General features: G+C 60.9%; 5 protein-coding genes across 16 annotated transcripts in view; 2 read left to right on the top strand and 3 right to left on the bottom strand.

The window, feature by feature from the left end:
- The first annotated feature begins 562 nt into the window (after positions 1 to 562).
- LOC128914442 (diacylglycerol kinase delta-like) lies at positions 563 to 16,060 on the top strand. 4 transcript variants are annotated; one of them, XR_008468303.1, is made up of 28 exons: positions 565 to 866; positions 4,536 to 4,646; positions 4,763 to 4,843; positions 5,074 to 5,178; positions 5,388 to 5,520; positions 5,731 to 5,837; positions 6,292 to 6,417; positions 6,546 to 6,648; positions 8,553 to 8,715; positions 8,807 to 8,915; positions 9,086 to 9,225; positions 9,356 to 9,437; positions 9,925 to 10,016; positions 10,257 to 10,356; positions 10,631 to 10,871; positions 11,186 to 11,287; positions 11,401 to 11,500; positions 11,973 to 12,080; positions 12,598 to 12,694; positions 12,773 to 12,880; positions 13,051 to 13,164; positions 13,359 to 13,493; positions 13,587 to 13,753; positions 13,895 to 14,012; positions 14,102 to 14,188; positions 14,272 to 14,416; positions 14,486 to 14,597; positions 15,125 to 15,145. XR_008468303.1 is itself a non-coding variant. In XM_054213361.1 (28 exons), exons 1-28 carry the CDS (start codon positions 861 to 863, stop codon positions 15,737 to 15,739), a joined length of 3,381 nt encoding a protein of 1,126 aa, XP_054069336.1. In that variant the 5' UTR covers positions 567 to 860; the 3' UTR covers positions 15,740 to 16,060. The 4 variants fall into 4 exon arrangements, 3 of the variants coding, with proteins under 3 accessions (XP_054069338.1, XP_054069339.1, XP_054069336.1); XM_054213361.1 differs by adding an exon at positions 15,665 to 16,060 and having other exon boundaries at positions 567 to 866; positions 14,102 to 14,416; positions 15,125 to 15,255; XM_054213363.1 differs by having other exon boundaries at positions 563 to 866; positions 14,102 to 14,416; positions 14,769 to 15,250.
- Positions 16,061 to 16,365: 305 nt separating this feature from the next.
- On the bottom strand, positions 16,366 to 24,022 carry CCNB3 (cyclin B3). 3 transcript variants are annotated; one of them, XM_054213371.1, is made up of 12 exons: positions 20,792 to 24,022; positions 20,106 to 20,225; positions 19,939 to 20,034; positions 19,686 to 19,801; positions 19,108 to 19,189; positions 18,683 to 18,781; positions 18,425 to 18,517; positions 18,032 to 18,169; positions 17,450 to 17,605; positions 17,000 to 17,149; positions 16,678 to 16,808; positions 16,366 to 16,521 (listed from the first exon to the last, which is right to left on the bottom strand). In XM_054213371.1, exons 2-12 carry the CDS (start codon positions 20,211 to 20,213, stop codon positions 16,449 to 16,451), a joined length of 1,242 nt encoding a protein of 413 aa, XP_054069346.1. In that variant the 5' UTR covers positions 20,214 to 20,225; positions 20,792 to 24,022; the 3' UTR covers positions 16,366 to 16,448. The 3 variants fall into 3 exon arrangements, with proteins under 3 accessions (XP_054069346.1, XP_054069349.1, XP_054069348.1); XM_054213374.1 differs by having other exon boundaries at positions 19,939 to 20,022; XM_054213373.1 differs by lacking the exon at positions 20,792 to 24,022 and having other exon boundaries at positions 19,939 to 20,022; positions 20,106 to 20,714.
- Positions 24,023 to 24,169: 147 nt separating this feature from the next.
- Positions 24,170 to 35,575, bottom strand: LOC128914443 (protein eva-1 homolog C-like). Of its 6 annotated transcripts, none has more exons than XM_054213365.1 (10): positions 35,439 to 35,575; positions 34,905 to 35,095; positions 33,560 to 34,139; positions 30,328 to 30,527; positions 27,375 to 27,498; positions 27,008 to 27,160; positions 26,701 to 26,844; positions 26,470 to 26,541; positions 26,006 to 26,095; positions 24,170 to 25,296 (listed from the first exon to the last, which is right to left on the bottom strand). In XM_054213365.1, the coding sequence occupies exons 3-10, from the start codon at positions 33,636 to 33,638 to the stop codon at positions 24,911 to 24,913; spliced, it is 1,248 nt and encodes a 415-aa protein (XP_054069340.1). In that variant the 5' UTR covers positions 33,639 to 34,139; positions 34,905 to 35,095; positions 35,439 to 35,575; the 3' UTR covers positions 24,170 to 24,910. The 6 variants fall into 6 exon arrangements, with proteins under 6 accessions (XP_054069340.1, XP_054069342.1, XP_054069341.1 ...); XM_054213367.1 differs by lacking the exon at positions 35,439 to 35,575 and having other exon boundaries at positions 33,560 to 33,749; positions 33,873 to 34,139; positions 34,905 to 35,119; XM_054213366.1 differs by lacking the exon at positions 35,439 to 35,575 and having other exon boundaries at positions 33,560 to 34,133; positions 34,905 to 35,119.
- A 276-nt stretch (positions 35,576 to 35,851) lies between these two features.
- Positions 35,852 to 44,868, top strand: LOC128914445 (chloride intracellular channel protein 2-like). Its single transcript, XM_054213375.1, has 6 exons — positions 35,852 to 36,057; positions 40,867 to 40,976; positions 41,382 to 41,507; positions 42,431 to 42,537; positions 42,909 to 43,090; positions 43,268 to 44,868. Exons 1-6 carry the CDS (start codon positions 36,001 to 36,003, stop codon positions 43,427 to 43,429), a joined length of 744 nt encoding a protein of 247 aa, XP_054069350.1. The 5' UTR covers positions 35,852 to 36,000; the 3' UTR covers positions 43,430 to 44,868.
- Positions 44,869 to 55,516: 10,648 nt separating this feature from the next.
- The window catches only part of LOC128914921 (uncharacterized), an 8,620-nt gene continuing 3,188 nt past the window's right edge, over positions 55,517 to 60,948 (bottom strand). For both annotated transcript variants that reach the window (XM_054214631.1, XM_054214632.1), the window contains exons 4-8: positions 60,022 to 60,197; positions 58,785 to 58,963; positions 58,168 to 58,321; positions 57,730 to 57,857; positions 55,517 to 56,658 (exon numbers count right to left, since the gene is read on the bottom strand). In XM_054214631.1, the coding sequence (XP_054070606.1) occupies positions 55,867 to 56,658; positions 57,730 to 57,857; positions 58,168 to 58,321; positions 58,785 to 58,963; positions 60,022 to 60,197 (1,429 nt within the window). In that variant the 3' untranslated portion in view covers positions 55,517 to 55,866. The remainder of the gene's footprint in view (positions 56,659 to 57,729; positions 57,858 to 58,167; positions 58,322 to 58,784; positions 58,964 to 60,021; positions 60,198 to 60,948) is intronic.

The raw sequence follows: 60,948 nt of genomic DNA, 5'->3' as shown, positions 1-60,948 counted from the left end.
CTCTCGTTCATCAGGGCTCGCCGAGCTGGTGCCTGGGGTGTAAAGATAGCCCCAGTGTCACCAGCCGGATGTTTGTGAGGTTTCTCAGATGCGCTGCCCTCTCGCTGCTCACATTTTCCATTATGCAAGCGCTGCTCTCACCCATCAGTGGCCGGGCAGGGTGGGAGAGCTGCGGCAGTGCCCACAGTACCCGGCCACAAGGGGCGGAGGACAAGTGCGGGGTGGGCTGGTGCAGGATGCTGCCGGTGGGGTGCTCCGGCACTGGTGTGGCTATAGATAGGGAAGCACGAGCTCATTTCTGAAAAGGAACTGAAAGTTGTGACTGCTGGAGGATGAGGTGTAGTGGGGTTTCACCCTTCTTCTGGGGGCTCCTTCCCTCATTCCTCTCATCCCCGTTAATCCTCCATCCCCTTTCGATGGCCTGACCAGTGCCTTGTGGCACCACGTAATGGCATGTCAGGGCCAGTGCTGGGGTCTCTTTTCAAGGATCCCCCCAGACCTGGCAAGAGGGGGATTTGAGGTCCTGCAATGGTAGCAGGCTGCATCCTTGGGAGGTGTGGATGCAGTTGAGCCTGCGGAGCTGTGGCAGCCCGGCAGCACTGAGCCCCCGGCTGCCCCGTCCCGGAAGAGCTCTGCCATATCACAAAGCCTGATAAGGTTTCCAACCGACTCCAGCCCACAGGGTGCCCAGCAGATGCCGGCAGCCCTGCGGCTGGGCTGTTTGCAGGGCTGCCAGCCCTCCCCTGCTGTCCTGGCACCCACCGGCACAGGAGGGGGGTGAGCTCTGGCCTGACCGGACCCTGGCACGTTCCTGGTGGGCTGCTGCATTGGGAGGAGGTTCCCGGGATGATGCTGGTGCAATGCAGGTCAGTGTGTTGGCAGTCATTCGGTCCCCTCTCCTCCTCCCTAAGCAAGGCATCGTGTCATCACGGGGCCAAGCAGATCCCATCAGGAGCGGCGCAAGGGCTGCCAGCCGGGTGGGCAGCCAGTATGGTGCCCACCAGCCATATGTGCCAGCATTCCCGAGTAATTCAGCCTCCTGGTGCTTTTCCAGCAGCTCCTTTGCTGTCCAAGCCCATCCCAGCTGATCCCAGCAGGAGAACCCTCCTGCCCCTGCTCTGCTCAAACCTGGCTGCACTGTGGGCTCTTCCCGGGGATGGCGGTGGCGGAGTGGGGCGAGTGGAGTGGGGGTTCAAAGCAGCATCTCTGCCTTATGCCTTAGGGCTGAGGGAAGAGCCATCATCTTGGGGTGCCCTGCTGGGGTGCATTCCCGAAGGGTCCCCTGGGCTGTGCCTCAAGCCCCCTTTGCCTATGCTGAGCACAGAGACGACAGCCTGCAGCATGATGGCCCCTGGGGACCACCCTGGTCCTGGTGGGGTGCATTGCCGGTAGCCAGCCATCCTCCCGGGGCTATTTTTAGCTGTGGCCCGTCCAAGACTCCAGTGACACTTGCCCTCCATCAGCTGTGGCCTCGCTGGAGGTGGCAGTTTCTCCGCAGACCCCGGGTGATTTCGTTCTTGCCTTTGCCTCTCCACCCTGCCTCTCCAGGACCCCCAGGTGCCAGGCACATCCCAGGTGGTGCTGAGCCCCCTGGGCTGGAGACAGCAGGGAGGGTCCCCGAGATGGGGCAGGAGAGGGCTGGGGCAGAGCCCGGTGGAGGGGAGCTGGCCTTGGGCTGGTGGCCAGGCACATCGCTCTGGGCATCATCATGCCGTGTTACCGCCTCTGCTGCTGGGACGGAGCCAACGTTGGCTCCACTGTGGCTCCCTGCAGCGCTGCTGGGGCTTGCCGGCCAGAAGAGCTGGGGTTGGTGTGAGCAGAGGGGCTAGGGGTCGTGGCACCCCACTCTCGGGCCTGTGCAATGTCTGGGGGCTGTCGGTGTCCCCGAAAGCTCTCCAGGAGGAGGAGGAAGCAGCGCCTACCCTGTGCAGTGGCTGTGTGGCTCCTGCTGCTGGGACCTCTAGGGTACCTAATAGCCACTGGCTACAGGGGACTGTATTCTTGTAGTGACCTTGGAACCTGGGCTGGGGCTGCAGGGGAGCCAGCACGGCAGGGGCGATGCCACCCCAGCACATCCCGTGGCCACTCGCCCCAGTGACAGCCTTTGCCCTCCCCACCCCTTTCCTGTTTGTGAAGGGGAAACGATGGGCTTGCTCGATGCTACCCACTGCACCATGGCTTCCCGGCTCACAGCTGGGTCTGCTGGTGGCCTTGGACATCAGATTCATCCCAGTTCTCCTGTCCCTAGTGCCGAAAGCAGGGGCCCAAAACCACTGAGCCACTGGGGAGCTGCTCGTGGCACCGGGTGCTCCTGGCTGAGACTGGCTGAGACTGGCTGAGACTGAGTTTGCCGCCCCATGCTGGGATGCTTGTGATGAGTGAGTTTCCAGTGGGGGGGAACTGAGGCATGGCCCCCCAAAGCCACAGCACTGCGGGTGTCGTAAAACTCTTATGGGTGTTGTGGTGGAGGTGGTGGGGGCTCTGCCTTTCAGGCTCTGCCCTAGCCTGGGGCTGGCACGGGGCTGGCAGCCACGCCGCTGTCCCCAAAATGGCCGGGACTGTGACATTCTGGGGCTGGTGATGCCTTGTTGCTGCTGGCTGCCACGAGAAATTGCTGCAGTGGCCACAGCAGCGTGGGCTGGGGGCGTTTCGGCTCCATCCCTTTGCCAGAGGGGATGCCATTCCCCTGGCAGCCTTCCTGGCTGAATCCTGCCAGGAGGTGTCCCTGGAGCCGGGCAGAGCTGGGCGCCCGCTGCAGCGCTGGCTGCGGCCCTGCTGCGATAGCCCCAAGCCACCCTCAGGGACTTGCCCCTTCCTCCTGCTCCTTCTCATCACGTTCTCCTACCCCTTGCCATCATGGGCTCCCCCACGCCACTCCTTGCTGTCACATGCTGCCTGTCCTTCGCAGCAAAAGCGACGATTGCAGCAAACCCAGAGCTGGTGCCTGTGGCTGCTGCCTGTGGACAGGTGTGGTGGAAGTGGCCGTTTGTGGCTGGATCCCACCTGGCCATGGCAGGACCCTGCCCTGTCCCCTCCTGATGTGGGCAGGGCGTGCTAGGGTGCACGGTTTGTTTGTGGATTGGGGAGTTGCAGCTGGAACCCCCGCGCTGCCCTCGCTGTCTGTGTGGCCGCCGGGACTCAGGGCAGCTCTGGGCTCACCATGTCTGTGTGCTCGCACAGCCGAGAGGCTGGGGAGGGGACGCAGTGGGTGCCAGCACTGGGGACACCAGGCTGTCTAGACCTGCACTGACCCTCGCAGACAGCATGGGCATCAGCCAGTCCTGGGGGAGCAATGTGTTGATAGGGAGGGATAAAGGCATAAAATGTCCGTCTCTGAACTCGGAGCTGCAAGCTGGAAGAGAGCCGGGGACGTCCTGGTGTGTGCCCTGGGGGGCTCGGGGAGCAGTCAGGCACTGGGAAGTTGAGGCTCGGGGAGCACCCCAGGTGGGGTTTGGGCTTCTTTGTGACCTTGGAGGCTCCTGCTACTCCTGGTGCTCTGGGTATCTTGTTCGGGGCCATGGGGCAGTAGGTGAATGCCGAGGGCAGGGGCTGGTGTGTTTCCAGGCTGGCGGGTGCCTGGGTGCCATCGCTCGCAGCACACGGGCTGGGCACAGAGTGTGGAGCCCCGGGGCCGTGGTTCGCTCATGATGCCCTCCATGCCTGGTGCTAATTCACCGTTAAATGTGCCTTGTCGTCGTGTGCCGGCATCTGATACAATCGCTGTTGCGGCTAATTGCAGAGGAGCAGCTGAATGGGGCTGCCGGCGGTGTTTAAAGAAGATACAATCAAAGATTAAGCAGTGCCAGAGCATCTCTGCCACCCCGCTCGGCACAGACTTGTAGTCGCGTTGCAAACACTAATTAATTGAGCCTTGTAAACACCACTGTGAGGAGGGTAAATATTGGCAGGTGCTGTGGATCAGGGAGGGCAGGGGCCGGGTGGCCAGGATGCAGGGATGTGCTGCGCTGTGAGGAGATGCTCTGCCTGCCGCAGGCTGCCTTCGTCCCCAGGTTGTCCCCTCTGGGGGCTGTGGGTGCCAGACAGGGATGGCTGCGTCCTGGCCGTCTGTCCCCCAGCCAAGCAGAGTCTGGGGCCGCAGTGCACGGGTAATGCCACCTCCAATGTGGTCCTGGTGGCTCAGGGGCACCGGTGTCCCCTGCGAGGGAGCTCTCCCGGCCCCAGCTCTGCCCTTGGCTCCAGGGAGCTGCAGCAGGTCCAGGCTGTCCTGGGTGCTGCTCTGGGGATGGGGAGGAGGCAGCTGGCAGCGGTGGCTCTGTGCTGCTGGAGACCTCCAACCGCCAGCACTGCTGTGCCTGCCACCATCTGCCTGAATCACATGAAATGCCCAATGCCCAGGGTATGGCGGGCGATGGACATCATTTACCCTGCTACATCCAGCGCAGCGTGAACCCTAGAATGTCCCATTTGTGCTCTGGGCACTGCTTAGCTCCTGGGGACCGGCATCTCTGGAGAGGGGGAGGTGGCTTTGGGGGTCCTGGGGGGTGTGTGAGCTCATGACCCTGTGGTCTCTGCAGAAGAGTGTGAAGGAGGGGCTGTTGCTGAAGCAGACGAGCTCCTTCCAGAGGTGGAAGAGGCGATACTTCAAGCTGCGGGGCAGGACGCTCTATTATGCCAAGGATGCCAAGGTAGGCTGGGGGGGGGTCTTCCAGCATGCTCAGCCGGGGGGGCTTGAGCCTGCAAGCCCAGGGAGGAGCCCAAAATTCCTGCCAGCTGGACTGGGGCTCCGGCTTCTCCCCCACAGTCCCTGATCTTTGACGAAGTGGATCTGTCCGATGCCAGCGTGGCCGAGACCAGCACCAAGAACATCAACAACAGTTTCACGGTGAGGGAGGTGCAGGGCTGCCCGCTGGTGCCTCTCCACCTCAGCGTCTCGCGGGGAGGCACCCCAGGCCCCTTCCCTCCCCACGGAGCTGTGGGGCACCCCACAGCGTGGCCTTGTGCTGACGGAGGTGGCACCGGTGGCCATGTGCCAGGCTTTGCTGGGGGCTGCTCTCCTGGGGGTTGGCTGGCCGTGGGGTGGCCTTGGGGACACGGGGATGGTGGCTCTTGCAGGTGATCACGCCATTCCGGAAGCTCATCCTATGTGCGGAGAACCGCAAGGAGATGGAGGACTGGATCAGTGCCCTGAAATCTGTTCAGAAGTGGGAGATCCATGAGGTGATGTGGGCGGGGGAGCTGCGAGTGAGCGGGTATCCTCCGGAGCTAGGGGTGCCTTTGGCCGCAGGACAGGAGCTACTGCCCTCAGCACAGCCCGCGGGGAGGGCAGGAGCTGGGAGCGGGGCCGGGGGGACTGGGGGGGTGAGGAGGGCAGGAGTGCCAGCTGGGGGTCTTGGGGACTGATGGGGCAGGGCTGTGCCCCCCAGCAGGCCACACAGTTCAACATGGAGCACTTCTCGGGCATGCACAACTGGTACGCCTGCTCCCACGCCCGCCCCACCTTCTGCAATGTGTGCCGCGAAGCTCTGCCGGGGGTCACCTCCCACGGCCTCTCCTGTGAAGGTCAGCGCTGGGGTCCTGCTGGGGGGTGGGATGGGGGACCCTCTGCCAGGCTGGCCTGGAGCAGGAGGGATGCGGGGTGATGCCCACTGTCTGCCGGGACAGCACGGTCACCAGTGGCAGAGGGGCTGGGGACCAGGGCTGCCCATCCTGGAGGGGCTGGGGACCAGGGCTGCACATCCCATGGGGGCTGTCCTGGTCCCCCCTGTGCAGTCTGCAAGTTCAAGGCACACAAGCGTTGCGCCGTCAGAGCCACCAACAACTGCAAGTGGACGACGCTGGCCTCCATCGGCACTGAAATCATCGAGGACGAGGACGGGGTAAGCAGGGGAGTCCCCACGGGGGGACCTGGCAGGACAGAGCCACCAGCAGAGTTGGCCTTGCTGTGCCCAAGCCAGGAGTGGGGGGGACCCTGGCACCCAGCTGTCCCCTGCATTGTGTGGCCTCCAGGCTTGGCTCTGCGGGGACATGGCCTGGGGACACCTCCTCTGCCACCCGGCACCAGGATCCCTTATTGCTCTCCAAGTGGCGCCACCCCCAAGTGTTTGCTGGGGACACCCCTGCCCTGCCCCACACGCTGGCGGCTGCAAGGGGCCAGGCAGGGACGAGAGGGCACGGCAGGGGTCCCAGGGGCGGCCTGCCCTGCTGTGGGGCATCACCCCCTGCCCACCTCTTCTGTGGTGCCTGGGGAAGGGTGTGGCCTGTGTCACTGTCCCCCAAGTGCTTGGGGTCGGGCAGGGGTGGTGTGCCTTTGGCAACTGTCCCTCTCTGCAGGTGGCCATGCCCCACCAGTGGCTGGAGGGGAACCTGCCTGTCAGCGCACGCTGTGCCGTCTGTGACCGGACCTGCGGCAGTGTCCGGAGGCTGCAGGACTGGCGGTGTCTCTGGTGCAAGGCCATCGTAAGGATGTGTCCTTCCCTGTCCCCCCCACCATGGCACCCTCCTGGGTGCATTGCTGGGGAAACAGGCTGGGGGCTTTGGTGCTGCGTCCCCTGTCTTTGCTTATTCAAGTGTCCCTGTGTCCCCAGGTTCACAGTGCCTGCAAGGAGCTCTTCGGCAAGAGGTGCCCCCTGGGCCAATACAAAGTGTCCATCATCCCGCCAACTGCCTTGAACAGCATCGATTCGGATGGTGAGTCATGGAGGGGACAAGGCTGGGCTGCGGGTGGAGGACAGGCTGTTTGGGACAGGGTGCTCAGCTCCTCTGCAGGCTTTGACTTGTCACACTGTGCCTGCTTTCCTGTGGGGCAGCAGGAACACCACCATCAGTAGGCTCCAGAGTCAACGCCCGTCCCTGCCACACTGTGGGTTGAAGGCTGCTTGTTGCCTTGTGCTCTGCCCCAGGGCTGTGGTGGTGCCGTGGTTTCGTGTGACACTTCTTCCCCTTATGTGGCTTCAGTTGCTCCTGCCAGGCTGCCTCTTGCGGTGTCCCTGGTCCCTTGAGCTCCCTGCCCAAGCCCCTGACGTGGGGTGCCCCTGTTGCACCCCAGTGGTTCAGCACCTTGCAGGGCAGGATGAGGCCCTTGCTTGGGTTATTTCTCATTTTTTCGGTAGTGCAGAGCACAGCTTCCCCCCGGTGCGGGTGGCTGCGGGGTGCTGGGGGCAGAGGCAATGTGCAGTTGGGGGGACCCCCCTCAGCTGTCTCCCTCGCTCTCTCAGGAGTGGCCCAGCTAGCCTCCACTGAGCAAAATCTGTTCTTCTCTTCCGGATATTTCTTCTCTCATTCTTTAATGATTTTCACTGCTCGGCTCAGCCGGTGGCTCATCTGCTTCTCGTTACTCATCGGGATGCTGTCAGGGTAACCATCACGCGGCTTCTCCTCCGGCTTCCGAGCCATGGCTGCTCGCAGCTGCCTCCCTGGCAGCGTCTCTGCCCTGTCCCAGCCAGCCGAGGCCAGCGTGGCCGGTGGCTGTGACCGCGGCCGAGCCCGATGGGACTCTGCCACCACAGGAAGCAGCCTGGCGAGGCCACAGCCCCCCTCCTCCTGCCGTACCGTCCCCGCAGCGGACGGGTGCTGCTGGCAGCGGGCTCTTCCGCGGCAGCCCACGCTCTGACTCAGCAGCCCCCAGTGTTTTTCTTTGCCGATCCGCTCCGCACAGCCGGGCTGGGAGCGGAGATGGAGCCAAGCCAGGCAGCGGTGGGCTGCGGGGATGCTGCTCCCTGTGTGGCAGAGGCACCGGGGGTCCTGGTGGCACCCCGTGGGACTCTGGGGCAATGGCTGTGGGGCCAGTGCCAGCGGCAGACAGGGCTGATGCTTCCCCTGCTGCAGCATCACCAGATCTGCCAAGGGAAGGAGCCAGTGGGCACCGTCCTGTGGCCCGTGGCCTGCGATGGCCAAGATGTGCCTGAGGCGGGTGCAGGCTGTGGGCCAGCTATTGATCCTCTGCCTCGGGCACATTTCGTTCCCCATCTCATTTCTTTAAAAGCATGATGCTGGCTGCCAAGCCTCCTGAGGCTTCTGCGTCATTCACACCCACCAGCCAGAGCCCTGGTAGGAGCAGGCAGCAGAGCTGGGGGTGACAGTAGAGACCCCAGGGCTGTGGCTGGTCCCCTGTGATCACACTGCTGCCAGTGACACCCCTGAGCACCCCCAGGTGGGAATGTGCCCCGTTCCCATGTGGTTTGGCTGGGTTGGTCCCAGCTGGGCTGTTGGCACAGCCAGGAATGGACCCTCCTGCGTGCCCACCACCGCTGCCCCTGTTGGAGTAGCAGGCTGGGAACAGGAGTCAGCTCGGTGATGCGCTTGTTGTCTGCAGGGACAGTGATGGAGCAGGAACCCAACTTGGATCTGCCCTAGTGCTAGCCTTGCCCGTCCCCTTTCCCATCCCCACTGCCGTCTCTCACTCTTCCTCCCACCCCTCTCCATGCCCTGGGCACGCGGATCACTGTCCCTCCTGCCTGGGCCCCGCACCCTGCAGGTCGGGCACGGCACAGTCAGGGTGTCCATGTGGCCTCTGCTCTCCTAAGGTGTCTCCATCGGTGTCTTTGGGTGGTGGGAGCCGGGGCGGGGCTCTCACACACTTGGGCTTGCTGCAGGCTTCTGGAAGGCCACCTGCCCCTCGACCTGCTCCAGCCCTCTCCTGGCCTTCGTCAACTCCAAGAGTGGGGACAACCAGGGTGTCAAGTTCCTGCGCAAGTTCAAGCAGTTCCTCAACCCAGCCCAAGTCTTTGACCTCATGAACGGGGGCCCGCACCTGGGGTAAGTGCTGGCCTGTGTGCCCTGGAGTGGCCCTGGCAGGGGGGGTCCTGGCACAGCCTCCAGACCCTCTCTTCTCTCCTCCCTCCCCCAGGCTGCGCCTCTTCCAGAAGTTCTCCACCTTCCGGATCCTGGTGTGCGGGGGGGATGGCAGCGTGGGCTGGGTGCTCTCTGAGATCGATGCCCTTGGTCTCCACAAGCAAGTGAGTGAGTGCTGGGCATCGCCGGCGAGGGCTGGCAGCGTCCCCAGCATGGCAGCGGGGAGCCCCCCCGTGTCCGTGGGGTGCTGCGAGCAATGGGCACGGGGGGTTGGGGAGTCATGGGGGCCCTCGGGGGCTATGCTGAGCCCCCCTGTGCTGTCCCTCTCCTGCAGTGCCAGCTGGGCGTCCTGCCCCTGGGGACCGGCAATGACCTGGCGCGAGTGCTGGGCTGGGGCAGCCTGTGCGACGATGACACCCAGCTGCTGCAGATCCTGGAGAAGCTGGAAAGGGCCACCACCAAGATGCTGGACCGGTGAGCATGGAGCTCTGCTCCCCCTCTGTCGCCTCGGCACCTCTCAGGCAGCCTGTCCCCGTCCCCTGCCCATGTGTCCCCGTGCCGGGGTGGCAGGAGGTGGCAGGCAGCCGTGGTCTCTGCTTGGCAGATGGAGCGTGCTGACCTATGAGGCCCCCAAGCAGTCTCCCCCGGCCCCGAAGGAGGAGGAGAATGGGGACTCCAACATCCAGGTGGGCACCACTGGGGACCGAGGGCTTGAGATGGGGGAGGACAGGCTGGGGGGCAGGTCTTCATTCACCCCATCAACCGGTTCAGGGGCACACAGGGTGGGATCGCACAGCGGGAGCTCATGCCGGGGGTCCCTGGGACTGGGGCTGCGAGGGGGCTGGCAGCTGTCTGTGTGCGAAGAAATGAGTCTGGCAGGTCTCAGCCCAGCACGTGCACTCAGGAGCAGGCAGTGGGGGCAGGGGGAGCTGGCTTGCTACTAGCAGGCCATTTTGGACTCTTCCATGTGCTCCCCCTCAAGCCCTTGCCTCAGTTTCCCTCCTGCCGTGGCTGAGCATTCCCTCTGCCCAGAGGCATGGGCACAGCCACCCTTGGGGCTGGGGGAGCCGGACAGGGAGGGGAGTGCTGGCTGGGCAAGGCTCCGTCCTGGGGTGGGGCACCCGGTGGGGTGTCATGGTTCCAGCTGTCCTCCCCTGTCCCCCCCTACCCCAGGCCCAGATCTCCCATTACGCCGACTCTGTCGCCTTCCACCTGGCCAAGATCCTGGAGTCGGACAAGCACTCAGTGGTGATCTCATCTGCAAAGTAAGGAGGCAGCTGGCCACGGGGTGCCAGAGTCCCTCCGCCAGGCAGGGGGCATGTCCCCGGGGTGCTGAGCCCCCCAGGCCAGGCTGTCCCCTGTCTGGCCACTAGCGACTGCCGTCTGTGCTGGTGGCTGGCAGAGAACCCTGACACTGCTGCTCTGGTGCAGGGGGGCATTATCCCAGCAGCCCCCCAGCAGTCGTGCCGTGCCCCTCTCCACCCGCCTGCTGCTTCCCTTGTCAGGTTCCTCTGCGGCACCGTCAATGACTTTGTGGCTGAAGTTGGCCGGGCTTACAAGAGGGCAACGGAGAACAAGCAGGAGGCCGAGCTGATGGCGCGGAAGGTGGGCTGCTGGAGGGCTGGGGCGTGCAGGGTGACCTGGAGGGGTCTGCTCTGGCGGTCTGTGCATGCACAGGCGTGGGCTGCGCTTGGGGTACCTGAGCCCTTGGGGTGCCCAGGCAAGCACGGGGTGTCTAGGCAAAGATGGGGTGCCCTTGTGCTCAGGATGCCCGGGCCCTTGGGGTGCCCAGGCAAGCACAGGGTGCCAGGAAAGCACCCAGTGGTGGCTGTGGGCAGCGGCTGGTGCCAGCGTGCCGAGCGTGGTGGACGTCCCGCAGTGCGCCATGCTGAATGAGAAGCTGGACTCGCTGGTGCGGGAGCTGAACGAGGAGGCTCAGGCCATCGTGGTCCCCGAGGGAATGGCGCAGGCCACCCCCGCTGACACCAAGGACCAGGAGAAAGGTGGCAGCTTCAACCCGAGTCCCGTGCCTCGCATCTTCAAATCCAAGGAGCAGCTCATGCTGCGGGCGAACAGCCTGAAGAAAGCGCTGCGGCAAATCATTGAGCAGGCGGAGAAAGGTGAGGGGGTGGCAGGGGCTGTCAGCTCGTGTGGCACTGCAGCAGCCTGGCACAGGCTGCGGAGCCACCGCAGCTCAGTGCTGGACCCATGCCTTGGTTTCCCCCTCTGAATCCTTGGGCTGGCAGCAGTGCTGTGCAGTCCAGGGGCGTCAGCCCTTCTCTGACGCTCGGTGTGGCTGAGGGAGGTCCCCAACACAGGGCAGAGGTGCCACCCTGGTCCCTGCCTGGCACGAGCCCACGAGGCTGACCCGATGAGGGGGCACAGGGCCATGGGGCTGCCCAGTACATGCTGTCATGCCCCTCTTTGCATCCAGCGGTGGATGAGCAGAACAAGCAGACCCAAGCCTACCGGAGCAGCGCAGGCCCCAGCAGGAAGGACAGCTCGGAGGAGCTCAACAAGGAGGAGGAGAGGCTCAGTAAGATGCCAACGGGGCACGTGGCTTTTTGAGGGGGACACGGGGGGGTAAGCTGTGGGATGGGCTCAGGGTAAGAGCCAGTTCAGCAGCTGCCTCCTCTTCCCCCTGGCCAGCCTCCCGGCGGGAGACAGTGACCTCTGCATCTTCCTCCATCATCCTGGACCGGCCAGACACCTTTGGCAGCTTGCAATTCCCTGAAGACCCCAGCGCCCTGTGAGTCTGGGGGCCTGCCCATCCTGGGGTCCCTGTCCCACCCTTGCTGACCGTCATGGAGCGGGAGCAGAGCTGGGACCACGCTGCCTCTGGGAGGTGGACTCTGGGGCATCCTCTGCCCACCAGTGCGGCATCCCTGGTGCCCAGCCCTCCCTGGCCCGGCCATGCCAGGGAAGCCTCCATGTGCCCAGTGCAGGGTCTCTGTCTGCCAGCCCCTTGGTCAGCAGCGTGCTCACTCTGGGAGCTGGGGGCTCCCCCCTGCCCAGTGCAGGCAGGTCCTGGGTGTGCCATGGGTGTCCCACCATGGGGACCAAGGGGGCTCCAGCCAGCCCTGTTGGCTTCCCAGTGCCAGCCCCTCCGCGAGCTCGCACGGCAGTTCCAGTGGGCTTTATGCCCCGTACCCTGCTGACAGCCCAGTGGTTGCCGGTGTGCACCCACCTCCCAACTCACCCGCCCTGTGTGCCGCTTTCAGCCTCTTCTCGGAGAAATGCGTCATGAATAACTACTTTGGCATCGGCTTGGATGCGAAGATCTCCCTGGAGTTCAACAACAAACGGGATGAGCACCCCAAGAAGTGCAGGTTGGCTGAAACCCCCCCAGATTGCCCCAGGAAAACATGTACCGCTTCCCTCCTCAGCTCTCTGATGCCCGCACCAGGACGCCAGGAGCCATGGGGTCGGCTTGGGGCTGCTGTGCCTGGCTGGGGACCTGCAGGGGGTTGTCCCCCTGCACCCAGTGCCATGGTGCCGGGGTGAGCAGCTCTGGGTGGGCAGCAGGTTCCAAACACCCCCAGGAAGGGCTGCTGCGAGGCTACAGCTGCCGATGCCCCCCTGGGTGTGTGACTGGGCACAGGAGGGCTTGGTGGGATTTACCCACTCTGCACCTGGATAGAGGAGACATAGCGTGCCATGGAAGGGTGCACGTGTGGGTGCCACAACGCAGCCCGCATCTCCTGCCAGGCCGTGGGCAGCCCCCCAGCTCTGGGAGTGGGGAAACTGAGGCAGGTGCAGGGCCAGTGGTCCAGGCTGGCTGGTTCAGCCCCGGGCAGGCAGGGGAGAGCCCGCAGCCCCTCTCACCGATCCCGCTTCACCCTGCAGCAGCCGCACCAAGAACATGATGTGGTATGGGGTGCTGGGCACAAAGGAGCTCCTGCAGCGCACCTACAAGAACCTGGAGCAGCGGGTGCAGCTGGAGGTACGGAGCCGGGGGGAACAGGGATGGGGTGGGGGGGCGGCGGTGCAGTGGCCCCCCAGGCTCAGCCCTCTCTTGCAGTGCGATGGGGTGCCCATCTCGCTGCCCAGCCTGCAGGGCATCGCTGTCCTCAACATCCCCAGCTACGCCGGGGGCATCAACTTCTGGGGAGGCACCAAGGAGGACAATGTGAGTGCCAGCACTGCGGGGTGGGCAGGGGGCACAACGTCCTTCCCACAGTCCCAGGGAACCTGGGATCCCTCAGGCAGGGGTCTGGGGTGTCCCTGCCTTGGGTACACAGGGAGAGAAAGCTGGGTCCTCAAAAGAGCCCACTTTGGGGTCTCACTGGTCCTCTATAGAACTTTGGGGCTCCATCCTTTGATGACAAGAAGCTGGAGGTGGTGGCTGTCTTTGGCAGCATCCAGATGGCTGTATCGCGGGTCATCAACCTCCAGCACCATCGCATCGCACAGGTAGGGGCCAGGGGCCCTGTGGGATCCTGCATGGTGCTGGAAAACTTTTGGGGCACCAGTGGAGCCTGGGGCAGTGGGGCTCAGCCAGGCTCCGGTACTCCTATGGCACTGGGAGGCTTTCCAGCCCCAGCACAGTGGCTGAAGCCACCTGTAGTGCCAGCCATGATGCCAACACCAGGGTCTCTGTCCCACAGTGCCGCATGGTGAAGATCACCATCCGGGGGGACGAGGGTGTCCCCGTACAGGTGGATGGAGAAGCCTGGATCCAGCCGCCCGGCATCATCAAGATCCAGCACAAGAACCGAGCCCAGATGCTGACCAGGGACCGAGTGAGCTCGGGGTTGCACAGTCCATGCAGTGAGGCCGTGCTGGGGTATGGGGACCTGCAACAGGCTGAGGGGGGCCATCTCCGTCTCATGCAGGCATTTGAAAGCACCCTCAAGTCCTGGGAGGACAAGCAGAAGGGGGAGAGCTACCGTGCGGCCACCCGTCCGCGTCTGAGCTCCCAACAGTCCATGGAGTACCTGACCGAGGAGGAGAGCAGCCTCTTGCAGCAGGTCTCACGGGTCGCCGAGACCCTCATCGCCAGGTCAGGCTGTGGGATGGGGGTGTGGTGGGCACGGCGGGGGGGAGCTTCGCTGTGGCCACCCAGAGCTCTGGGGTCTCCTTGTCCCGCGCTGCCTGTTCAGCCCCGGGGAGCCCTGGCAGCTCCAGCCCCTCTCGCCCGCAGGATCCATGAGGCAGCCAAGGCTCACAAAGCCGTGGAGCAGGAGCTGGCACACGCTGTCAACACCAGCTCCCTGGCACTGAGCGAAGCCCTCTCCAACAAAGCTGCTGGCACCTCGGAGGTGAGCTAGGGCTGCGGGTGCAAGGCCACCTGCACCCAGACGCCCCGGGGCCCCACCGCTCAGGGGTCACCCCTCCGTGTTCCCCCCAGTTTCTCAGCAGGAACGCGGCTGTGGAGGTGGTGCTGAGCATCAAGGAGCTGTACACCGAGACCAGGGCATTCCTGGAAGGGAAGGCGGTGAGTGGGGGGCTGGAGACCACCCCGAGCCCCCCACCGGAGGGGCCCGTGCCCTTGCCCGGCACCTCTGGGGGTGGCAGCAGGGCTGGGGATGGTCCCTGTCCCCCCCAGCTGGACTCACCGCAGGAGGAGGAGGCACTGCATGGCCCCCTGAGCGTGCTGGGCCAGGAGCTGCAGAGGCTGCTGGACATCCACTGGCTGGGGCCCATTGCCCACCCCACTGAGGAGGTGGGTGCCCCAGGAGTGGGGGGGTGCCCAGGGTGGCCCCAGCACCCCGCTCAGTCTGGGTTCTTGCAGGAAACTGCCGGCAGCACCAACAAGGGCAGCTTCAAGCTTCGCCTCAACATCCCCAAACCCAGGAAGGACAAGGACAAGGTGCAAAAGCAGAAGACCAACAGCGCACTCCCAGGTAAAGCGGGCGGCGCACCAGGGAGGGGGACGGGCACAGCCCACGTGGCTGGGGACCCCCGTGCTGGCCTCTACATCGGCCTCCAGTCCTGGGCATGCTGCAGAGGGACCCTCTGGGAGGGGGACAGGGCATGTCCTGGCTGCCTGGGGATGTTGCCTTTGTCACCAACAGCCCCGTAGAGCTTAATTTTTCTGCTAATGGACGTTTGGAGCCCCCTGGCCCTCTAACTCCAGCAGGGGGGAGAAGGGGGCTGTGGTACAGCTCAGCTCTTTGGGTAAGTCCCTGCCTCAGGGCTGGGGGTCCTGGTGATGGGGAGAAACTCGGATGCTCTGTAAGTAAGCTAAGGAGAGGAGAAGCCTCTCCAGCCTGAGCCTGCTGTGGGCTCTGGCCCTGCTGGAGCCCGGGGTGGGAGGGGGGATGCTGGCTGCAGCCTCCGCTGCTGCTGCCCTTGGCTGCCTGCTGCTGCCCCACCGCCTCCGGCTGCCTCTGCTGGCCGCATCCACCTCTGTGGTTTTCCTCCCTGCTAGCGGACAAGTGGGGCTCCGAGGAGGTGGCAGCTTGGCTGGAAGCGCTCGGTTTAGGGGAGTACAGAGACATTTTTGTCCGGCATGACATCCAGGGCTCTGAGTTGATCCTGCTCGAGAGGAGAGATCTGAAGGTACAACCCTCCTTGTGCCCCGTGAGGGACCCCCAGCCCTGTGGAGCACAGTGTCCTCCATCCCTCCTCTCCCCATCCCTCCTGTGGGGAGAAGGCAGGCACTGACCCTGCACCCATCCCCGGACCCCCAGCTTCGCTTGCACACAGTGGCTGGACACAGGGGAGGGAGGGTGGCCCTGGCCCCCGGGCTTGCAAGGCTCTGTATGCCTGCCCAAAGCAGGATCAACAGCACCGTGCCCTCTCCTGCACCCTGGCATGGCGAAGCGCTTGCAAGGGGATGAAGGGCTCCGAGCATGGGCCATGCTCAGGCAGGGAGAGCATGAAGAGCCTTGTCCACCGCCGCTTGCTGCCAGCACGAGCCGAGGTCTGGCCACTTGCCTGCACCTCAGCTCCCCTCTCCCCCCTGCAGGACCTAGGGATCACCAAGGTGGGCCACATGAAGAGAATCCTCCAGGCCATTAAGGAGCTCAGCAGCCCGCCCTAAGCTGTGTGCTGTGCCCCCAGACCAGGGGCAGGCAGGGGGGCTCCCGGTCCCCACTGTGCCCTGTGTGTGTGGAGACCCCCTGCTTGCCTCGCTTCGTCTGTTTGCCCCCTGGTGTCCCTGGAGCTGCTGCTTCTCCCCAAGCCTGTGGGGCTGGAAACACTAAAGCAGATGTCTAGCCCTGTAGGCAGTGTGGCGTGAGCCCCGGTCCAGCCCACCACAGGAGCACTACAGGAGCTTGGGCTGCCATATGTGTGCCCAGGCCGGGGCCAAAGCAAAGATTCCCCTTCCCACGTGGGTATTTAAGCTGTGTAAATATTTGGAGAAAAGAAACTCATTGCTGCTGCTTGTGTAGTGTCATTACTTAGGGGAAAGTGAAGGGAGGGTGATGGGGACCTGACCCCTTCCAGCCTTCAGCCCCCTGCTCTCCCCCCTTCCTGCTCCCCATCATGCAAAACCCCCCACTACCCCCGGTCCCAAGACAGCAAAAGGAAGCACAGCTCAGGGGCTCAGCGCAATCTCCACCACCATCCCCTACCCCTGCCCCAGCAGCCACCACCAGCACCTAAGACAAACATAACATTTTATTAACAGTTTCAAATGACTTCTTTTTTCCCCCCTCCCTCCCCTTTAGTTAAAATTGTTATTATTTATGTACATGGTACTCCCCTGCCAGAGAGCACTATTTACAGGCTATTTTACAGAGACGGGGCTAGCAGCTCTTCAGTATCTCCTCCAGCTTGAGCATGTCCATGGGGGTGACTTTGGCGACCTCAAAGAAAACCCTGGAAGGAACCACGTTGGCTTAGAGCTCAGCCACAGCCCCTACACCCACTCACCCACCAGGGCACCCTGGCTCTCTGCAGCACCCAAGGGTGTGTGCTGGTGGTGCCACCCTCCGCAGAGGGGACATGCACGAAGCAGAGCCCCATCACACTCACCTGTGTGAGTACTTGGTGCGCACAGCCTTCAGCTTGTCGTGGGGCTGGTACGTGAGCAGGAAATTCAACCTCTTCACCAGGGGATGCAGGTCCTGGGAGCGGTACCCGCTGTAGTACTCCAGTGTGGGGGTCTGCAGAGGGACAGCAGGGTTGAGCTGGGTCCTCTTGGTGATGGTACAGCCCTCATCTTCCCTCTCCAGCCCCCCAAATGTGAGCATAGCCCCAGAACATCACCCCCACACGCCGGTCCATCCACTCCTGCACGCCCACAGTGGCTCCCAGGATGCCTCAGGGGGGTACAGGGGGTTGTACAGGCACTTACCCAGCCACCAAGGTTCTTCATGGTGAGTGCCAGCAGCAGACAGCTGGCGGCCAGCTTGGAGGGGCTCTCCCGGGCATAGTCGTACTCCTGCAGGGTCATCTCACAGAGGAATCGGGCCAGCGTCAGAGTCTCCATGGTGGCACGGGCACACTACAGCGGGGGATGCAGGGAAAGGCGCAGCCTTTTGAGTAACTCCGCCCGGCCCCCCAACCTAGGGATCTGGAGTGCTGCCCCTGGGGCACAGATCCCACACCCCAAGCCTGACACAGACCAGCATCTTCACCCCTCAACCCTGGGAGGGGGTGGGGGGTGCAGACAGACCTGACTAAACCCTCCTTGGTGCCAGCTAGGAGCCCAGGGCCCCAGGGATGCACGTGGCCACCCCAGGGAGCCAACACAAGGGGTGCCTGCAGGCACCCCAACACCAGCCTGCCCGCCTGCTGCACCCACCTTGGCAAAGCGCCGCAAGAACCGGTAGGCGATGGGGATGTTGATGTCGAACTTGAGGGTGCTAAGGATGCTCATCTCCATAGCAATGAGCTCTTCCCGCTTGTAAGCGTCATCGCAGATGTAGAGGAAGTCATCCACGCACGGTGGGCACCGCTCCTGCCGGCACACAACTGCTCAGCGCCCTAATGGGGGCTCATCCTGGCAATGCTCAGGAAGGCCCGCCAGCCTGCTCATGCCCTGCCAGACCCCAAAAGGGCTGTTACAACATCCAGTGGGGCTTGTGTCTATATTGCCCTAGCCCTTGGCTCTAACTGCAAGCCTTGCTTGCATGAGGTGAACTCAGGTGTCCTGGTGGTGGGGACCCAGGTCTCCAGTGACACCAGGAGACAGGATCCAGCCCACTGGGACTGCTTTCCCAGCCCTTGGTATAGGGGAGGTAACATGAGGACAGGCATGCTGCCCCTGCAGCTCAGGGCAGTAGCCTGGCACCACAGGGACCTGGCCTTCTCCAACAACCCAAGGGGACTAGAGAGGCACAGCCCCCTCTGCCCCAGCACCCCAAGACAGCACACAAGGAGTCACCTCAAATTTGGAGGCGATGAGGATGGCAGTGGAGCCGATGAGCTGCAGCTTGTCCCTCATGATCACCACCTCCACCAGGTAGTGGTCCACGAGCTTCACAGCCAAGTACAGCGTCTCATGGTTCAGCTCAAAGTTCTCCTGGAAGTGTATGGGCAAGGGGACAGAAGGGGGTGTCAGGCAGAAGCTAGGCTCACCTGGCCCCCCAGGTGCCCTCAACAGGGGCCAGAGGTGCCCAGAGGGTCAGGGGCTTGGAGGGAGGGACGCGAGCTCATCTCCAGCCTGGGGAGAGGGAAGGTCAGCTCCGCACTGGGAACAGTCATAGGAGCCTCTGCCGGCAAACTGAGGTCCCACATGCCAGAGGCAGGGCCATGCCCCCTCCCCATACCCACCTACCTGCACCTCCACCATCCAGTCCACCAGGATGGCACGCATGTCCCCGCTGATGTCTGGCTGCTTCTTCAGGTAGTCAGGGAGCACGAATTTCTCCTGACAAGGTACCAGCAGTCAGGGACTCACCGGGCATCACCACTCCCAAACAAGCCCCCTCCCGCCCATGCAGGCCCCTGACAGGCGCTGGGAGCCTCTGTCCCTGCCCACATGGCCACCCCTTCCCCAGACAGGGCTGCCAGCCCCTGGCCAGGCATCACCCACCTCTCTTCCCCGCATGTATTCGAAGATGTCCTTGGCATACTCTGCATTGGCGTAGGGGTCACCCAGCTGCTCCTTATCTATGTCCTCCACTGCTGATACCTGGTGGGATGAAGGAGGCAGCGGTAAGGGGGAGGCCCCAAGCTCTGCAGGTGCTGGTCACCCCTTCAGGGCAAGCCTGCTGCCCCCCTGACCCCCTTCCCCATCACCCTGCAGCCCCCATCCCACTCTTTGCCATAGGAGATCTTTTGAAGGAAGAAGGTGGGGTGGGTTACCCCATCACACTGGCCCACATGTCTCTGAGGTCCAAAGCACTGCCTGGTGCCCCAGTATCACCAGCGGCAGCCACAGACTGGCACCATCAGGATGAGCCTGGGCGCCAGGCTGCAGCCCAGGGTCCCTGCCCTCTCCTCGGAGGGCTTCAGTACCTGTGCTGGCACTCTCTCCTCTGGCACGGGATCCTCCTTGGCCTTTGCAGGAGCTTCTGTCGGGGTAGTTTTCTTCATTGACCTGGACAGGACAAGAGCATAAATCATTGCTGGGCGGAGGCTGCATATGCTGGATGAAAGAGGGTCTCCAGAGCCCCTTGCTGCTTCAGAACCACTCCTAAAACATCCCCATACTCTTAGGATCATTTAAGTTGGAAAACACCTTTCAGATCATCGGGTCCAACTGTCAAGTTCACCACTAAACCATGTCCCTAAGCGCCACATCTACATATCTTTTAAATCCCTCTAGGGATGGCGACTCCACCACTTCCCTGGGCAGCCTGTTCCAGTGCTTGGCAACCCCTTTTGTGAAGCAATTCTTCCTAATATCCAATCTAAACCTCCTCTGCCACAACTTGAGGCTGTTTTATCTACTGTCTGCCCTGCCCACCTGTCTCACATTCCCCATCATCCAAAGGAAGGCCCCCACCACTGCATGTTCTCTGCCATAGGGCAGGTTTGGCCCTGCAGCATCCCCCCTGTCCCAGTCCCTGTCCCCATCTCCCCTAGCTACTCACTTTTTCAGGTTGATCTCATTGTTCTTGGCCACCCCCAGGGCAGCATGGGCCTTTTGTGCTTTGTGTGATGCCACTTTCATGGCCTCCTTCCCTGTTACCACCTGGTTCTTGTGAGCCTGTTTGGGTGAGAAACGGGGTGTACAGAGGGAATCGAGGTGTGCCCTGCAGGGAGACCTCTCCTCCTGCTGACGGGGCACGGGACACCCCCCACTCTGCCTGCTGGGGGTATACCCAGCCCCACAGAGGCACTCACATTAGTGATGTCCCCAAACGCCGACCTCTTCTTGGGCCCGCCCTGGGGTGAGGATGGAGACCTCTTGGCCTGACAGCTCTCCTCCTGCAACAGAGGCTGTTAGAAGATGGTGGGGCCAGCTGGCCCACAGGAGCCCTCCACCACCCCTTGCCCGGCTGGGGACTCACCTTCTCGGGGTTGGCATTCTCCACAGCAGAGGCCACCTTGCCTGCTAGGAGATGCTTGGTGCTCACCATCTTAGCATTGCGTGGCAACGGCATCCTCTCCCTCGGCATCTATGAGCAAGCCTGAGGCAGAGCAGGGCTTGATGCGGGGGCCTGCCTGCCCCAGGGACACCCCCAAGGGCCAGGGACAGAGCACATGTCCCTCCGCAGGGGAGCACAGCAGGGACAGACCCCAGCCCTCAGCATGGCAGGTAGCTGGTGCCTTGGGGAGGGTGCGGGCCTGGCTGGGGGTGTGGGAAAGGGCTGGTGTGCTGCTCCTCCTCCTCCCCGGGGAGGAGGGACTCGGACCCCCACCGAAACCACCCTGCTGGGAGCGAGGGGCAGCTCCCAGCATCCTAGAGAGGGATGTAAGGGCTCCTGCTCCCTTACCCCAGGCGGGGGGAGCGGGATCAGGGGTACGCCCACACTCTTGGGAAGCCCCCAGGGCAGAGGGCTGAGCCCCTGCCCGCCCCCGGGGCGCCAGGGAAGGTATCTGGTTGGGGCGGGAGACGGACGGGGACCCTCCGGGGAGGGAAGGGCTCAGCAGCCCCTGAGCAGCCGCTCCCCCAAGCACCGTTCCTGGGGCCCCTGCACCCCCCTCCAGGGCTGGGTTCCCCCCCAGGGTCCCCCTGGTCCCCGTCCCCGCTCACCTGCGCAGCCGCCGCCGCCGGACCCGGCTCGTTTGAAAGTAGCAGTTCGGTAGCGGCCGGCCAGCACTGGCCGAGCGTCCCCCAATCAGAGCGCGGGGCGGGGCCAGGAGGCAGCCAATGGGCGAGCGGGCAGGAATACGGTTGCTAAGGGGCAGGGCGGCAGGGTTTAAAATTCAGCCCCGACGACCAATGGAAGGGCGCACTTGCGGCTGGGGCGGGGCCGTACGGACAAGACGGGCGGTGATTGGTGGAACGCGTTGCCATTTAAACTCGTCTCGCGGGGAGCGTCTTATGGCGGCTGGCAGGCCAGGCCTGGCTCGGCGTTGGTGGATGAGCGGCCGCCCTCTTGCTACCCTCTGGTGGGACCGGGGTCTCCGGGGGAGCAGCCCCGGCTCTCCCACTCTTCATGGAGGAAACGGAGTGACCTCCACAGGCCTGTGGGCCTAGCGCCCCCGCTGGGACCTCCACCCTGGCCTGCTGCCCCCACCCAGGCTGTGGGGTACCCCTTGGCCCCCTGGGCATTGGGTTGGGGGACAGGGTGTACCTTGGGCTGGCCGTGCTGCTCCTGCAACCCTGTGTCTCCACTGGGCGATTTACATGGCTTAAAGAACTCTGCCAAAGGTATTGGCAAAAGTGGTTCTAGCATGATGTGCGATTTAATGAAGTTCAGTTGCAAGTTCTGCTGTGTTCCTGTACTGCGCAGTCACTTGAACAACGATTCAAAACTACCAAGGCAGAGTCAAAGTTACCAAGACAAAATCAAAGTTGCCAAGTGTGGGAAAGCAACGGAAGATTAGTGAGGAGGATTGTAAATACGCTCAAGTGACTTGCACCTGGGGTACTGGAAAACATATATCACAGTAATTGTTGTTCAGCCTCGGGTGCTTGCAAGAAAAACACTTGCACTTAGATAACATAAGACTGGGCTTTTGTTACCTATCTTAAGATGGACTCAGGGACACCTTATCTAGCTGCCTGAGAATCCTGGCCTGTTGTTGAAGAAGATCAAAGCACAGTGGGGAAACTATGCCTGCTTGAACCCTTTAGATACCAGCAAGAACAGGGAGTCTGTGCGCACTCTTGCTAACAAGGACTCTCTCACTGCCAAGGACTCTTGCTAACAGGAACTCTCACTCCGCGGTGCCCGTGGTCCCTGCTTGCGTGCTTCTGCCGGGGTGTTGCTTCAGAGATTCCTTGGTCTCTGAGGTATCGAGATTAAACTTGTTCCTTGCCTTTCATCCGTGGTTTTGTGGTTGTTCCTGCGTCCTGCCTGCATCGGCTCACGCACCAAGGCACAAGTCAGAGTTACCATAGTACAGGGCTCTGCGTGGCATTGGCTGCTCACCAAAGTCCTGCTGTCGTGAGAGCGCTCTGCCTCGAGGAGCCACCATGAGGGCATCCTGGCTCAAGGGGGATCACTGCTGCGCACCCTGGCAGCCATGCAGGGACAGCTCGGAGAAGGCTCGCTTAGGCCGTCATATTTCTGGGACAAAGTGTTTGGCTTGTAGCCAAATTACATGTGATGGGAAAGGTAGGCATGAGGTTCCTTGTACCCACAACTTTTGTTTTTTGATAAATGGGTCTTGGAAAAGCCACCCACTTCTCACATGTTAATCACATGATTGGTGTTCTAAGCTCATATGTGTCAGTGCTCACACTGTAACTCTGCTCCTTTGCAAGTTTTCAGAGAACAGATTGGAACCAGCAGAGTTCCCATGTGGGCAGGATCAGACTCTTCTCCTTCCTCACAGGCAGCTCTGCCACGTCTCCAGGAGAAAGACCTGGGGCCACTGACAGCCAGGAGCAGCAGAACGGCTCTGGGGTGCGGCATGGCCAAGGGGTGCGCAGGGCCAGCGGGGGTTTAAACCTGGGTCACATAGATCTCGGGAACCTTCAGTCCCCAAAACCGCACAGGGCTGCTGTGGCTCCAGCCCATCTTGTTTCCTCCTTGGCCACTTGTCTTCTCCAGCCCCAGCTCCCCTGGTGCCGCTGCTGCCGTCCCTGGCCTGGAAGCTCCCTGAGGTTTGCTTGACATAGGTCTGGGATCCAGGTGTCTGCCTCTTCTTGCGCATGTTGGGGCAGCGCATGCTGCAGCCAAAAATACGAGTTGGGTGCATACTTGCCAGGCAGAGCTGAGACACATCCCACCGCTGATGGAAACACAGTGCATCAGCCTGTGGGATAAGATCCCCAGCCAAAAACCCCTATCCAAATTTGCCTGTGGCTCTGCGGGGGCTTGGGCGAGCTGCCTGCTTTGGAATGGGTCCATGTCTGCGTGTCCTGCCTAGGCTTGGCAGGGGGAAGCCAGCTTTTCCAGTCCCTGGGGTGCTGATACTCCTCAGGAGGCTCTTGGGAAGCCCAGCCCCTCTGCAGGGGCTGCAGCTCACACCACACATGCTGAAATCCCACCCATCCCTCTGAGGGTACTGGAGGAAAGATGCGGGGAGCAAGAAGTGGACCCTGCAAGGTGAACGCTGTGGGTCTACAGCAGGAGCTGTGCTGGCTGAGTCTGTGGTCTCAGTCGGACCCATCATCTAAGGATGCTGGGGGCTGGTTTCAGGTGAGAGCCTGCCACACTCTCCTTGGGCTCTGGCATCCCCCAGCAAACCCCCAAATCAGACAGGACGCCTGTCCTTGCCCCCTTATTGGAGCAGGAGCACAAGGCTGCTGCACTGCCATGGCACTGGGCGCTGCACCGGGAGAGCATCCACCCCCAAGCACAGCGTGGCTCCGGATGCAGAGGTGGGGCCAGTGCCTCCCTAGCCCCCAGCAGAGCACCAGTGCCGGCAGCTGGGTTAAGGGGTGCACCAACGTCCTGCCGAGCCCTGTCTTGCTGTACCCAGCCCAGGTACTTCATGTGCTGTGGTGGATGCAAAATCAGACCCCGCTACCTGCTATCTCAAGAGCATCGGTGCCTGGAGTGTCCCTATCATGAGAAGAGCTGGGTTGCTGCTTCCATCCAGCCCCTTCCCACAGCACTGCAGGCCTCGTGCTGCCCTTCGGAGCTGGAGCAACCCCCAGACCCAGCTCGGGTCCATGGCACCGTGGGGCTGCCGAGAAGCCCCTCTGCATGGCATCTGGGGACGTTATCTCTGGAATTGCTTACCAGACAGAGAGCCTCAGGCTCAAGAGAAGGAGCAAGGGCAGGGAAGCATTGCTCATAGGATCCACACAAACTGCTTTTTCCCCCTTTCCCTTCCCCAGGCTAAAACCTTATCCTTTCCCATGCTAAAACAGGCCCAACTTGTTGCTCCCCATGGCCCAGTGCCAGAAACACCGGTGGGAGGCAAGGAGGTGATCTGCACAGGGAGGGCTGAGCTTTGCTGCTTCCTTTTTCCTCCCTTTTCACTATTAATGGCAGAGGTCAGGGAGGGACAGTTGTGTCTATGAGCTGTTGCATTTATTTACTGGAAAAAGCCCCAGCAAGTTAACCTTGGTGCTCTCCTGCCGGTGGGGGAAGCGTGAAGGAAAGCACAGAGCTGCACAGGGTGACAGAGCTCCCAAATGCCCACAGGGAGGTGACAGCCAGCACTGTACCTAGCTGCCAGCTGCCCCAGCCCCGGGGTGCAGCTCCGCTGGGGACACCAGGGCTGCAAGGCACGTGGCGTGGCAGGGCCGTGCTGGGTGATGCTCGTGGTGCTCTCCACCCGCTCCGCCTGCATCCTCCCCACATCCTGGCCATTCCTGCATCTCTGCTGCCAGCAGCATGCTGCCTGAGTGCTGCCAGGTGTTTGCAGCACCAGGGGTGGAAGCCAGCACCCAAGAAGAAAGAGGAGCAAACAGCCTGGAAAGGCTCAGGGTGTGCTCAGTGTGGCTGAGCAGGGTTAAGTACTAGAGCCAGCCGATGCGAGCTGAGAACGGGGAGGTTAGCTTAGGGTTAGCAGCGTGTTTGTGGCAAAGGAGCCAGCGGCCCCATGAGCCATCCCGCTGCCCCTCATCACAGCCGGGGACCTCATCTTATCCCCAGGTTAGAAGTTTCCAGGCTGGTGGAGCAGTGGGTTGATGGCCACACTGGGGCTGCTATGGCCCTGCTGCCACTTGGGATGCCCGCTCACCCCAAGGAGCTCAAACGCTTGTGTCCCACTTAGCCTCTGCTCTCTGTCCTTTTTCTTCCAGTTCTTACTTGGTGGCCGATTTGATCTTTTGGATGGCGTACGGGCTCGACTCCTTGGGCATCCAGATCTCCTCCCCACCACGGCCCTGGTGCTCCACCGCTCCCTCCATGGCCGCCGTCAGCTCAGGGCTGAAGATGCTGTCAGTGGCCCGGTAGGTGCGGGTGAGGCGGCGGAAGGACGAGTCTGAGGAGCTGTCATCGGGAAGGTCTTCGTCTTGCTCGTCCCGCAGCTTGGTCCTGCTCAGCTCTGAGCTGCTTCCCAGCTCCGTGTCTTTGAGAGCCTCCCCCACCTCCTGGAGAAAGGTTGTTTTGGGGCTGATGATGCACAGCAGGAGCATGAGGCCTCCCGAGACCCCACAGAGAAAGTAGAGGCCAACTTTCTCTGGGACACCTGGAGGGTGAAGAGCAAAGAGAGACACCAGGGTACAAACCGCCTCCCCAGCCTGCGGGGTAACCACTGCCTGGAAAACCCCCTCTGCTGGGCACGTGGGAGGAAGAGGAGGGGAGCAGGGATGCCCTCAGCACCCAGGCTGCAGGGGCAGGACAGACCCTGCCCCGGTGACTGTGCAGCATCACCCAGGGCTTCATCAGCACCCACCAGTGTCCTGAAATGCCCCTTTTCCCATAGGAAACCCCCACCGGGATGTGGGGTAGGCAGTACAGGGGGAGGAAGCGTCTTGCCAGGGATTTAAATGAGTAATTTCCCCTAGTAAGAGAAATTATTGCTTGCAGAGGGGTACTTGCCATCAGTGCCCTTGCAGACAGGGCAGGAAGGAAGGACACCCAGCGGGTAGTTCAGCCCATCAGAGAAGGTGGTCTGCAGGCAGGACTGCAGCAGCACAGCGCCTGCTGATGCTGTGGGACCTTGGGGCTTGTTCTGCCTCTGAGCTCCCGCCCTATATGGTCCCCCCCCAAACCCAGCACGGGGGCTTGGTGCCCTCCTCCCTTGCGTACCTGCTGGCCTTGCCAGAGGCATCTGGGCTCTGGCTGCCCCTGAGCTGAGCCCCGGGCTGAGCAGGGACCATCACGGGACCGGAGCCACCCTCCCAAGCCCATCCTGCTCCCCCGGGTGCTGCGTGAGAGCTGGGGAGGGCACGTACCCCAAAGGTGGGCAAAAGCTGCCAGGGAGCTAGTAAAAATCATCCGGTCTTCCCGGAGCCTGGAGAACCTGGGCCCTTTGTACCAGCCACCTGCAGCGAACAAGGGGATGCGGGCTGAGACATGAGGTGCTCCCCAGCGCCCTGCTGCCTGGCTGCCTGCCCTGCCTGCCTCCTTCCCCACACCATGCTCCTCCTTCCTGCACAGGCGCTCCTCTGCCCGCGGGGATGCTCCCCTGTGGGTTCTCCTCTCCCCTGCTCCCAGCAGACCACATTTCTCCAGCCCCTCAGACATGGGCATCGACTGACAGGTGCCTTCAGCCACAGGGCTGCGATGCTGGGATGGAGCTGCAGGGCTCGTGTCAGCGGTGGGTACCACAGACGCAGGCAGGCCATGGAAGGGGTGGTTCACCCAGGCGTGGACATGATGCCGCACCACTTTTGGCATAGCTTGCCCCCCATGTTACCGTGCATGTAGTCCGAGAGCAGGAAGGGGTCCGAGGTGTCAGGGCCCACCTCCTCCAGTAGCTGCTTGGGCACTGCAAGGAGAGCACATGCCGAACATCAACACGCTGCTTGTCCCCAACAGCTCCCTGCCTCCCCAGGGAGCGCCATGCCCCTGCCTGCATGGCATGGGATGGGCACAGCGGGGGCTCAGCTGGTGGCCCCCATGCCCCAGCCCCGTGGGTGGCTCTCACCGCAGGTGTAGGAGACTCGCAGCTGTTTCTTCATGCCGGGGAGGCATGGGTCTCCGAAGGTGGCCCGGTCAGCAGCCACGGTGCAGTTCCCCTTGCGGTGGCACTTCTTGGAGACCCTCCGCAGGGCATCCGGAGCCAAGCATTCTGCAAAGGCATGGGGCATGGACCCGCAGGCAGACCTGTCTGCCCCTGCTCGCCAGGCACCGGCCAGCTGGGGCCAAGGGGCACAGGTACAGCCTGACAGCATACTTGTGCCACACTTTGCATGGCCCCAGCCCCATTTCTGGCTCAAACTGTTCTGGTGTACCTATATGGGGTCCCTCAGCGTTCAGGGCATCGCACTCTGGTTTGCCCCGCAGGAATCTTCCGTAATTTGCAGAGTAAATGGCCAGGACAGATTTTGATCGGCACTGCAGCCTCAGCTTGTCATTCTCACACACAGTCTTGACCCGATGGTTCCCTGGGGAGTGACACCACAGAGCGTCCCAACACGACCCGAATCACCAGCAGCCCCCTCCTCCCTTGGCCCAGTCGAGGGTCTGCGAGCTGCCAGGGCAGGCTGGAGGAGGGCTACGAGGTACAGGAGCAGCTCAGCTCCCCTCTCTGCCCCTTCCCGAGCAGCTGAGGCCGGGGAAGAGCCCACACAGTGTTGCTCGCACCCCGTCCCACTTCACCTGGGCGGCACTTGTAGGAAGTGATGAGGTACTTGTGCGTCCCAGGGCATGGGTCTGGCCCAAAGACTTGGCTGTGAACGGAGAACTGGCACCACTGCTGGTCCTGGCACTCAGACAGCAGCTTCTGCAGAGCAAAACAGGACAGACATGAAGATGGGCGAGGAGTCCTGAGGCTGCTCTTGCCTCCTCTCCCTCAGTGCCATCACCAGGCTCGGGGAAATGGCCTCCCACCCCGCAGAGGTGTCCCATGACTGCTCATGCCCCCGCCGCAGTCACCTTGCTTCACGTGTCAGTTCCTGAACCAGTTCCTCCCCTGCACCCACACAGAGCTCTGTGCCAGCACAGCTCCGCCAGAACCTGTGCCTGCACGCCAGCACTGCACCCGCCATGCGCGGGCAAAATCCACGCCATGCGCGGGCAAAATCCACGCCATGCGTGTGCAAAATCCACGCCATGCGCGCACATGGCCCCGTGCAACACCCTCACACGCCGACACGGCCCCGTGCAACACCCGCCCGCGCCCTGGGCTCCGTGCGATGCATCGGCGCGGCCACAAGATGGGGACGCGGGTCCGCACCGCCGGGCTGCTGGGGCAGCGTCCCCGCCGGGCACCGGGCTGGCCTTCGCCGCTGTCCCTGCCTGCCCAAAGGCGACGCTGCCAGATCCGCGGGGTGGCTCCGGCGGGGGTATCCCGGGCAGCCTGGGCTTGGGCTGGCCACCGGGGTATGGCCCCCGGCCCCAGCATCTCCCCAGCATCAGCAAACCCTTAGCCTGGGCAGAGGCTGCTGGTGGCAGTGGGTGGCAGGGCCACGGCTTGTTCCCAACCCCGCTGCCACCCCTCTGGGAAATTGCCCTGCGACTCGGGCCCTGGGATCCCACCACCCACCGGACGATGGAGCCCCTTTTTGTCTCTCCTTCCCCTCCTCTGTCCCTGTCCCAGCACAGGGCTGAGCCTCCTATTGGTCTTCACGGTCTGCTAAAAGTGAAATTTGAGGAGGAAATGCAATTAGTCTCCCTCTCCAGGTTTTGCCTAAACAGAGTGAGCCTCAGCAGCAGCCTGGCTCTCTGGTTTCCAGACACCCCGTCTCCCGCCACAGCAGCCTCTGGGCAGCGGGGAACCGAGCCCCTTGTGATCACAGTCCCCCAGCTGGAACATCTCCATCTCGTGGCAAACCTGAGGGGCAGAGATCCTGCTCAGAGACCTGCCCTTCAGTCTCCAAACATCTGTGCTGGGCTGTATCCTCCATCCTGCGCTCGACACACAAGCTCTGGGAACCCTAACCCGTGTTTGCAGGGTGGTTTGCGGGGCTGGCTCAGTGCCATGCCTGCACGGTCCGGCGTAGCGCTTCCAGAGCTCCTGGGACATGTGGGAAGCCAGGAAGGGATCTGTGGCTGGGGCAGGACCGGGCGGCAAAGCCTCGTGAGCTCCCAGGGCAGGGAAATGGCCTCCCAGCTCTTGTTCCTCTTCTCCGGCTCCATGTTCCCCTTCCCCACAGACAGCTGCATGCAGCTGGGTTTGCTGCGGTTTTGCCCCAGCTCTAGCAAGGGGTTAGAGTAGGAAAAGTAGCCCACGAAACCCTGTCGTCACCAAGGGACCCTCCTGCCGGCCCCCACCACACATGCTGGCTGCCCTGGGTTTGTCAGAGCCCGGTGGCCAGGAGGGGGAAGCCGGTATGGCGTGGACTTGCTGTGTCTGACACGGTGCATTGCCCATCGCACCCACTTCCCACAGCCGGTGGGCGCAGCGTAACCCCAGCCGTGGTTAGAGCTGAGTAGCTGGACCAGGGACTTGCAGCTGGGGCTGAGGAGTGTTGCCTGGCGGAGCAGGGCTCCGGGAAAGGCAGCGACCAGGCTCCTGTGACTATGAGGCCAGCTCTAGCCCCAGGTGCTCCTGAGGGAGGAGGGGGTCATGGGCCAGCGCAGCCCCTGGGAGATTGGGCTCCAGTGTTCAGCCAAGGCTGAAGTTGCTGAGAACTGGAGGAGTTTGGCTGGCAAAGGCCGTGCGCTGGAGGCTTTGCAGAATGAGTGTTATTGCTGTCCTTGCTCCCTGATGGGTGGCTGCCGTGATGCCTGGACTGCGCTGTGGCCAGCTGCAACAGCCCGTCTGCTCCAAGGCAGCCCAAGGCCTCAGATTCTGAGGCCACCCGTGCCACCATGGGGAGCCAGAAGCCGGGGTACAGATGCAGGATGCCAAGGGATGACATCCCTCCCAGCTCCTCTCTGCCCCATTCCTCAAGTTGCTCATGATTTCTCACATGTGGGGCTGGTGGAGGGCTGATGTCCTCACTGGGCACAGGGTTTTCCTCCAAACACAAAGCGGAATTGAGCACAGCCGCAGCACAGAGCAGGCTGCAGGGCTTCTGCAGCAGCCTGGCAAGCACTTCCTCCAGCCAGGCATCATCTTTGGAAAGGTCCCTTCCCTTCTGCCAACCTCTGCCTTCCTCCCCTCTCCCTGTGCTGGCTACTGCAATCAACAGACCCTCCTTTGGGCCTGCTTCATTAATCCGCTTCTCGGGAGATGCCAGCACGGACGGGTGCTGCTTCTGGCTGGGGAAGAGCTGAGGTCTGTGCTAACCCCAGGGGATGCACCCGCAGCATCCCTCAGGGCTCCTGTCCCGTTTCCTGAGCCCGGCACCCCGGCTGCTGCACCACCCCTCTCCTGGGACCCTGCCGGGGCTTTCTCCATGCCCGCTGTGTCCTGCTGGATTACTCCAAAAGCCAGCTCGGGACATGGCGGTGCCTCCTGCCAGGCTGCCCCATGCTGGGACCCACCGCAGAAAGTCTCCCTCACCCTTACCTCCCGAAAACGCCCTGGGAAAAGGACTCCAAGGGTGAATGCCGATGGGGCACGGGGAGGCTGTGCTGCTTGCAGCCACCCAGCCCCAGCAGGCAGTGCGGCAAGCAAGGGAAGGAGGGGTGTGCAGCCCGGCCCCTGGGGACCCCCCTCACTTACCAGGTGGGCAGTGGCAGACGTGCACTCAGTGCTCTCCTGGGAGGCGTTGCCAGGGCTGGGGCAGAGGTTGGGGCTAGGCACGCGACGTCCATAGAAGGCACCAAGGATGCTGATGGTGGTCTTGCGAGGGCAGACGATGAGGAGCTGCTCCCCATCACAGGTGTGGGCCGTGTGGTTCCTCAGCACCTTGCGCAGGTACCCTAGACGGGGAGAGCACGGGCAGCGTTGGCCGGAGGAGACACCAGGACCACGGCGGTGGTGGTGCTTGGGCTCCTGACAGCTGGTGGCAGTGGGGGCATCCTGGGCTGGGGCATTTATGGGGCAAACAGGACCACAGTGGAGTTGCGGCAGAGAAGGCGGGCTTGCAGCAAATCTTACATCCAGCGTTGCAGCCAGGAGGCTGGAAAGCAGCATGGAGTAGCCGAGCTGGTTAGCGAAGGGGAGCAAAAGCTGGAGGCAGGATAGCAGGTCAGAAAAAAACAGGTACAGAAGAATCCCATGAGGAGTAGTCAAGGGTTTAGAGAAAATCAGGCTTGTTATGGAGACATGGGGAGGAGAGAGCAAGGATGAGCCAGAGATGATCACGCAGAGACATCCCTGGAGTTGTGGAGAGGAGGATGCTTTCTGTCACACGATGCCGAGTCAGGAGCTAGAGGAGAGAAGGATCCCATGGCTGCTGCTCCCGCAGTTGGCCGGGTCGGTATGGATGGGCACAAGCCACCAAGTCACCGTCTGGGCGCAGCTGACCCTGGGTCTCTCTGCTGCAGAAGCCCAGCGTGTCGGTGAGAGCCAGTCCCAGCCCATGGCCTTTCTGACGGGTACTGGCACGTCTCTCCCTGAATTCCTGGCATGGGGTACTTCTGTATTTTAATCCTGCCCAGTGTGTGTCCCAAACCACTTACCCTGTTGTTCTCCCTACAAGGCACAGCGAGGTGAGGCTGTCCTGCCCAGCCTTTAAGAGGGTTTAACACACAGCTATCAGCTCTGACTGGATTCAGCTGTGCTGGCTGAGCGAGGAAGCTGTTTTAATAAAAGCTCTGCAAGCTGCCAGGGGTGCTCTGAGCGGGCACTGATTGCTGGAGGAAGCTGAGGAATCAGGAAAAGCTGACAAAAAATGATGTGTAGGGCCCTGGACAGAGCAGTTTGCGTCAGGCCGTTGAATAAAACAAAAGCAGAGGGGAAGCACCGTTTTGAGGCTGGGAGGTGGGGACCCTGGGCTGCTGGGTGGGTCACGGACCCGTCCCCAGCTCTGGGGTCCTTGGAGGGACTCGCACCCCAGCCCCAGCCCAGAGCTGGGGTCCAGGGCAGGACCTGTAACCAGCCCCCAGCCCGCAGTGTGTCAGTCCCCCCAAAACAACTCAGGAAGGTAGGAGTGACGGCTCCCAGCCCCGCGCTTGTCCCTCTGTCCCTCCGCAAACTGGTGCCAGGCTCAGCTGCACAAAGGCCCCTTTCACCTTCCCTGCTGCCACTAACCCTTTGGCAGCCGCGGCAGCATCCCTCCCTGGAGACATCTGTGGATGCGGCTGGGGCCTGCCCTTGCTCCAAGTTAATCTTTCCCTTGGACACGGGCAGCCGCTGACATTTCTTGTCTCCCTCCTCCTTGCAAGCATGGGACAAGGGAGTGGGAGAGCCACAGCCTTGTGCAAGCGAGCCCTTGCTCGCCCCTCTGCGCGCTGGAGGAGAGAAAGGAGAGTCGGAGAAGCATGGATGGGAGTTCATGAGCTGCTTTAGCCAGATCAAAGCTCCAGTGAGATGCAAAGATGCTCCTGGGAGGACACAGAGCTGGATCAGCCCCTTGGGGTGCAGTGCCCACAAAGAGGGGTCCAGGACAAGCCTCGTCCTGCCCCTCTCCTCTGACTGTCCCATGTCACTGGACACTGGGGGCTGTGAAGGGCACAGGACTTTGCCTGGGCTGCTGGCCCTCATCTCCTTCCTCTGCAACCCCCGGGCTCGTGTGCAGGCTCCGGAGCCGCCTGGGGCTCGGCTTCTGCCTGGCACCAACTCCAAACCTGCCTGCCTGTCCCCGAGACAGTGGGGCTGCCCAGACCCCCACTGCCGGGCCAGCCCTGGGCACAGGGGGCTGAGCCACATCCTGGGGATGATGAGGGACATGGGGGAGGAACAGGGGGAGAAATGGGTTTCCCCAAATCCAGCCTGCCTTCCAGCAGGCACCCTCCTCTGCTGCTGTGCCGACTGGCAGCACCGGTGGTTTGTATTTTAAAACCGAGGCTCAAACAGGGACAAAGGTTTCCCCATCACACATTTTGGGGCAGTGAGCAATAGCGACGATGGGAGGTTTTTTTGAGTGCAACCATGTCAAGGAAGCTGCAGGCAGATTTTGTGGGTGATTTGCCCGCCGGTGCCGCTGACTCAGTCCCTGATGGTGCGGTCGTGCCGTTGGCTCTGCCCAGATGAAATCACATCCTCCGCCCTGCCGCGCTTGGTGGCATCGTGCCGGGCTCTCGCGCCACCTGGGCCCGGCAGTGCAGGCTGGAAGGTCTGCGTGGATGTTTCTGGAGGATCCCTCAGAAGAATGGCAGCCCCCGGGGGCCAAGCCTGCCCACACCCTTCCTGACTGTCCCAAGCGCTGGGGCACAAGGGATCCCAGATTCCTGCCTCAGCTACATGGATAAGGCTCACGGGCGCTGCTCCAGGGAGAGGATCTATCCCTTGCTGTGCCTGCTGGCAGTGAGCCCACAGCTCCCTGTCCCACCGGTGGCTCTGGCTGGGGACCGCAGGCGCTGGCTCTGGCCAGGGACGGGGTAGAGCTTCAGCCCTTCTCCTCCCTCACCTTCTCAGTGCAGCAAAGGCTTGCAGGAGAGCCCCCGGTGCTCCGGGAGCCTTCAGCTCCACACACCACCCAGCACCAAGGGCATGAGCATCATGGCCAGAAATGTCTGGGTTCCTGAGTCTCAGGAAAGGTGGGGGACTGTCTTAAGGTTTGGTTTTTTGCATTTCTGCCTCAAAACTGTCCAAGAGAGTGCAGCAGCAGTGGGGAGAGGTGCTCCCTCGCTCACACCAGGGCTATGGGACTTGCATGGAGTGTTTTCAGATCCCAGCCCTGCCGTGGGGATAAAAAAAAAACCCAGTTTTTTCTGGCAAATGCCCTCTGGCCTGCACTGGCTTGTGCTTTGCTTGTCCCTGCCCTACCAGCCTGGCTGTCGCTTTGCCCTCCCCTCACACTGGCGCGGTCCCCGGCACCCCTCGCCACCCTACCCGCGCCCCGACTCACCAGAGAGCTCTGGGCTGGCCTCCAGCCCCACAGCCAGGCAAAGGAGGACCAGGGCTGCTGGCCCCACCAGCCCGGCCATGGTGCACCTTCTGAAGCTCTGCTGCGTCCCGGTAGGCAGCCTCCGGCGGTCCTCGGCGGCAGCTGGTGCCGGGGCTGGCAGTGTGTGGGGACAATGGCTCGCTTCTCTGCCCTGCCAAAGCGCCGGGGCGCCTGCAAACCCGCTCTTTGTCTGCTGCCCAGGGCAAGGGGCTGCTCTGGACAGCTGGGACACCCTCACCACAGGGACACCTCCCACAGGGAGGGAGGGACATACTTCCGAAGGCGCTCCGTGGCAGGCGAGCGGGTGCTGTGCCTTGGCATTACCACTGCTGGCAGAGAAACCGGCAGCCCCTTCCCTCCCGCCTCTGTTCCCCCTGAGCTTGGCAAGGTTTCCAACGTGCCCCCTGCTTTCTCACGGACATGGTGAGGCAGAAATCCAGACACACGTGTGCCCTAATCTCCATCTCGGCAAATGTCCCACCATTCAGCATTTGAGGAGGAAGGGAAGGGCTGCCTGCGCTGCCTCCCAAGGCGTCTGTTCCTGCAGAAAAGGCAAACACCTTCCCTGCACCAAACACCACGGGCAGGGATGTCTTTGCTGCTGCCCTTCTGCCCCCTTGGCCTCCACAGGGCCCGATATCGGGTGCTCTGACATCTAGGCAGGAGGACACCGTGCCATCCCTATGCTGTCCCCATGCCAGCCCTGTGCCATCCCTGTGCCCCCCCCCACCAGGAGCTGAATCCCTGCCCGCTGCTTCAGCTGGAGGGAATGCAAGGGGCAGGAGCTGCTGGCTCTGCGGGCTGAGGTCAGCGGGAACGGCAGCAGCCGGCAGTGCCAGGAGCCGGCCGGGCTCAGCATCGCCCCGGCAGCGGCAGCCGGGGGGGACGGGCGGCCGCAGGGACTGGCACACGCCACCTGGGAGTCTGCAGCGAGGGCTGGGTGGGGGGAGCGAGATGGGCGCCGAGCTCCTGCTGAGGGTGCTGCCACGGCCCTGCTTGGCACCCACAATGCCATTAATTCATCCCTCTTGCTCATGAGAACCTCAGGCAGAGTTTCCTGTCCACATTGGGTGGAGTTTTGAGTTCTCCAAAAGCTTTGATAGGGCAGAAAGAAAAACGTCCCCCAGCCCCTCGCATGCAGCCGGCAGTGTAAGCCCCGCTCTGGGCTGCGCAGTGGTACCCAGGAGAAACACCCCCCTTGGGGAGACTCCTCTGGGAGCCTGCAAAACCATTTCCCAGCCTAATTGCCTTGGGGTGGATGCTTTCTTATCCGGGTTTGGTTATTTTTAGGAAAGTCTGAACTCACCCGAGCTGGGGCGGGGCTGAGTCAAGCAGTCAGGATCCCCATTTCGTGCACAGCTCGGTACCAGCGATGGGGTCCCCGCAGGGTGGGAGACGGGACTCACCCGGGGGTGGAGTTAAGCCTGTGGGTGCTGTGAAGCTGCTCCGCTGGGACAGCCGCCAGGACGGTCTGACGGCAAACGCTTCCCTCCCATCCTGGGGAGGAGAGCAAGCTGGTCATCCTTCCTGTGAAACAGCCCAAATTCCAGGAACGGGGCCCTGCCGGGGGGGTCAGTCTGGATACATCCCTTCCCATCATCCCGCCCCGGCTGGGCTGCTGCCCGCAGCACCCTGGGGTTCCCCGCTGCACGCCAACAGGCTGCAGCCGCTCTGCCTTCCCTCCCCGGCCATTTCGCAATCCTTCACACCCAAGGTCTGTGCCAGGCTGCCCTGCTTGGCTTCCCGGAACCCTGGCCCTGCTCGTCCCCAGCTCCCTGTATCGGGGGGTGCTCAGGGGAGGACCCCCGGGGAGTTGGGCAGAGAGAGGAGTGGTACCCACAGTGATGCAGCAGCAGGCGGGGGAGGGCGGTGGGAAGGTCAGCGTGGGTCACCTCAAAAAGATAACGAAGTGGCTGAGCCCCGGCGCACTGGCGTGTGGGGGCAAGGGAGGGAGGATGGTGAAGGGGCAAGACCAGAACAGCACGAGGAGGCGAGACACTTCCTCCGCAGCCCCCCAGCTCCCAGCTGGGAGGGGACGGCAGCGGCTCCGGGGCCGCCTGGGCCACCAGCCCACTTCTCGAGGCAGCGGAGCAGCGCCTGGACGGCTGTGATAGACTGGAGGGGGACCTGTGAATGTGTCCAGATAGACCCGTGCTGAGTCACGGCTGGGAGGCCCCGCAGCTTCCCCCTCCCCGCTGGCAGGTCCCGGCATGCACACCCCATCGCTCCTCCCCGCTTCAAAAGGAAGGAAAGGGTGAGCCCCAGCCCTCCGTGGGGCACGAGCTCAGGCGAGGTGCTCGAGCCACCAGCCCTCCCAAAGCCTCCCCTACCAGAGCCCTCCAGAGGACCGACCAACTCACCACAGCAGTGGGCAGCCAGCAGTCCCTCCCGACGCTGCCGGGATGGAGAGTCGGCAGAACAACGCCACCGAGGAGCCTGAGATCGAGCTGTTCGTGAAGGTGGGTCTCAGGGGGCGCAGTTGCTCTTTGACAGTTCCCCGCAGCCCCATCCTCAGCAGGCTCCGGCTGGGCAAAGGCGGTGGGAATTTGTGGGTGTCTTCACCTTTCAGGAGGCTGGAGATGGGTACAAAGTTTGGGATCGCTTGCCATGAGTGCTGGCTAAGCGGTTGCCCAGAGGAGGGGACCAGGCACGCGGTGGCGCAGGGGATCGGTGGGGTGTCACGCCCAGCATCCGAGAAGATGCCCTAGTGTCATGGTGGTCACATACCTCGGGGGAACGGCGCTGCTGGCAGCTGGTGTAACAAAGGAGTGGGCACACACGCACCTCTTGAAACCCAGATAAGACAAGCCCCAGCCTGGGAACAGCAAGCGGGAGGGCTGAGAGCTGCCACTTCAGCCTCTCCTGTGAGCCAGGGTTGCGAAACAGAGCGTGGAGGGCTTGGGGAGCCGGAGCGGGAGCCCACGTGGGGGCGGGATGGGGCGGCTTCGCTCAGCAGCCCGGGGGGATTATTTGCTGGAAATGTTTTTTTTTTCTTTCCCTTGTTAAGCAATTTTCCAAACACTTCCCCTGGAACGTTTTAACATTCGGGTTCAAAATATCTGCAGTGGACATGCGGGGGGTAGAAAGAGGAGCCGAAGCTGGCGGCTGGTAACTGCGTGTGCAGGGGACATGCTGTCAAGTGGCCGTGGCCAGGGGAGCGATGCCTCCCTGCGCCACCACATCAGGAGTTTAAGGGCGGTTTCTCCACTGGCTTTGCTCCTCTCCCGGGGCAGCTTGGTGTCCCGACAGACTGCGGCGCCTGGCCAGGGGCACCGGCGTCGCTGGCGCAGGCACCCAGCAGTGCTGGGCATCGGGCTGCACCTCGTGCGGGCTGTAGCTGTAAATACGTGCGGAAAAGGATTATCTGAGCCTTCGTGGGAGGGATCTCCCCCAACCCTTGCCAAAACTGTGGCCACAGTGGTGCTTGCCAGGCACCGAGCTTGGCTCAGCTGAATCCAGACAAGTGTATTTTCTTGGTGCAAGTAATTCGGGTCTTCAATTCCCTTCTTAGCACCAGTTTTTTCCCTGGGATGGCTGGGGTGAAGAGGAAAACGATACATGAGGTTACTGCAATGGCGGCAGCATGTTCAAGGGGGTTTTCAGAGGGAAGGGAAACAGAAAACAAAGTGGCAGTGTCGTCAGGACTTCCCCTACGCCTTAATTTAGCACAAAAAAACCCCTTCTGTCTTGTCTGTTAAGAGACAAATTTATGCTGTGCCTCCTCCTACCATTCAGGACCCAGTTTTACCGAAGTCACAGCAGCTCCCAGCTGCGGGCAGGCACCCTCCTGCCATCGGCACCTCGCACCTCTCCTGGGCCGGGGTCCACCCTGAGACATGGCGTGACCCGTGGTAGCTGTAAATCAGGGGGGAGCCAGCGCTCCGCACGCAGCCCCTGACCAGCTTTTGCTTTGGCAAACGCTGGAGGTGACTTGGCGAGGACAGAGAGGTGTGAAACAGCTCCCGCGTCGCCTTCGGGTTGGGGCGGGCGGTGCCCACAGGGCTGGCGATGCCTCACCCTGCCATGGTCCCGGTGACAGCATCGTCCCACCAGCCGGGGGGCTCTGCTCTCAGCCCCATGGCATTTAGTCACCCTATGGCTGCTTCCCAGTTTTTGGGGTGGCTGCAGGATCTGTGGGCAGGTCCTGGTGGGTGTTGGGTGCTGCTGTTGGGCGCAGAGAGCTGCCCCCTCCTCCCAGTGCATTTCGCGCTGTTTCACCGAGAGGGAAACCACAGGAAACTACGTAACTTTGGGGTTTTGATGCCTTGTGCAGCCCTGTGAGGCCTCTGAGAGTTGGGGCTAAAAACCTGCAGCTCCCCGGAGATGCTGTGCTAGCCCACACTGGGTTTATCCATCATCCGGAGGGAAAAGAGTGAGGAAAGCCAGTTTGGGGCCGGGGGGGGTGTGTTGCAGACTCTGCACCCCTCGCCCCAGTCCCTGCGGCAGCACGGGAGGAGCGGGGCAAGAAGGAAGTGGAGAGCGATGGCTTCCCCGATGTGCTGCTTGGCTTCTGCTGGGGAGGGCGGGCCTGTGGCTACGAGTGTCCCCGAGCCCCTGTCCCCTGAGCTGCCCTGGCTCCTGGAGGGCTGTCCCCATGGCCACCCAGCTGCCAGCAGGGCCACGCCAGAGCCCAGTGCCCCCCCCGGCACCACCCGAACGCTGGTGGAGCTGCCCTCCACTTCCTCCAGATAAAGATTTGGCTCTGAGCGTCCTAGGACGGGCATGGCTTATTTTGTTCCCCTGCAGAGGCCATCCTGATTTTCCTTTCACTCTGGTCCAAAATTCCCCACCCCTCTATTTTTAAAAGACAAGGGGGAAACCCAGCCTGAGCCGCACGGAGGCTGGGGCTGCAGGAGAAGCATGGAGAAGCCTGAGGCAGGCGAGCACGGCCCGAGCCCAGAGCAGCCCCAGCAGGGACATCCCACCCACCCACCATCCCCCCCAGCTCCCCTGGAGCCGCCCGCTGCCTTGGCTCAGCACAGCAGCTCCGGTGGGGCAACGAGACAACCTGCCATCAAGCCCCCTCGCGCCCAGCCTGGGGCTGAGCGAGGAAAGCAGAGGGAGCGCAGTCGCCTCTCCTCTGCCGCCAGCAAAGGCCATCGCAGGAGAGCAGGGAGGGAAGCATCGTCCTCATGCCAGGCAGTCACAAAAGCACCTTCTGAGCTGTTGGTGCTGGAGATGCTCCAAAGGATGGCATCAGTTTTGGCTAGTAGGTGCCAGCGAGGGTGGAGAGGGGCAGGGGAGCAGAGACGCCCTGCTCTCACACCACCGGGCAGCCCTCCTGGATGATTTCTGACCCTTCCAGCTCCCTCACAGGGCACCTGATACACAAGTCAAGCTGTTACCAAAGAAGCCTTATTTGTTATAAACTGACATGGAACACTCCTGAGCTGCAGCTGCTGAGGAGCATTTGTTATTAATAGCCAGGAAAAAGCCTCATGTGTGAATTCAGCTTCACTTCTGGGTGTATCCTGGAGAATCAATACATTTCTCAGTTCCCATTTCCTTTCTCAGGAGCATCATTTCATGACAGCTGAGCATAGGAAATACTGGTTAGAAGTAATTTTCATTCCTCTGGAAGTACTAAAAGGTGTCAGCATAGTGGAAGAGCAGACCATCACCTCCGGCTGACGACTCAGAGTGCCGGGGTTTGTTTTGATCGGTTTACCATCTCCCTTAGGGTGAGTTTGAGGGTGGTGTGTCTCTGCTGGAGAAGCTGAGCACTCCGGAGTCCACACGTTTCTGGGCACCTGTAGGTACAGACAGGTGACTGGTAGCACTTCCCTCGAACCCAGGAGAGCCAGGCACAGGACTCTGCACCTTCTGCTAATGAAGCATCCTCAGCCATCCTGTCTCTGGGGTCCCAGTGAGGTGCGAGCTCTGGAGCTGCCTCCAGCTGCCCTCCCTGGATGTTATTGCTGCTACTTGACTTCTGCACCACTAGATCCTCCCAAATCTCATCACCCTCCTGCTTAACCTCTGGACTTCAGCTCGCTCGCTGATACCAAGGCTTAGCGCAAGGCCATGAGCGGTCCCACCGGGGCTCACGCACCGGCACAAGCCACTCTGTGGGAGCAGCATCCCTCCGTGAAGGAGCTGGCGTGAGCCCTGCTGCTCTTCCCTGCAGTAGCAGGGCTGCCACACGCGCCGGAGGACCGTGGTTCACGTGCAGCTGAGGAACCAGTTAATTCTGTTAAAGACGTTGAGTTTCCTGTGAGCCATTTTACCTCTCATACCACAGTGCAACTTCCCTCTCTGAGCAGCATCCGCGCCGGTTTTCATGCACTGGGGGGAACCAGCCCGCTCCTCTTGACCAAACTCCTCATAAGGAGTTTCAGTTCTTTTTGTAAAGGGTATTTTCAGCTGCTTCGTAGCAAGGAAATGGGCTTCTCTCCACCTGCTGCTGCTTTCCCTTGGGATTGCTGAATGCGCGTCACCTGGGTGAGACCCTGATGAGGGAGCCCTGCTGGGACTTAGGCAGGTTGTCCCAGGTCCTCGCTTTCCTGTCCCCACTGCTGTTTGACCCCATCCTGGTGACAGGGCGGCCCCCTGAGTGGTGAGATGCCGTGGCTGTGTCCTTGCAGAGGGGTTGCAAGGGCCTGTCTGCACATGATCGAAGCTCTAGGAGCTCACACGCAGCCCCGTTCCCCACTGATGCTGGGTGGGATGCCAGCGCGAGTCATCCTCTGCACAGCCCTGCCGCCCCAGCCCCTTCTCCTCCCTGAGGCCGAGGACCCTGCTTGGGTGGTTCTTGGCCATCATCAGCCCGGGGAATTCATGCCTGGGTTTGTTAAATGCACACAAAACCGGAGGCAGACACCAACAGCACACGAAAACAAACCGCTCTTTTCCTGGCAAACATGAGCACATTTCCCTTCTCGCCGCCCTCTCCAGCCTGGCCTCCCAGCCAAGCGGACCCTCCCTTCCTCCCCATCCATCAGCAACCACCCTCCACCTCCTTCCCCTGCCTCCTTCTCCTCTTCCTCTTGGCTTTATCTCACATTTCTGGGAAGGATCCAACCCTGGACATCCTGAGGATGCTCTCTGATGCTTTCCAGTGGCAGCAGGGCTCAGGGAGGGGATCCCACAGCTGAGCCCCGCTGTTGGGGGGGGTCCCTGCTGCAGGCAATGCCGGGATGCCAGACCAAGCCTTCCATGTGCCTTCCTCCCCAGACCGGCTCTGGTGGCTTGTCACCTCCAGGCATCCCACCTGGGCTGGGAGAGCCCAGCTGATGGTTTACATCCCCATTTCTCTGCTTTCCTGGCAGGCTGGTATCGATGGAGAAAACATCGGAAACTGCCCCTTCTGCCAGCGCCTCTTCATGGTGCTGTGGCTCAAAGGGGTCAAGTTCAACGTCACCACGGTGGACATGACCAGGTGAGATGGCACCACGGCCCAGCCCTGTCTCAGCTCCCCCAGTCAGCACCGTCCTCCCGCCTGCCCGCACCGCAGCTGCTGTGCCACCGCGAGAGGGACAGGGGTGACAGTCCCTGCCCGTCACGCTGTGGGGTGTGGGGGTGGGCCAGCCCGGAGCTCCAGCCGTGTGCCAGCACGTGCATGGCACAGGGATCCCTGTCCTGCTGGATGCGGGTACGAGTCTGAGGCACCACTGGGCAGACGGAGAGGCTGGGGGCACTTAGCCCCCCAAACCTGGCACAGCACAAGTGGGGGTGCTCCCAGTCCCGTGCCCCCTCCCACCCCCCTCAGCCTCGTCCCTTGGCCGCGGGGAGGCTGGCGGGTGCAGGCTGCAGGCTCTGAACCTTCTTATTTTCTCCGCTCCAGGAAACCTGAAGAGTTGAAAGATTTAGCACCGGGCACTAACCCACCCTTCTTGCTGTTCAACAAGGAGTTGAAAACAGACTTCATTAAGATCGAGGAGTTCCTGGAGCAGACCCTGGGCCCACCCACGTAATTACAATGTCATTCCTTCCTCCTTTTGGGGCTGGTGGGCACGTCGCAGCATTGCGTGCGGCTCGGCAGATTGGGAAACCGAGGCAGGAGGTGCCCCAGAGCAGCTTGGAAGGGCGCTGGCTGCCCACCCGGCACCCTGTGCCATGCTCTGCAGGGCCAGGGGTTGCGATGCCGAGGGGCTGCGTCCCCCGGGATGGCGGCGGGTCAGACTGCGAGGGCCCGGGGACGGGCTGGGATGGAAAACAATGGGAGGAAATGCAGCGGTCCCTTGGCAGGCAGGGCTGGGGGAGGGCTGGGGAGGGCCCTGCAGGACCCCTGGGAGCGGGTGGTTTTGCAGCTGGCTGTGGCGGTTGGTGTCGGGGCAGAGGGGGAACTGAGACCCCCTTGCCCCCTCCATTCTGGTGTGCTCGGCTGAGCGAGAGTGAGCGCTCTGGCTTGCCTGATGCTGGCCCAGGGGCTGCGGGGGGCCCCCCCCAGCCCTGCGCGGCTGCGAGCCCTCCCTCGCCTGCAAAAGAGGAAGCTCCAAACACATTCGTCATCTGCCTCCTTGGCCGTGTCTGCCCTTGCAGCGCGCCCTGGGACGCATCAGCAGACAAGAGGCTGTTCCTGAGGAAGCCACGGGAGCTCCCGGTGTCCCCAGCCCCTCCCGGGCCGACACGCATCCTCTGGGCTGGGCCAGAGCTGCTGCCACCAGCGTCCCCAAACTGTGGAGTTTCTTCCCTGTGATTTTCCCCAAGATAACACAGCTCCCAGGGTGGCAGCTGCAGTAATTTAAAGCGTCACCATTCTCCCACGACCAACTGAACATCACCTGCATCCTCCCGTACCAGCCCTGGGCACCATGACCCGGGAGATAACACAGCTGAGGACCACGCAGCCGAACCTCTGCCTCCATCCCTGACATGAGCGTCTCTTTTAAGGTATCCGCACCTGAGCCCCAAATACAAGGAGTCCTTCGACGTGGGGAGCGACATCTTTGCCAAGTTCTCGGCATATATCAAGAACCCACGCAAGGAAGCAAATATCAGTAAGAAATGAGTGTGGGGGCTGCGGGGCCGTGATCTGCCACACTGGGGCAGGGGGGGAGATGCTTTTGTCTGCGGGCAAGTCCTGCTGCCAGGTTAGGGCTCCTGCTGCCTTCCCACCGAAGCCTCCCTGGTGAGCGGAGGAGCGGCAGGACGGGTGAAGGCAGCCCTGTGCTCCACGGGGCTGGGGAGAGCAGTCCTGGAGGGGGGCATGGGGTGATGCTGCTGGTATCCCCGGGAGCAGAGCCTCTGGCCAGGGTCCATGCTGTGCACCACGGGTGTGCTGCCTGTATGCAGAGCCTGGGGGAGGCTCAGCCGCCCTGGCACAGCCTGGGGCTCGGGGGTAACTGTGCTTGTTCCCCTGCCCACCCAGATTTCGAGAAGGCCCTGCTGCGGGAGTTCCAGCGGCTGGATATCTACCTAAACACGCCTCTTCCCGAGGAGATTGACCAGGACAGTGTGGAGGACATCACCGTCTCCAAGAGGAAATTCCTGGACGGAGACCACCTGACGCTGGCTGATTGCAACCTCCTGCCCAAACTGCATATCATCAAGGTATTGGCACCGGCTCCCAGGGCCAAGGTGGGGTCACCCACTCCAAGGAGGGGTGACAGGGTGGGGGGATGCAAACAGGGGGCTGGGAGTCCCTTATTTGTGTCCCCCCCCACAAGCCAGAGAGAAAATCTTCCCCAGGACTGGGAAGGCTCAGCCTCCTCCTCCTCACCTCTCTAGATCGCAGCCAAAAGGTACCGCGACTTCGAGATCCCAGCAGACATGACGGGTGTCTGGCGCTACCTCAACAACGCCTACGCCTGCGATGAGTTCAGCCACACGTGCCCCGCTGATGAGGAGATAGAGCACACCTACGCCAGCGTCGCCAGGAAGATGACCTAACCCGGGGTGCGCTGGCAGCGCTGCCCCTGGCCGAGCCCTCCAACCCCACACTCCTGACGCAACCGGACCCCAGCCGAGGGAGGGACTGGAGGGGGTTTATGGCATCGCTACCACCTGCCTTTCAGAAATAGCGCCTTGCTTCACAGCTCCCCGCCACTCCCTCCTCCTCCTCCGCCAGCTGGGTGCCTGCACGGACCGGTCCCTGCCCAGCTGCTGTGGGCACTGCATCCCTGCTCCCCAAAAATGGCTCTCACGGCCTGTGACCATGCGTCGTGGGAAAAGCCGAGCACTGGCCTTCCGCAGTGGCACTTCAGTGGCAGAGCTGAGACCCCCCAGGGCTGGGCCAGCCCTGCCGCCCCCTCTGCTGCCAGAGCCGCTCTGCTCTGCCAGCCCCACGCGGTCCCAGCGGTCCCAGCCATCCCCTGCACACGGGAAGAGGCATCCCGGGATCCCAGTGCATCGCTGTTTGAATTCGCCCGGTTGCCCTTCTGTACAGCACCCTGCAGCCTGCTTTGGGCAAGCCCTCTCTTCCACCAAGGCTCCATCTGAAGCCACCGAAAGGCTCAGCCCCAGTAGTTTACTGCAGTGAGAAATTGTTCTTACTGCTAGCGAGCTGTAACGTGCATCTGACCCCTCATTAGGACATGGAGGGGACGATGCCTGGTGTGAAAGTGCCAGGACCTGCTGTGGAAAGGAAGGAGGGGTGTGGGGACTCGCGAAGGGCTGAGGATGGAGGGCTGAGGATCAGGACATCCCTCCCATGTGTGCCAGCACCCAGGGCCACGTGCTGCTGGCTGCAAGGTCCCGCCTGGCTCCTGTGAGCTAAGAAACCTCTCCCTGCCTTGCAGGACGCTGCAGGAGGTGCAGCCATGGGCAGCTCCAGCTCCACCACCCCTCCCTGCTCCCCACCAACACTTCAGGTGCCTGACTGGGAGATGGAGGTACGGGGTAGGGCATCCATCTGGTTTCCACACCCCCGTACCGGACAGCCTGAGAGAGCAGGCAAAAGCTGCTTTGCAAAGCGCCATGTCTGTAGGAGATACGTGGGCAGGTTTGGTGCTCCCTGGCTCAGCCTTGTCCAGTGCCGCTGATGCAAGAGGAGCCAAAGCCGCTCTGCACAGCCGTGACATCCCGTCCTCCCCCACCTGACACCTCCAGCTCCCCCAAGGGCTCCTGCTGTGAATTCAGCCAGCCTTCCCCAGCCAGCCCCGTGGGCTAAAAAATACTGTACAGTGAGCGAGGTGGGTCCTGCGGGGACGCGGCGACGGCAGACACCCCCTCCAGCCCTCACTGCCACTTCCCTCTTTGCACTAAAATGAGTGTCCTTGCAAGCCTGCCTCTGATAGCAATGGGTTTGGGGACGGGTTTTGTTACTAATGGATTTTGGTTTGTTTGGGTTTTTTAAACTGAGAACAGCAATAAACTGTATTTAAATATGCCTCGCTTGTGTACTGTCAGTGCATGGGCCAGGGCTCCTGGGCATGGAGGGTGCTGCAGGGGGTGGAGGAGGCTTCCTCGTGGTGGAAACCCTTTGGAGATTTAGCATAAGTGGAGCCGTAGCCCCCGGTCTCTGCCATCACTGGGATGCAGGTGGCAGCTCCTGCCCTGCCCGCAGGAGAGATGTCCCCTGCCCGGGGCAGGAGTGCTGCGATCTGCCCACGCCATGCAGGCGGCGGTGGTAGGATGCAGGACCCTGCACAGTGTGGGGATGGAGTAACCACAGGATGCTACTCTGGTGTGAGGGGTTTATTCAGCTCCTGGTGGCAGCCAACATGTCCCTGCCAGCCCAGGGTGGCAGCTCTGCCTTGACACAGGTCCTGGAGGTCCCCTGGTGTGGGAGAAACACTGTCCCGCACCCCCAATCCTCATGGGACTGTCCCCCTACTCCACGACACCCCTCCTCTGCTGCAGACCCTCTCCCCTTTTCCCCACAAGGGACCGGAGACCTTTTGAAGCTCTGTGCAAACCATCCCACAGCGAGGTGTGGGGTCACGCGTGGATGGTCCCGATGGAAGGCACTGGGGTAGTGGTGGCAGGGGCCGGGCTGGTGGGCAGGCGGCAGGCAGAGCTCCTCCTGTACCCCTCATTTGCTGACACAGTATTTCCAGAAGCAAGCTGGGAAAAAAAGGAAAAGACACCCATACGAGAGTCTGCAGCAGCGCTTAGCTACAGCCAAAAAGTTTAAAGGAAGAGGGATATCCATCTCTCCTCCCAGGCTTTCCCTCAGCTTTGAAGTCAGTTCTAGGAGCACGGCCTGGGAGCTGAATGCCTTAGTCCAGACCATGAGCAGCCTCTACCCCAAAACACAGGCACCCATCACCCCAGGCCATGAGCATCCTCCACCTCAAGCCCAGCCCCTGCTTGCCATGTCCTCTGCAGGTCAGTGGTGGGTTGCGTCCCAGGACTCACCTCTCTTGCTGGGTTGCTGAGGGGCCTGGTCCGTCTGGGTAAATCCCTGGCTCTGGAGCTCACCCACTGCCGCCATCTTCCAGAGGACTGCAGCAAGGTCTTCCACCTGCCATGGCACAGCAGCCCCATCCCCTGTGTGGTGCCCATCTGGCAAAACCAGCCCCCAAACCCTTTCCCCTCACTGCTGGACCAGGTAGGGAAGCAGTGTTGGCACCCGAGCGGGATTGCCTCGGTCCCCATTTACTGGCCAACAGGGATGGGGTTTGCTGGGACCTCGTGAGGATCTGGCCCATGGGAGTCCCCTGCCCAGCGGGGTCTCCCTGGGCTGCCCTCCCCGAGGCCAGAGAGGCATTCCCACTCACCGAGCGGTCAGGGACATCCTCCTGGAGAGTGCTTTTATTTCCTGAAAAAAAAAAAAAAAAAAAAAAGAAATGTCGTGAGCACGCAGGGGCTATGGGTCCAGTGTGGGGGCACAGGAGCCAAGGGAAGATATGTCAGAAGGAGAGGGGACACAGCACCATCACCTGCTTCTCTCCTGCACCCCTGGGGACACCTAACCTGCAGCACTGCTTCATCCTGGATGCAACCCTTCACCTCTCCAAGAGCATCCTAGTGCCTGCACCAGCCCCATCCTCGGGTCCAGGTCACCTTGAGCTCTGGGACTCACCCTTGCCACGAGCTCCTTCCCCTGGTGCAGACAGAGCCTGGTTGAGGTTCCTGGATGGCTGGAGTCCTGCTAGCTGCTTGCTATCAGCCACGAAGCCAACTGCACCCTCAGCCAGGTTAAAATCTGTCAGCATAAGATCTGGGTTGAATGCGGAGACAGTGACAAGGAGAAAGCGGATCATTTGAGGTGCATTTGTTCCTTCGGTGATGGGACAGAGAGCCTGAGCATGGTCTACAGATCCCGTGAATGACAAGCAGGTTGCCTGAGGGGAACTAGGATTCGTCTCCTCATCTGGCCGTGTGTGCCAGCCCAAGCTAGGAGGCAAAACGCTGGCCACGGCACTGCAGGTGCGGCCTCAGCAGTGTGAGCAGAGGGGAAAGACCCGCTCGACCTGTGGTGTGCTCCTCCTCATGCAGCCCAGGACACTGTTGGCCGCCTTTGCCACAAGGGCACATTGCTGCCTTGTGGTCAACTTGGTGTTGACCAGGACAGCCCTGGTCAACAGCCCTGGAGGTTGTTCCTCCCCAGGGGCAGGACTCATCACTTCTCCTTGCTGAACTGCACAAGGTCTCTCTTAGCCTATCTCTGCATCCTGTCCGGGTCCCTTGGGATGGCAGCACGACCCTCTGGCATTATCAGCCACTCCTCCCAGCTTTGCATCAACTGCTAACTTGCTGAGGGTGTACTCTGTCCCATTGTCCAGGTCATTAATGAAGATGTCAAACAGAGCCATCCCCAGTACTGACCTGCGGGATGCACCACTAGGGCCTGGCCTCCAGCTGAACTTTGTGCCACGGATCACAGCCCTCTGTTCAGCCAGTTTTTAACCCACCTCACTGCCCGCTTATCCAACCTGGACTTTGTAATCTCATCTATGAGGATGCTGTGGCAGACAGTGCCAAAAGCCGAGGCGAACAACCTCCACTGCCTGGCGTTGCCTTCAGCATGACTGCAACAGGCAGGTGGAGAAGGTCCCCATCAGCGACCGGGGTGTCCCCTGCCACAAAAGACCCTTCTGCGGGCAGCTCCACAGCACCCCTTTCTGGCCTCACTTAGCCAGGCTGCGGCACCGGTGGGAGCTGAGAAGGGTCAAGTCCAGACCCTCGTTATCCAGGTAACACCTTGGGTAAGTGCAAGCAGAAATTGGGGTGAGTCTGCCCCATCCCATGGCCTGTTTGTCTTCCTCTAAGGAAAGGGGTAGTCTAAGGTCACCACAAAAACAAATGTCAGGCACAGGGCTACGACTAAGGCAACAAGTCCCTTGCTGTCTGTCTGCATTTAACTGGAAACCAGCTGGTGTGTCGGGGGCTTTCCAGCATCTCACCCTTCACCCACGCCTCCTCCAGCGCCTGCCTCTGCACAGCCCCCAGGAAGCTCCCACCATGCTGCAGGACCTGAGAAATCCCAAGCATTTGGCCTTGTATTTCCTTTGCCTCGGAGAGGCGGCCAAGTTGCTAAAGCTCTGGAAGTCCCCATGAGTCAGCCAAGCGACAAGAGGAGCCTCATGGCTGCTCCTTTCCCCGCAGCACCAGGCAGCTCGTGGCACCAGGGCCTCTCAGGGGCTGCGCAGGTGGGTCTCGGGGATGGGGTCATGCTCTCCTTCAGGGCTCAAGCTCTGCCCAAGTGACCTTTTCTCCAGCATCAGGAAGAACAGTGTCTGAGCTGGTGCTTACCCCGCTGGTCGGTGCTAGCAGTTGGCTGGCGTCGCAGCACCGGGTCCTGTGGCTGCCGGCGAGGCTTGTACCAGCCCCGTGACTGTGAGCAGAGCTCGCCCCATCCGAGACCATCCAGGACACCCAGTGCGCACTGCTTGCTCCCCACCTGAGCTGCAATTCCCTCATCTCCGTGGAGGGTGTCAGAAGAATATTGAGTCTAGAGGGATGTTTTGTTTGTTGGCCCCAGGCTGGCCAGTTCCCAGGGCAACATTCTCTGTCATCCCAGAGTACCTGGACACGTCCCCCAAACTCTGCTGTCTGCAGATCACAGCAGCCAGAGCAGTCCCTCAGGTACAGGATGGTCTTCTCTTGTCCAACCTGGCCACACTAGGAATGGGATTAGTCCTGCTGGACATACACTGCTCCTAACAATACTGGGGAAAACCTTCCCTGGGCCAGAAGGTCTTTCTGCCCAAAATGAAGCTGGGGGAGGCTGCACTGCTCTGCATGGCTGCAGCAGCCAAGCCCCATGAAACACCAGATACGGGACACATGGTTGGAGCCAGCATCCAGTGACAGCCATAAAGTGGTGCACAGGGACAAACCCCACCTGGATCTCAGGCACAAACACCCAAGTCAGCTGTCCTTACCGTGGGCACTGTTGCTTCCAGGGTGGACAGGATAAGCGCTGATGCAGCAAGCCCCCAACAGCACTGCCAAGGTGACGACCACCCTCTGGGAAGGCATCTTCTCTCCTTCTCCAAGCCTTGACCAGTTTCCTAGGAGCCTGTGAGTGAGGGAGTGTGAGGCGGTTCTCTTTTATGTCCTCCAGCTCTCTGCGATCAATATGCTCTCATCAGGTGGGTTGTCTTTTCTGCTGGGTTGGCCATCCATCCTGATGACAGGAGGTGACTGGCCCTGCTCCCCCCCGCCAGTTTGATCTCTGTCACTCTTGAATGAGGACGTTTGACAAATGCTCAGCCGGGTTTTCAGAAGCTCTGCTGTTTACTGTGGGTGTGCTGTGCTGGGTGAGGAAGCGCTACGGAAGGCTGGACAGGTTAACCATGCCTCTTCTGGGGTCTGGAGAAGGATCAGAAGAACATGGCACCAACATTTGGACACAACACGTGGATCCACGCTTCCTTTTTGCATGATTTTCTTCCCCAAGGGTTACTAGATATCTTCTGCTCCTTTCACGTCTCATGGCAACATGTGGGCAGTGACAAAGCCTTCGGCCACCCGGGCATCCCGAGCTGATTCTCAGCAGGTGCCAGGTCCCAAATGACAGGACTCAGCAAGTGACAAGGCTCATCCTCTGCAGATAGCAGCAGCCGGAGTTTCCTTGCTGGAACAGTATTTGACCTTGCTGGTGTTCAGAGGAGCCTCTCACCTTATCACAGAAGCTGGCAGCGCAATTCCCCCTTCCAAGGGATGCGTCTGTGAGCTCCAGGCGACCGATGCAGTCCCAGCCCCGCTCGGCTGTGAACATCCAGGCCAGTAGGTCCCTGCAGACTGAAGGGTTCCAGGCTGGATTTCACAGCAACATGAATGTGGTGCAATTCAGAGCCAGCGCTGGAGTCCGGGTAGTTTTGGTTTAGAGTTAAATACTCATTCTTTTCTCTCTGGAAAAAAATGGTATCCCGTGATGGAGGCCTTGTAGCCAGTGTCCCAAAGCAACATCCATGAGACAAAGTCATGAAAAATGGCTTTCCTGAGAACAATACAGAGATGGTGCACACTCCTCTCAAAAGCTGCAGGTACGGAGACAGACCCCAACCATTCACTGTGTCAGCAGCGACCTGGCCCAGCTCTCCCGTGTCCAGGTTTCTCCAGTTCCCATTTGAGATACCATCTTATTCACAAACTTCACTTTCAAATTACCATAGTACCAGCCATCTGGAATTGCTCCTAATTAAATCTCTTTGCCTGGAAGGCTTAATTCAGAGAAACCAGTCTGAACCTGGTCCCTTTGGTGACCTCAGCCAGGCCACCTTTGCTGTGACAGCAGCTCGCACCCTTGTTCATACAGTGCCGTGCTTCCTGAGAGCAGTGAGGAAGAGTCCGGCAGACATGAGGCGATTTTAAACTCTCAGGAGCTGCAAATCAGCCTCAGGTGTTATTCATGGGGGAGAGGAGACAGAAAGGTTTGTTTGGTGCCTTTCCTACCCCTACCAACGCTAGGGCTGCGACAGGTTGAGCAGCACCTGCTTCAGTGGTGCCATGAGGGAAGTCCCTTTGAAATTTTGGTGGGAGATCCGTATTTCTCAGTCTCTTGTGTTCTGTCCTCCTGTTGGGTGGGACGTCGTGGAGCCTTTCCTGAGGAAGATTGGACAGGAAGCTTGGGAGCCTGAACAGCTGTTTTTTAACCAAGAGGCTGACCACGACCCTGCTGACCACAAAACAGGGAGAAAACAGTGTCTGCATGCCCAGGTACAGGGCCTCATTTTTCATAAAGTGGTTGAAGGTGCATTAAGAAGAGATCATTACTTTTGTCTGCAAATCCCTGCCTGTCAGGCGCAGATCAGACTGGGAGACAAATGAGGCGAAACGTTCATCCATCCTGACCAGGCACACCGCTCAGCTGGGACCTGTTTCCCAATAAAAATCCATATCTAGCCTATTTCCCAGCTGCTCCCATCCCCTGGATGCCAGGTTTCATGCCATAAAATGAAAAATCCTGGAGGCAGGCTCATCACTTCTGCTGTCAAGACACGGGCAGGAAGCACAGCCCCAAAAGGGTTGGGGAGAAAGCATGGAAACCCTCTCCAAACTCAGGTGTGCGTCCCGTGAGATGATGTGCACCCAGCCCAGAGGGCAGCTCTGCCCGTGCTGGGTACCACCGGGAGCACGAGTGGTCTTTGTGGGCAGAGAGATACAGATCAGTGTGCCCGGAGCAGCACAAGGGGAGGGGGAAAGCATCGAGCTGAGCCACCCAGTCCATTCCTCGTCCACAGACCAGAAATCCCCTGACATCAGGAGGACGGGGAGCACAAGGGCCAGCCTTATCTCGCAGACCCTGTCTGAGCCTGCTGCTGGGCCAGGGGAGGTTTAGGATGGATATTAGGAAAAATTTCTTCACCAAAAGGGTTATCAAACATTGGAACAGGCTCCCCAGGGAAGTGGTGGAATCACCATCTCTGGAGATGTTTAGAAGATGGGCAGACACGGTGCTGAGGGACATGGTTTAGTGGTGAATTTGGCAGTGTTGGGTTGATGGTTGGACTCTATGATCTTAAAGGTCCCTTCCAACCTAGATGTATTCTATGATTCTGGGAAGAGCAAGGGAGAGCCGTCAGGCTCCTCCATCCGATTCAGGGGAGTCCATCCTGTGGAGCAAGGGGACATGGTGACAGAGCCGGGTGACACATGGCTCTGTCAGCTCGGCTTCAGCAGGGCGCCCATGGCACCTCCTGGATGCAGACACTTGCCACGCATCCCCAGAGGAGGGCACTCCCAGACCAGCACACCAAGTGGGAACAGTATCTCCCTGCAGCCTCCCAGCCCGGAGCTCGGTCCTGGGGTCACCTGGGCACCCCCATCACCCACCTTGGGTCCCGACCTGCTGAGCTACGGGAAAGCTCCTGCCTGCGGAGAAATCACACAGGTCTGGACCAACAAGTTCACATCTCTATCAGCCCTGCACCCTCTCCATGCATGTGCTCCAAACACATCACACTTACTCTGCAGCTTTTGGGGCTTCCCAGCCGAGCCAAGTGGCTAAGACCAGCCATCTCCCGACCTGCTCGGCCAGCACTATGGGGAGAGATGCAGCAGGAACCGGTGCCCTGGGTCACGTCACAGCTCAGACCTGTCAAACCACAAAGCCTTTTTGGGCTGAAGGATGGGATCTGACAGAACAGCTCTGATGCTGCTGCCCCATGCCACTCCAGGGACCTGACTGGAGCTACAGAGCTGGCACAAGGACGCCTGGCACAGGGTGGCTGGATTGCAGTCCCAGGTCCTGTGCCAGGTACACAGACACATGCCAGACAGTGCTCGGGATGGCTGCAAGGACATGGGGTGGCTCTGGGCTGTCCTGGAGCGCTGGTGAGGTGGCTGCGGTGGCAGGCAGGACAGGCAGGGTGGGCACAGGGCCGGGGCAGATCCAGGGGACGCGCTGCAGCCCAAGACGCTGCTCTCTGCATTTCTGTCTCCCATGGCTTTCAATGGTAAGTAGGGATCTTCCTTTCTTCTGGCAGCCTGCAAAATATTAGGGCTTAATTTTCCCCCGTCATTTCAGGAGCTACAGTCTCCCTCACGTTTGTTAGGTGCTATGTTTCCTATGTTTGCAGCTATGGGCTGGAAAAGTCCCATTAGCCCCCGCATAGCAATTTTCCACTCTCCAATACTTTTAAAAGCTGGCAGCTTGACTCTCTGAGAATTAGTAATAAGAAATACCCTCTTGCATAGTCCTAAAACTGCTGTTTCTAATAAAGAGCTGTTTTCAGCTGCGTTCCTCTCATTCCTTTGATCTGGTACCGGCAGAAGCCGAAAACACCGCCAACAGCGTGGAGAGCAGCCAGGAGCGAGCCTATCGATCAGGGTGAGTCAGAGCTTTCACAAACCTCTGCACGAAGCACCTCCAGGCACAGCGCTGGGTCCGTGGCCCCCGAGGCCGGCAGGAGGAACGGCGGCCGACCCCGTGCTGTCCTCCGGCACAGCCCCGTCCAAGCCAGGTGGGGGTGTTGAACTGCTGGAGGGTGGGAAGGCTCTGCAGAGGGACCTGAACAGGCTGCGTTGATGGGACAAGGCCAGTGGTGTGAGGTTCAACAAGGTCAAGTGCCGGGTCCTGCACTTGGGTCACACCAACCCCATGAACGCTACGGGCCTGGGGCAGAGTGGCTGGAGAGCTGCCCAGCGGAAAAGGACCCGGGGGTGTTGGCTGGTGAGGGGTCTGGAGCAGGAGTCTGGTGAGGGGCGGCTGAGGGAGCTGGGGGTGTTCAGCGTGGAGAAAAGGAGGCTGAGGGGAGACCTTCTCGCTCTCTGCAGCTCCCTGAAAGGAGGGGGTAGCCAGGGGGCGTCGGGCTCTTCTCCCAAGGAACAGGCCATGGGACAAGAGGAAACGGCCTCAAGTTGCACCAGGGGAGGTTTAGGATGGATATTAGGAAAAGCTTCTTTATTAAAAGGGTTGTGAAGCATTGGAAGAGGCTGCCCAGGGCAGTGGTGGAGTCGCCATCCCTGGGGGGATTTAAAAGATGGGTAGACGTGGTGCCGGGACATGGTTTAGTGGTGGACTTGGCAGTGTTAGGTTAACGTTGAACTCTATGATCTTAAAGGTCCTTTCCAACCCAGATGATTCTATGATCCTGCTGAAGATGTAAGGCCTGGCCGGGCGTCCGGAGCAGGGTGTAATGCAGACACGCTGTGCCCAGACCCTCAGCTGCGCACGGTGGTGGCAGGTCTCCCTCGGGGCACGCCAGGACCTCGCTCCACTGTGAGCGTCGGACCTTCTTGATGTGGCTCTGCAGAGCTCCGCGAGCCGCTCACACCTCGGAGGTGAAGCAAAACCACGCTCTCACAGCCACCTGGAAACTTCAGCTGCTAAAATGCCACCTTGAAATGTCATCAGCCTTTTGCCTTTTTCCACTCTGCATGAACGTTTCTGTTTCATACAGAACAGGGACATCTCAGCTGCTTCAACCACCCCCCAGGCCGGGGTGAGTCCCCGCTGCCGGTGAGTAACTCGCCTGAATCACCTGCGGGGATCCCAGCACGGCCGCCCTGCCAAAAACTCAGAAAAGAGCTGGTTTTTGTTTGATCTTTTAAAAAGACCTGGCAGGCTGCTAGAAAAGCACCAGCTGTGCCCTGGTGCGAGCCCAGCGTCCAACAACAAGGTGGCCGTGGGAGCCGTCTCAGTCCCACCGTGCTGGGCCAGTGCCTCCCGGCAAACAGCAGCACAGGCTGGATTGGCACGCTGCGTGCTCTTTGCTTGGCCTGGAGGACCATTTGCAGGGTCTTCACTCCCAGAGGTCTTGAAACAGAAGCAGGACACATATTTCGGGCACTTGTCAAGGAGGTCATTCCCCGTGAGGTTCCTGTTCACCCGCCAGAAGGATGGCGTGGCTGTGGGGCCTCAGAGGAGGAAAAGCAGACACATGGTTTTGGCTCCCTGAGCTTTGCAGAGCAGTCACAACTATAGATCAAATGCCTCAAAAAGCTTCAAGTTAAAAAAAAAAGTAAGAATCGGGATGGCAGGAGGGAAGGTCAGCATGGAACATTTTGCTTGAGGATTTACAGACTGCAATCCGTCAGCTCCTGTGTTTGCCTCAAAACCTCAACTCCTCTGAAGTCTGACTGATTTTAGCACGGGACAATTATTCTGGTTTGGCTTTTAGTTTGCTTTCTGAGCATCTGAAAATTAGAAAGACCATTTCACGTGACCCAAAGGGTTGGCACATACCTGTGCCCCAAATTTTCATCTTATCCAAAAGAGAAAGTGAAACAAGCTAAGGAAAATCAGACTCGTGTTTCAGCTGAGCCTCAGAGGAACTTTGTTGGCAGCAAGCAGCATGTGGGTAACGTGTGTGTTCCTTCGGGCAGCTCTTGGGACCATCTCTCTCCTGTTTTAAAAAATGCAGCTCCACCTATTTAATAGGCCACATGTCCTCGCATCTTCACAATGAGAGATTTTGCTAACGAGATGTGCAAATCACCGCTGCCCACTTTGGAGCGGCATCTCTGCGTGGCTTGGGGACCTCCCTGCCCTGTTAGGAGCCCTTGGACGGGGCCGGTGCTGCTGCAGGACTCGGGCAGGGAAGAGGGTGCCAGGGATGACTCATGGGGTCGGAGCCTGGCCCCGCGCAGCCCTGCTTCTCCCAAAACACTCCCCAGGGCTGGCAGCGCCGTCTCCTCTGTCCCCTCCACCAGCTGCCTGCATGCTGGACACCAATTTCTCACCTGTTCCCAAATCCGGCAGAAATCTTGCGCATCATGGAGCCTGGATTTGTCCCCCAGAGCTGGAATCCACCTGCCTGCTGCAAAGCTCAATGCTGCCCGACACCAGGGATGGGGTTTCCCGTCGCCTCCGTGGTCGCAGCTGCAGCCTCAAGAACATCCTGGGGAGTCAACCCCAGGGCAAGGCTCCTCAGAGGTAAATTGCCCCAGGGCTGGTAGAAGGAATAGTAAAACTATCCAGGGGCTGGTGAAGAACCAGCCTTTTCCCACACAGGCCAGCTGTGGGTGTGATTTTCTCCCAGGGGAACCCCAGGTTCTCCTCGTGCCTTTCCCAGGTGCTGCTCAGGCAGGGCAGTGCTGGTTCTGTAACACAGAAAGAATAAGCACAGAAGCCAGTTTTCCATAACAAATTAGTGTCATATAAAAACCAGCTCCTATGCGCAATCAGTATTTCCAGGCAAGTGAAAAAAAATATCTCTTCTTTAATTAGGCGTTTATATACATATGAGTATATATATAAATATGCATTACTATATACACGGTACACACACACACACACATATTGATGGATAAATAGAGGAAAGTGTTGGGGCTTCAACTTTGGAATGCATTCCTTATGCTTTGGTTCAACAAGTACCAAAACCACAGGGGGAAGCTGTGAATGATGTCACTCATCCGTGGCAGCCGTGCCCAGAGCATGCCCGTGTCCTGTCCCCAGCCAGGCACAGGCAGGTCCCTGCAGGCAGCCATCGTGGCCGGGGCAGCGCCTCGAGCTCTGCTGGATGCTGTGACCTGTGTGTCCCCCCGGCCTGCTATAGCTCACTGTCAGCTGGGGGACGCAGCTCGTAGCCGGAGAAGGCAGCTGCCCGCAGGGTGTCGGGGTGGGATTCAGGCAGCGGGCAGGGGCTGGGGACACCCGGTGCTGCCAGCTCCAAGTCGCCCTGTTGCAGGGTGCTGTCGCCTGGCTGCAGCTCAGTCCCACGGCCATGCAGGAGCTGGAGACCGTGGACGAGCTGCCCTTCATCCTCCTCCTCACTGGCCAGCAGCTTCACAGACGTGAGCGGTACCCAGCGCCCTGCCACGCCAAGGCTGTCCTGCAGCTCCTCCTGGGTGATGCTCCTGTCCAGTGTGGGCAGAGGAAGGCAGCTGCCTGCTGCCAGGGCTGGGCACTGGCATTTAGAATAAAGCTGGTGGTGCAGGGAGAGCCACGCCTCGGGTGCCCGGTAGTCCCTGTCACCTGTGTATCTGTCTCTGGCCAGTCCCACCAGCACCGGCTGCTCCAGTACATCATCCCCGTCATGTGCCTCCCCATCCTCCTCCGTCCGCAATGAGACCCAGGAGCCCATGACACGTCCTGGCTGGCTGCGGGCACAGGACAGGTCCCTTCCCTCGAGGCAGCATGGCCCAAACCCGTTGGCACAGTAGCCGTTCACGTCCTGGGAAAGGCTTTCTCTGAGGAGCAGCTGGACCGTGGGCACCGTCTGCTCATCTGCCGGTGGCCCACGGGAGGGGAGCACAGCTGTCAGGAGCAGGGCGAAGGGGTCCTCCTCCAGCTGAAGAGTGGGCACCCTGATGGCGACGCTCAGCTCTGTGTTCAGGTGAGCCTGTGGGAAACAAGCAGCACAGCCGTCAGACTCAGCTTGCTGAAACCTCTGCCAGTCTGAGGTGATGAACCGCGCACCCCAAGGAAGGGGATGGTCCCGGGCAGCCCGTCTGCCACACTCGCACCCGGGAGAAACGTGGGCAGGGCTCTGCTCTCTACAGCGTGGGGCTCCGTGCCGGGGGATGGTCACAGAAGTTGTCACACTGCTGCGTTTCAAGCTATGCCCCAGCTGTCAGAGGCTGGTGGAAGATCTCTCGCCTGCTCAGAGACACAAGCACTCCCCGTGCAGAGGCCAAGAGGAATTGGGAAGCAAAGGGCGCTGGCACTGAGTGGGGCAGGGCAAGTGGAGCAGGCTGACACCTCCTCTCCACGCTGGCACAGGGGACTCCTTCAGCTTAGCAAGTTGCTTTTGCCCCCAGAGTGCTCAAAGGGCTGCTCAGCCCGGGCTGCTGCCACCCCCAGCACCGGGAAACCGGGATGCAGGGAAGAAAGCGGGACTCAGGGAGAAAGGCTGTCCTGGTGACTGTTTCCAGAGGGCTCAGTCCTGGTGACTGTTTCCACAGGGCTCAGTCCTGCTGACCCAGGACGCGTTTGGATCAGCTCAGCAGGGCTGCAGCCCCAGGAACCTCTCTGAGCCTCGGGGCCGCGTTTATCCCAAGGGCAGAGCAGCGAGGGGCCGCATCTCACCCAGGCCAGGCTGCCCCAGGGCAGCCCCACTCTCTGCTTCTCTTCCCTCTTTCTCCCCTTCAAGCTGTGGTAGGTGGACATGCAGGCAAGCCAAAGCCAACTGCCTAAAGCAGGAGGCTCCTAACACCGAGGGCTGTGCTCGCAGGCTACCTGCTGCCCGAGACACCCTCCTCCAGTTACCCATGGATGACTGATGCATCCCACCAGCATCTTCTCCAACACAGCAAGGCCTGGGGATATGGTGGGTCAGACACCTGGGCACTGAGAGGGGTTTGGTAGTGCAAGAGGTGGAGGGAAGGAGGTGCTGAGCCCCTGCAAATGCAGGAGACCCTGGCTCGGCCACAACACACGCAGGACGGAGGCTGGAACAGGATCGTTCACTCACGAGCGTTTTCGGGAGGCGCGTCTCTGCGGGGCTGGGGAAGATGTACAGCTGGACGCAGCAGGGTCCGGCCACGCACAGCAGCAGCAGGAAGACACCACCCATAACGGCAAGGAGCAGCCAGGGAAAGCCTGCCAGGAGGTGACAATGGGCTGAGGGGTGGAAGGACCCCAGCCGACATCCCCCCCCAGCCCGCCCTACACCAGCGCTTCCCCAGAGCCCCCGCGCCAGGCTGCGACATTCGAGGAGGAGGTGCGGGGAAAGCCCAAGGCGGATGGCGAGAGAGCACCTCCCCAAGAAAGGTCTCCGCAGGGTGCTACTGGGCCACCAACCCTGACCAGAATGGCTGGGGGCAGGTGACCCACATCTCCACCTGTGTCCACGCCGCAAACAGGACCTGAGATGCACCCACAGTGTCTGAGCCGGTGAGAGAGCTCCCACCTGCGGGGCTCGCTGGTGTCACCATGCACTGCTCGGCCTCCCGGCTCTGCTCCCTGGCCATGTCCACGGCTGTCGTCCGGATGCAGTACTGCGTGCTGGGCTTCAGGTACCTGAAGGTGCAGGGTGCATCGCCCCCGCTCTGCTTGCAGGGCACCTGGAAGTAGAGGGGATGTGTGGCCATGGTGGCTGGGGATGGGGTCTGTGCACTGCTCCACTCCCCACTGCGGCCTTGACACCCTACTTGCCCCACCGCGTGGAGCACGGACCCTCCCCCCTTGCCCCCCCCCCACCTCCAGATCTTGTTTCTTCACCCCAGGAGGCGTTCGGGTCCCAGAGCACCTTGTTAAACACCTACTGCAGGCTTTCACCTGAACAGAAATCATTATGGGTTTTTCTTATTCATGCAGTCTGGAACAGGAAAGGGGTCTCGTGCCATCCCCAGGCTGTGAGCCCCAAACTGGGAGTGCAAAGCCTCTCACACCCGCTTGCAGGGTGCGGGCAGGGCCGGGGCAGCTCCACGGGCAGGGGCACTGCCACAGGACACGGGCATCTCTGCAGCACCAGGGGAGTGTTCGTAGGTCCCGCGCACCCTCAGCCTTGCCCACCCCACCACGTACTTGCTGGATGAGCACGTCCCCTTCGTACAGGCTCAGCCAGTACCACAGCTTCCACAGCACGTGTCCCACCGGCTTGTAAGAGCCGTTTTTGCTTCGGTAGGGAGTGAGCGGTGTGGTGATATTTATGCTGAGGACGTCACCCTGGAGCAGCCAGGACAAGGTGGGGGGGCCCACAATTGCTGTGAGGAGGGGAAAAAAGGTGGTCAAGGAAAATTAAGCCCTTCAAACCAGAAGGCAGGCATCTTGTTTCTCCAGAAATGATGTTTTCCTCTTGGACATTGCACTCCCAGCACACAGAAACTTCCTCAGGTCTATCCTGGTGGCACTTTGTGCTGTGAAACCAGCTCTAGAAACAGCGGCCACTACGTCTTTGTGACAGCCCGCGCTGCTTCTGCCTCCTCTGGCCACAGCAGCGCAGGCCAGGACAGACCCGCTCGCACCTCCGGCTCCCTGCTGCTGAGCACTTCACCCGTGAGCCAGCTGACGATGGTCGAGAGACTCGCTGTGGAGGGCAGCAACTGCTCTTTTGGATGAGTGCACCTATTTCCATACTGGTTGGATGCAGAGGGAATGAAAAATGGAACCCAAACGGCCGAGGTACACCCCATTTTAGCCACCTGCATGTTCAGTTCACCACAACAGCCCCCTGTGAGGTGAGTTACGGGAAGGTCCTGATGATTTTCCTTCCTCCAAAAGACAGTGACGCTGTTTGGACAGGACAGCCAGCCTGTGACTGAGAAGAGGCAGGTTCCCACACCTCCCCAATACGGCAGCCAGGGCAAAGGCGGTGCTGGAGGGACGACTGCCTTCCCCAGCCCACGCCAGCTTTGCCTTGCTGGAACAAAAGTGCCCTCACCCAGCATCTCCCGGACCCACGGCAGGGACGAACAGGGGATGCTCTTAAAAGGCAAGCCTGGAGGGTCATCCTCTTTCCTACCCCATCTCGCTGCGTTCTCCAGAGATCCAAATTCCCACAGCACCTCGGTGGCCTGGGGCCTCCCGTCCGCGGTCCTCACCTCACTGTGTCTCCTCCTGTCCCTTTGCTCTTCAGCCAGCCCTTCTCCAGCAGTTCTGCTCCCATCTCTTTCCTCCAGCTGGGGCTTGTGGCACTTGTCCCACCAGTACCTTCACATGATTTCCCACCGTATCCCACCAGACCCCTCCAAGGACCCCTCTCCCCATTGCCCCCACCCCGGGAAGAGCAGGAGCCCAGCTGAAGGCGCTCCCTGGTCCTTACTGTCTCTGTACAGCTGCAGCTCATTGGAATAGACCCACTTGGACGGCTCTCCTCCGGCCACCGCTCTCACCCTTGCCCAGTACATATCATGGATGTTGTCAAAGTGCAGCTCACACGCCCAGGAGGAGCCGGTGCTGTTCCCCCAGCAGGCATCTGCCTTGGTCCAGCGAGAGTTTCTGCACATGGAGAAAATACAAGGATTTCTCCTTTTTGGCACCTTCCTAGCCAAAAAGGAAGGCTGTGTAGCCATTGCCATCCTGTCCAAGTGGAAAGCGTGGGAGAGCACAGATATTGGCCAACAGCATCCCAGGCTGCATTAGGAAGAGCATTGCCACCAAGTCCCCTCTCACTGGCACTGGTGGGACGGCACCTGGAGCGCCATGCCCTGACCTGTGCTCTCCGCTACAAGAAAAACACGTCCATGCCAGAGAGAGCCCACTGTAGGGCCAAAAAGGTCACCAAGGGGTTGGGGCATCTGTGGTATGAGGGAGGCTGAGTGAGCAGGGATTGCTTAGCCTCAAAAGAAGGCGGTGTAGGTTGGGGAGTCTTATCAATGTGACGGAGTAAAGATGGAGACTTCTCAGTGCCCAACAAAAGGGCAAGAGGCAGTGGGCACAGGTTGAAATACAGGAAATTCTGTTTAAACATAAGGGAAAAGAAACCCAAAACCCAAACACACCCTCTTTTGTTTGTTACTGGGAAGGTGACTAGGACAGGGAACAGGCTGCCCAGGCAGGCTATGGGGGCTCCGTCCTTGAGCCTTAGCTCAAAACCCAACCGGACACATTCCTAAGCAGGGGTTGGGTGAGTTGGTCCCTGGGGTGCCCTGCCAGCTCTGCTGTTCTGTTACTCTACCACATTTACTGCCAGACAACAACCCTCTGGTTGCCGGGGTGCCCGACAGCCCTCTGCCAGGGCGCGGGGGAC

This window comes from Rissa tridactyla, chromosome 9, assembly GCF_028500815.1.
Source record: "Rissa tridactyla isolate bRisTri1 chromosome 9, bRisTri1.patW.cur.20221130, whole genome shotgun sequence".
In the NCBI taxonomy this organism is placed as follows: Eukaryota; Metazoa; Chordata; class Aves; order Charadriiformes; family Laridae; genus Rissa; species Rissa tridactyla.
Note: the sequence above shows the minus strand (reverse complement) of the source record. Positions and strands in the feature narration are given on the sequence as shown.

What these genes read in the sequence shown, in the direction of transcription:
- LOC128914442 (XM_054213361.1), top strand. An exon ending in CAAGGAGGAGGAGAGGCTCA is followed by an intron (nt 11,288 to 11,400) that starts GTAAGATGCCAA and finishes CCCCCTGGCCAG; the next exon opens with CCTCCCGGCGGGAGACAGTG. An exon ending in GACCAACAGCGCACTCCCAG is followed by an intron (nt 14,598 to 15,124) that starts GTAAAGCGGGCG and finishes CCTCCCTGCTAG; the next exon opens with CGGACAAGTGGGGCTCCGAG.
- CCNB3 (XM_054213371.1), bottom strand. Translation starts at nt 20,213, where the DNA reads ATGCCGAGGGAGAGGATGCCGTTGCCACGCAATGCTAAGATGGTGAGC. An exon ending in AATGAGATCAACCTGAAAAA is followed by an intron (nt 19,190 to 19,685) that starts GTGAGTAGCTAG and finishes TGTCCTGTCCAG; the next exon opens with GTCAATGAAGAAAACTACCC. An exon ending in ACTGGATGGTGGAGGTGCAG is followed by an intron (nt 18,170 to 18,424) that starts GTAGGTGGGTAT and finishes ATACACTTCCAG; the next exon opens with GAGAACTTTGAGCTGAACCA.
- LOC128914443 (XM_054213365.1), bottom strand. Translation starts at nt 33,638, where the DNA reads ATGGCCGGGCTGGTGGGGCCAGCAGCCCTGGTCCTCCTTTGCCTGGCT. An exon ending in GCGAGTCTCCTACACCTGCG is followed by an intron (nt 26,542 to 26,700) that starts GTGAGAGCCACC and finishes CTCTCCTTGCAG; the next exon opens with TGCCCAAGCAGCTACTGGAG. An exon ending in AGCTTTTGCCCACCTTTGGG is followed by an intron (nt 25,297 to 26,005) that starts GTACGTGCCCTC and finishes TTCACCCTCCAG; the next exon opens with GTGTCCCAGAGAAAGTTGGC.
- LOC128914445 (XM_054213375.1), top strand. Translation starts at nt 36,001, where the DNA reads ATGGAGAGTCGGCAGAACAACGCCACCGAGGAGCCTGAGATCGAGCTG. An exon ending in CAGACCCTGGGCCCACCCAC is followed by an intron (nt 41,508 to 42,430) that starts GTAATTACAATG and finishes GTCTCTTTTAAG; the next exon opens with GTATCCGCACCTGAGCCCCA. An exon ending in ACGCAAGGAAGCAAATATCA is followed by an intron (nt 42,538 to 42,908) that starts GTAAGAAATGAG and finishes CTGCCCACCCAG; the next exon opens with ATTTCGAGAAGGCCCTGCTG.